The 69,156-nt window shown below is 56.0% G+C and overlaps 3 protein-coding genes across 3 annotated transcripts; 1 reads left to right on the top strand and 2 right to left on the bottom strand.

The window, feature by feature from the left end:
• Positions 1-26,542: 26,542 nt before the first annotated feature.
• Positions 26,543-31,988, top strand: GPR37L1 (G protein-coupled receptor 37 like 1). Its single transcript, XM_009978456.2, has 2 exons — positions 26,543-27,235; positions 31,179-31,988. Exons 1-2 carry the CDS (start codon positions 26,543-26,545, stop codon positions 31,986-31,988), a joined length of 1,503 nt encoding a protein of 500 aa, XP_009976758.2.
• A 3,161-nt stretch (positions 31,989-35,149) lies between these two features.
• On the bottom strand, positions 35,150-53,931 carry ARL8A (ARF like GTPase 8A). The gene is made up of 7 exons (XM_086630322.1): positions 53,806-53,931; positions 41,077-41,157; positions 40,217-40,290; positions 38,231-38,324; positions 36,943-37,010; positions 35,883-35,953; positions 35,150-35,751 (listed from the first exon to the last, which is right to left on the bottom strand). The coding sequence occupies exons 1-7, from the start codon at positions 53,926-53,928 to the stop codon at positions 35,702-35,704; spliced, it is 561 nt and encodes a 186-aa protein (XP_086486448.1). The 5' UTR covers positions 53,929-53,931; the 3' UTR covers positions 35,150-35,701.
• Positions 53,932-60,300: 6,369 nt separating this feature from the next.
• On the bottom strand, positions 60,301-68,604 carry PTPN7 (protein tyrosine phosphatase non-receptor type 7). The gene is made up of 10 exons (XM_086630324.1): positions 68,474-68,604; positions 67,834-68,017; positions 67,298-67,381; position 67,228; positions 66,547-66,623; positions 63,699-63,836; positions 62,742-62,852; positions 61,966-62,123; positions 61,004-61,117; positions 60,301-60,469 (listed from the first exon to the last, which is right to left on the bottom strand). The coding sequence occupies exons 1-10, from the start codon at positions 68,602-68,604 to the stop codon at positions 60,376-60,378; spliced, it is 1,092 nt and encodes a 363-aa protein (XP_086486450.1). The 3' UTR covers positions 60,301-60,375.
• Between the last annotated feature and the right edge of the window lie 552 nt (positions 68,605-69,156).

Raw genomic sequence — 69,156 nt, 5'->3', positions numbered from 1 at the left:
AAGTTCCCTTGGTTGTGACAGTCAGTTTTTCCTGGGGTACGAGGCAAGATTTTGACTAGACGAGCTCCGACGTCTGGTCCCTGGGCAACACAGTGTCCCCACAGGTGCTCTGAGCACATGGACTGGGGACTTTTCTGCGTCCCATCTGACCCCTCTGGGCTGTGCTTGGTTGATGCTTATTATCTCCATACACCCTGATGGAGCATGGCCGTCCTCTGCCTGAGGAATGAAATTGCCCCTGGGAAAGCCAAGCGGTGTTAGCCACTATCTGCCATCTTCCAGCAGCAACTAGCTCCGTTATCATACAACAGCCCACCTCTTGCCTGTACCCATGGAGGCTGGGCAGACCTGTGGGATGGGGCATGCTGACGTTGGAGGCACCAGCTGCTGTGGAGACCATGGTCATGGTGACTGACAGGCTGACCGATTAACGGATAACACGAGCAGAGCCAGCAGTGTCCTTGTGTGAGGTTTCTGGGCGCATTTGTTGCCCTCTCCTTACACTGGATGTCACCTTCTGGTTTTGCAAAACAAATCCCGGCTGTGCAGGGGTGGTGGAGCAGGGACACCAGCTCATTTGCCAGGTAAATTCCCCAGGGAGCAGTGTATGAGCTGGAGTCAGTGGCCAGCCTCTCCGCCTGGCCCCTGAAGCTGTCATCAGTGGGGCACAGGATGTGGGGGCCCATGTCCACGCCACACCCCATCACTCCCCCCCTCCCCCTGCTCCTTCTCCATGCTCCAGCAGAGCCATCTCCAGGCAACCTGGCCAGAGCAAAGAAGAGCCTCTCCCCTGCCGAGCGGGTGGCTGTGCCGGCACATACCTTGCATACCTGGACGCAGGCCTCACCAGGAACACTCACTCCCTCCTATTCTCCGGACAGCAACACCCACCCAGGTGCCGGTGCCGGTGCCGGCCTCCCACGGGTTCCACTGGCCTCCCACGGGTGCCGCTGGCCTCCCAGTCCGTTCTCAGCACCCCGAGAATCCAGCACTGCATATACACCACTGGCACCCACCCCAGCAAGAAGCCAAGAGCCCCTGCGGTGCCAAAACTCGTGATTCACTGCCTCTGCACGTGTCCTTGCTGCCTGAGAACTGATTTACTCCATAAGCAGGCTGGAGGGCAACTCACCCTGTTTAAACCCTGCTGCCCATATGCTGCAACCCAACTTGCACCTTGATTGCACCTCCCTCCGGCAGGCCCCAGAGCAAGGAGTGCTGAGGTGGATCAAACTGGATCCCTTGCATATCTCCAGGATGGTAAAAGGTCCACCACGCTTCCTGCAGCATCTTCCGCTCACAGCTGCAGCCTGGCCAGATGCGAACTGGCCCCTGGTGGCTGCTCTCCGCCAGTACCCATCCCGTGCTCAGGCCAGGGTGATCTGATCTATGTCCTGCACCCAAACCTGGTACATGCAGGGGGTTAGGAAGGGAGAATGAGGACAAATCAACCTGTGCCACATGTGGCAGTCTGTGTTGGGTAACTGCCCTTCTGGTTCAGTACAGATGTCCCAGCCCACACTTCACATGAAACATCCCTGGAGCAGGAGGGTGTCTTTTCTGCTGGAGGCTGAGATCCAGTTGAGACCATGTCAGAGCAGACGTGAAGCTGTCCATGCCTGTCTGGTGCTGCAGGTACTGAGTGTCCATTTTGGCATGCATGTGGATGCGTGTGCCTCTGTGTACATGCCTTAATGGGTGCGAATCTGCATGCAACTGGGTCCTCAAGTTGCCTGCAGCTGTTTGCATGTTCTCCTGGCTCTGTGTGCTCTCTTCATGGACGGATGCAAGGAGAAGGCAATTATTTTATGCCTGCCCGGAAGCTGCAAGTCCTACGCCTTCTCCGTAGGCTCTCATTGCAAGGACTCCATAAGATCTCCTCACGCTCTTCTCTCTGCCAGGTCTTGCTTAACCCACCCTAAGACCTCCTCCTGCATCCTCCTTCAATCTGCTGCATGACTGTCTGGATTCAGGCAGTCCATGCTGCAGGGTCTGAGATCTGGAAATAGCAGACAGCCTGGGACTGCCTGAAGTAAATCTCTCCATTGAGCCTGTCTGCCTATGCTGACCGTGTCCCGAGACTCACGTAATCCAGGTCCAAGCTCATAAGAGTCCTGTATCTGAAGGTCAGACTTCACAGGGGTGTGTGGGTGATCTGGACAACCTCAGTCACGTAGGCTGCCCAGCCTTCCTGCTGCAGCTCCAGCTCCCACAGACCTGCACAGCCCATGGTGGAGCAGGAGGTCTACCGAACGGGGCTAAACTGTGAGTGGGATTTTTTTGTGCCTGAGACCAGGGGAGCTTGTGCCTCCATGGTCCCACACCTTAAGTAACGTATTAGAAGTAGATGAGGCACAGAAGAGCACAGAGACAGCCTGAGCAGTGGCATCAGGATAAGTGTTGCTGTTAGGGATGCTGAGGTTGCACTGGTAGCATAAGCAGTGCCATTTTGAAGCCCCTGCAAGTGGTCCAAAGAAAAGGGGCAGGCCAACTTTGGAGTGTGTCATGAGATCAGGTAGGTGTCTCTGGAGGACATGAAGGGTGAGCTATAGGTACAGGCAGAACCTGGTGCACACTGTACTCCAGGTCCTTTGCTAGGCAGAAGGATGGGATGGAGTTCAAGCTTGGACAGGTGGATCACAGGAGACCTGAGGGACTGCTAGCCCAGGCTCACCTTGGATGTGGTCCTGCCTACTGGGCTGTACCCCAAGAGACTCTGCCAGGTGCTGGCTGGTCCAGGCTGTGCCAACCTGAGCACAGCTGTCCACCACTGGCACACTCCAGCTCTTGGTTATTTTGCAGGTGACTAATAGTAAGTGCCCAGGTGACAAGTCTGGCGCTGGTCCCTGAGAGCAAGCTGAGCTGACTTGAGCCTGGGGATGTAGCTCTGAGTGACAGAGCTCTGCTATGGTGCTGAGTCCTGGGGGCATAGCACGGAGACGAGCAGGGAAGGCCAGGCAGGGAGCTCGGAGCACCTGGAGCAGAGGCAGGTCTGGCACCTTTGCTGCATTTCCATCTTCCCAGACAGTATTGCCCTTGCAGTATTGCCAGCTCCTGAGTGATGGGAGTTTAAGGAAATCCCAGCTTGGTGTTGAGAACAGATTTAGATCTTGTGGCTGATGAATAAAGCCTGCTCCAGGGCATTTTCTAGCATCGAGCACTCAGTCTGGAGCAGGTTTCCAAGCTGATGGGCATCTTCTTCAGTCCCAGGCAGCATGGCTCCTGCCCAGCAAGGCTGCTCACAGCCACAGGGCAGCCTCGCACTGGGAAAAGCAGTGGGTGAAAGTGCCCAGGGTGTACGCAGCAGCATGTGCAGAGCACTGCTGCACACCACAGCTAGCCTGCAGTGTGCTAGCCACGGGATGGGGAGATCCCTGTGGCAAGCAAACCAGTAAAGCAGAGGAGGACATGGCTGTGGCATTTACTTGCCTGAGACAGAACTGCCCAGCAGCCCCAGGAGCTGAGTCTCCCCATCACCTCCACCTCTCCAAGCTCGTGGGCTGTGCCTGGACCAGGTCCGGGCACACAGGAGTGAGCCAGTGGCTCTCACCAGCCCTGTTCCCCTAATGCAGCACGAGTCTTCCCAGGCCCTGCCGGGTGGAAGGGTGAGCCAAGAGCTGAGCCTCGCTGCTGCTTTTGAAGGCTGCTCACACCTTCCCCCGTCGACTTGGCACTGGCAGCCTGCATCACGCTGTGCCCAGGCTGCTGGCCCAGGAGTGGCACAATGGGCACGGCTGAGCCCTGGTACCAGCTATGCAGCCACCAGCCTGGGGCGGGGGCAGCCTGGACCCCCACCAATCCCTGCCTCTCCTCCTGCCCAGGGGTGCTGGGGAGCAGAGCCATGGCTGGGATCTTGGAGCAGCCTGGGCTGGGACAGTGCTGGGGACATCCCCAAGTGCTTGCAGCCAGCCCAGTGCCCTGTGTCACGGGTCCCGGTGTCATGCTGCACGAGACGAGTGGCAGCACCCTCCTGGCACGCTGCCATGGTGGCTTGTTTCCATGCCAGGGAATTGCGTTGCTTTAGAGCAAGTAAAGAGGAGCTAAAGTCCTCCCTTGCATGACCCTGGCATGGCTGGCTCTTCTCAGAGGTACTGAAAGGTGCAGACGTGGCCTTGGGGGTCTCCCAGCACCTGGCCTGGCCTGGCCCCCAGAGATCAAGGAAGGGGGGGGGGCAGCTGAGCACTGCTGCCCAGGAGACAGTGTCTGCCGTCTCAGAGAGGCAGAGCCAAACTCTCCTGGCAGAGCAGGCAGTGTGGCTGCATATTTTTTCTCCGTGCCTTGCCTTGTGAGCTGCATTTGTGCTGCACTTTGGTAAGAGGAATTTCAATCTCCCATCAGCTCTGGCTGGCCCTGGGTGCACATCCTGGGGGTACCTGATAGGAGTTCACAAGGTGGAGAAACCATCCTCAGCTCGGAGACCCCTCTGGGAAGCTGTCCTCCCAACATGGGTGTAGTGCACGATGTGCATAGCCCTGGAGAGGATGTGCCTATGTGTCTGCGCTCTCGCAGGCTGCTGGTAAACTGAGTCAGCTGCCTCCTACCCGGGAGACTTTCTACCATGGATGGGGAAACTGAGGCAGGGTAGAGGTTGTGACTCACTCTCATCTTCAGGCAGTGCTGTGGAGAAGCCAGGACCTTGCACCAGGCTGCGCTGCCCACAGAAGGAGGGGACACAAAAGGAGCAGCCCGGAGCACGGGATGACTCAGCTGCAATGTGAGGGGGAGAGGCTCAAGCTCTGCCAAACCCAGCCTTTCGCAATGTGTTTACCAGGACCAGGGCGTCCGGTGCCTTCCAGGACTAGCAGCCCATCCTCCTCAGCCCTGAATGTGCTTGCCAGACTCAGCTGGGCAAAGGAGGGACCATGTCCTCACCCCAGCCTTGCTGGCTCATGGTGGGGAGTCAAGCAAGGAGCCTCTGGCCAGCTCTCTGCTCCAGCACCGCTGCTGGCACTCTGCCCCTGCCCAAGGGGAGAGTGATGTATACCAACGTCGGGAGCATGCTCTCAGGGCAGCCGAAAACTGTCAGGCGCACCAAAACACAGCCCCATCCCACAGGGAGTGGTGGCATATTGGAGCATTTATACCCACACGATGTCATCTCAGGGAAAGAGACAGAAATTCCCCTGCTTTCCTTACCGCTTGCTAACTGCCGTCCCAACCACCCAGCCACCTTCCGCCAGCCAGCAGTTTATGTGTCCCGGATGGGCAGGACACAGAGAGTGAGGACCAAGTCCCTTTTTATGGATGGTTTTGGAGTAAAATGTGCTGTTTTGAAAAACTTCCCTACAGGAAAGCCAAGGACAATGGATACAAATTTTATTTCATTTCAGGTTCTTATGGAAAATGTTGGTCAGAAGCAGAAACATCAATATTTCTTTCTGCAATGAGCTGGAAAGGAGAGTGTCAGGTGGTGGCCCACCTCTCTGCTTTCTTCTGTGGGTGAATTTGGCTTTGCTGCTGTAGCAATGTGGGGAATGAACATCCAACAGCAAGGGTCACCAGTGCTCCTGCAACCGATTGCAATGGGGAACGCCCGCTGTACCATGGACAGAAGCACCTGGCACATGGGGACCCCCAGATAAGAGGACCTGGAGCCATCAGTAGAGATCTCAGGTGCTTTCAACAGGTCCATGTTGATCTCCGCCATACTGGATATGGGGTATCGCAGAGCCATGTCATCGTCTACTGAATTCTGCTTGCACCTGGCCAGCCTGGCCTTTGGCACACTGAGCAAATGAACCATTTTCAGCAGTTAAACTCAAAACACGGTTCCCAGTTAACCCAGTTTGGCTCTGGGCACGGCTAGGCCCTCCAGAGAAAACCACACGTGGGCTCATCTCCTGCTAGCCTCTTTGCTGGCTGGTTTCCATCGCGTGATTCATGTCAGTTCCCAGTGCCAATGGCTGGGAAGGGATCTGTGTCATTGCATTGTCCCTGGGATATTTATTGCTTGGTTACAGAACCAGGTTCAGGCTGGCAGGAGCTCACGTTACAGGCAGCAGGCAGAAACTGGTGTCCCCAGCCTGGCAGGAGCGGTGGCAGGAGCAAAGCGGGCGGCTGGTCAATGCTGCTGCCGGAGGTCCGACTCCTCTGGCATCGCAGAGCCATGGGGACAGGTGGTGAGAGGTGGCTGTGCAGTGCCATGGCTGGGCATCTCTCTTGATACCTTCCCTGGCTGTCTGGGGAGGGCTCAGCCACCATCGCTGCCCTCTGGACTCCTGCCAGGCACTCGCTCCTCCCCGCCGGTGCCCGAATGTTCACCCCAGTGGCACTGTTTCCCCAGCTCTGCAGCAGGAACATCAGAGAGGGCAGGGCCCACATATGAAAGAAAAATGTCTTCACCCACCCCATGCCAAGAATATCTGCCCACAGGGCGTGTGCACCCATGGGCATGGCAGGTTTTGCATCGGCTGCTTCTCAGGGATGGGTCCCCAAATGCGCATCCGGCCCAGCCATCCAGGCCTTCCTCTCCCAGTGCCAGCCTACAGCGGCTCTCCCTCAGCTTGGGCTGACCTGCAGCCTTCCCGCTGCAGCAGGGCCTGGCAAGTTTCTACCTCTTGCAAGACATAAAACTCTTGCCCCAATCCTTGGGGTCAGAGAGTGCCCAGGGAGGTGGGGAGGCACTGCACGGCACGTCCAGGGGCCACCCAAGCCTGTACATCAGTAACAGAGCTGGCAGGTCCTTTGCTGCTCCTGTTTTCCCACTCATATGACTCTCCTGTCTGTTCCCTCAGGGGGTGGGCAGGAATGGGTGATGATGCGACTATCGACTGCCACGTGCTCCTGGACTGCCACCGCCCTGCAGTGCAGTGGCACTGGGACTTGTAGCAATGGGCACATGGGGACCACGGCATGGGATGGGGTGGGCTCCTATCCTACAGGAGAATGCGCTTACTCCATGCTCCCAGTGCTGAGTAGCAGATGGCCATGGCAGGGCACGCTGGGGCTGGGGGCTCAGCCCTGGGATACAGACCTAAGTCTCTTCTCCTTCTTGACATCCTCATTTAGCAATGCCGCTCATTTGGCACCTGCTCTTCCCTGACCACTTCTCATCACCCTGTGAGTATGTGGCACGAACCTGCATGGCTGGCAGCACCTCGGAGTTCTCTGGCAGATGGCACCACCCTCTGAGATACAGCTGCCTCTCCAGCAAGCTCCAGGGACCAAAAGGTTTATTTCAATTATCGTATCAGTAACAGTGAGGGACAGAGGGGGAACCAAAAACCAAAACCAGTTTCTATGGCAACCAGGAATCATCTCCTTGGAGACAGTGCTGTCTCTGTCAATCTCCAGTCCAGACCCTGATGATACCTCAGTTCCCTGATACGGGGTACGGCATGGTACATCGGCCACAAAAAGAGTTTGAAAAGCCCCATGAGATTTGAAGCAGAGGTTGCAGACAGCAGGGTCCCTCAGCCGCAGAGCCTTCCCATTCCTGAAATGTCTTTCTTCCTCTCTGTACCGGCTCCCTTTGCTCACTGCCCCATCACACTCTGTGGAGATCAGAGCCAGTGGGAACTTCTGTAGTTTCACAGCTGGGGTAGCAGGACGGGGACCTGCCCCTCTCAGCCAGTGAGTCAGCAGCCAAGCCTGCACCACCACCAGCTCTTTGCTGCAGGTGAGTGCTCCTCACCTACAGCCTGACCCTGGCTCGGGAGAGCCTCTGCCCCATCCTGCACCTCTCCAAGCTCCGATGGTCAGCGACGGAGCACTTTTCACCCTGTCGCACAGCAACAGGAGTGTTCCCACATGGAGATCTCACTAGGCCATCCGGGCAGCCCATGACTGCTGGACCAAGGCAGCATGTGCCGCACCATCTCGTACCTTCATGGGGCAGCTCAACATGGGGGTGCACAGAAGCCCACCACCCATCCCTGGAGCAGCCAGAGACTTGTCTGCTCCGAGGCACCTCATGGCACTGCATGGCACAAAGCCCTCCATGATCACAGCTGGAGAAAACCCTGGAAGGGTTCCCCAGAGAGGCTGTGGAGGCATCGTTCAGGCACGGTCCTGGGCAGTTTCCTCCAGCTGCTCCTGCTCTCAGCAGGCGCGCTGGGCTCCGTGCTGTCCAGAGGTGCCTCCAACCTCAGCCTTCCTCTGGTCTCCACTCAGGAACATTGCGGCTGTCCGGAGGGAGGCTGCTGTGCGCACGTGTCTCCTTGCCACCGCGTGCCCGGGGCCACAGAGCCCCTCCGGAGCCGCGCTCGGTCTGGGGAGGAGATGTCCGGGAACCCTCCAGGCTCCGGGCGTGCCGCAGGCCCATCGTTGCCGTTTCAGCTATTCTGACGTCATTTTTTTCCAGCAACAGGAAATCCTGATGCCCGAGTAACCCTTTATTAGCAGTCACTTCTGATTGGCTCCAGTGCAGAAGAACGTGGCTCCCAGAGCCAATCAGAACACGGCTGCCTCTCCCACAGCTGCGGCAGCAACAGACAGTCCCTGATTGGCCGTCCTGTCTCTCCTGAGGGGTCACTGGTGAGAACCGGGCTCTGATTGGCTGTCGGGTCCCTTCTGAGGGGTCACTGGTGAGAGCCGGGCTCTGATTGGTTGTCGGGTCCCTTCTGAGGGTTCACTGGTGAGAGCCGGGCTCCGATTGGCTGCCGGGCCCCTCCTGGAGTCTCTTTGATTTTCTCGCCGGTTTCTTGCTGTCGGCCGCGCCGCAGCCGGGACCGCGCCGGGTGTGGCGGCCGTGCGCAGCACCCCGGCCCTCAGCCTCGGCTCCCAGCCCCCCGGCCCCCAGCGACCCGTGAGCCATGGGCCCTGGAAGGCTCCTGTCCCCGCTCCTCGCACGGCCTCAGCTCCTACGTGCGGGCTGGAGATGGCAGCACCAGGGCTCCCCCGGCCCGCCGTGCGTGGCCAGCAGTGCGTGGGGCAGGCTGCCTGTGGGGCAGAGGGTCTCCTGTGGGGCCAGCTCCTGGGGAAAGGGCAGAGCCTTCCCTTCGCTTGCCCCACGAGTGCATTCTCCGTTGGAGGCAAGCCCAGGAGTGCGTGGCCCTGATGCGGGAGCTGCTGACTCACCTTTCGGATGCTGAGGATACCCGTTTCCTTCCTGGGGATGACTATCTGCTGGGAATGGCCATCAGTTCCCTGCCTTTCCTGCTGTACTTCGTGCTCTCAGAGCAAGCCCTAGAGCCTGAGAAAGCAAAGCAGTACAGGTGGAAAATTATTCCTGGCTGCAGTCCTGAGAGATTTAAATCTCTGATTCCTGAGGAGAATAGTGGAAGGAAGCGGCTCCATTAGGCAAAGGCACTGGACAAAGTCAGGGCAAACAGGTATGAGGCATCACTTGTGTTCTTTCCCTCCTTGTTATTGAGTCTCCCTTGGTGGCACAAGGTCAATTAACATAGCACATGAAAACAGAAAGGTCCTTTCCTACCCCATCGCACAGGGGGTTTCCTGAGAAGCTCTGCCTTTGGCATTATCAGGCATGTACTGACTTAACTGGCAGTCATTTGTCACCATAAGGTCTTTCTGTAGCTTTTAATGCTGTCAGCAGCACCAGCTCCAGAAAGGATCCCTGTGAGACTCAGCTGGTGACCTCAATCATTAGAGAGCATTTCACTGCCAAAATCACTCTGATTCTTCCCCGTAACATACTGCTAAACCACATGCCATGGATCCCCTGCTAATCAGCAGCACCACCAGCAAGTTTTCCAAGCATTTGTGTGAAGACATTTCCTGACATTTTTGCTCTCCATTCATGTAAACTCACGTGTTCTGAAATCTTCTTCTACTGGCATCCCCATTTGAGGGACCTCATCTAATTTCTTCACCGTGAAGAAAGAATCCAGCTCAGGAAGCCCCTGGGTGCCTCTGCAGGGAACAACAATGCAAGGGATTAATCTAATTTCTCTTTACAGCTTATCTTCCATGAGTGTTCCATCGTTTGTTGACTCCAGCCTCTTTGGCAGGCAACCATCTTTTGTGTACTTAAGAAAACATTTGAAAGTTAGTTTTTATGCCTTTAGCAAGTTGTTCCTCAAAAAAAATTTTGGCTCATCTTACTGTGGTTTTACCTTTCACTTGCCCAGGTTTACACTCTTTGCTGTTTGCCTTGTTTGGACACGGCTATGGCTTATTCAAAGATATAACTTTACTTCCAACAGGTTCCCATACTTCCTTTTTCAAAACATTTCCTATAATACTGCTAGAATCTCTTTGGACAGACAGTGTACATTTACCCTCTGCCTCCAGTTGTCATATTTATATAATGTCCAACATTTTACTTTTTTGGTTGCTACTTTTAATTTCTTAATTTCCTCATGTTCTTAATTTCTTATAGTGTCCCTCTTTTTGCACATAACTATTGCTTCAGGTTTTATGCTGCTGGTTTTCATGTCCAAGACATCTTTATGGTCATCAGAAAAACATTTTGGACTAGGTTTGTTGTCCTGCTTGTAGAGCTATGTAACAGATATAGTAAGACTGCGATGGAGGAAGCGTGTGTGGGAATGGCTGGGTGTGAAAGCACCAGTAGAAGCACTAAAGAAGAAATTACAAGAATGGCCTGCACTGATAATCGGGGGTGGGGGGTGGGAGTGGGGGGGAGGGTGGGAGGGCGAGATGGGCACAATCAACATCGGGCAGATGCTGAGGAATCTGGTGTTCCCATCAGCCCAGATGGCTGTGCTTGGATAAGGCCTGGGTGTAGATGATTCACCAGCAGACTTGTGCTTTGATAGCACAAGGATGGCAACAAGTTTCCTCCTCCTCCAACACCATGATGGCACCTCTAAAGACCCCCACAACAAGGAAGCAGAGACAAAGGCAACAATTCTGCCTGAGGCCCTGGGAGGCTGACAGGAACAAGGACCAGAGGCTAAAAATGCTGCTGTGAAAATGGTTGTTTTCTAAAGGGCATGAAAGACCTGTTGTCACCAGTTTGCTGTAGCCAATAGAGAGGACCCCATGATATGGTATCCTGTTATTAGCCAGCTGAAATGAATTGAAACTAATGAACTAATTAACTAAGGTACAGACCCTGCCTACAAAAGGCAGGCCATTTCCTCCTGGCTGTGGAAGATGCAATGACATCTTTGGAGCTGCAGCCCAGGCTGGTGAGCAACAACTGGTGACCCTGACATGATACATCTGAGAGACCCTGAGGACCCCGACTCCCTCGCCAGAGCCAAAAGAGCCGGAGCCAGAGTCCTTTGGTAAAGAAGGTAAAGCCGCAAGCCCCGACGTGATATTCACGGGAGGGAAGCGTGCTGGAGTTGGAATGAATGGACTGGGTCTCTGCTCACCGTAAAGCCTTCGCTTTCCTCTAAAAACAAAAAATTGTGAAACAAAAAGGAGGAATTATGGTATCCTGTTATTACCCAGCTGGCATGAATTGAAACTAATGAACTAATTAACTAAGGTACAGATCCTGCCTACAAAAGGTGGGCCATTTCCTCCTGGCTGTGGAAGATGCAATGGCATCCTTGGAGCTGCAGCCCAGGCTGGTGAGCAACACCATGAGATACAATGAAGACCCATCTGCTAGCATGCTGTGTACTTGGTGCTGCAGACTGGTAATCTGATCAGACCCCTTGTGTGGGTGAATGTGGGGACCAGAGAAATTGGGAGAGAGGCAATGTGGGAGACTGAGTCAGTTTGGTTTAAAATAAAAATCCCCTTCCCCAAGGAATTTTATTACATTAACACTGGATGGTATGCCTGGCTCAGGGGCCAGGTACTGCTGAAGTGGAAGCACAAGCCCCAGTCTGCACCCCACTGGCTTGGCCTCGGAGGGCTTTCCTAGGGCTGGTCTGCACCTGGGTGGTAGGGGGCTGAGACTCCAGTGGTATTTGTGCGTTGGTCTCAGCAACACCGCCTGGTGACTTGGCCGAGTGTATTCTTGGAGCTGAGATGCATTCGCCCAGCACAGTTGCCTGGGGGCTGAGGATGTGTTGACCAGGCTTGTTAATGCTGCTTCCGGCAGCTGCTGGGGACACACTCTTGGAGGGTTAGGTTGGATCCCACAAAGGCAGGGCCCTTGTGAAGTCCTGGAGAGCTTCAAAGAGCCACCAGAGTGGCTGCCAGCTGGAAATTGCACTGCAGAAGGCTATGGCTGGTGCTGTGCAGTGCTCAAACCTGCCCAGACACATGGAGGTCCACAGAGAGGGGGGTCTCCTGAGGGCAGCATGGCCATCTCTGCAGTGGTTCCTCCCTGGCAGGCAGCATTACCTCTGCATCCTAGAGCTCAGGAGTGCTCTCCTTTATCCTGTCTCCAAAACTGCAAGAAGAGGAGAATGCTTGAGAGAGGATTATGCTGCTGAACACTCTAACTCTGCTGAAACCCACCACATCTGTGGCTGGACAGGCTCACCCGGGAGAATATCCCTGCTGGGTCATCCTCAGTGCAGGGAAGTGCAGTTGGTAGAGAAAGGGGTTGCACAAAGGGTACCACTGCCCCAGTGGAGACGGGTTGTGTGTCCACAGCAAGGTGCAGGTGGAGGCATGAGGGCTTGTGGCCATGTCGCCCTGCAGGGAAAGAGATCACTCACACACTCAGGTATCCCCCTGCACCTGCACTGTGGGTCAGGTTGTTGTCCTTCCCCTGCCACCCCATCCCTGCTGCATTCCTGCAAGCTGACTCATGGGTTACCAGATATCACCTACACCTGCCCAGCAATCGGGCAGGGCTCAGCTCCTCCCGGCAGAGCATGTTGGCAGGACTCTGCCACCCAAGATCATAAAGGTGTTTGGGATTGGGGAAAGGGAGAGGGAGAAGAGTGAGTACCACCATGGGCTCAGGCTTGGAGCTACAGTAGCTGCATCTTGCAGGGCTCCTTGCCCCTCTGGGAAGAGGCTGTTCTCCCTCTGTGTCTGCGCACTGCTCTTCCAACTCACCGCTCCCCTGGGTTTATCTGCCACCAGGCTGCTGCCGTGTGGACCCTCTGCATGTGGTACCACTGTGCTGACCTTGGCCTGTCTGGGCACGTGGCTATTGAGACCTGGTCCCTCTGCAGCGGCTCGTCAGCATGATCCCATCTAGATGTGGCAGGTTCAGCATGTCTCCAAATCAGACTCTAAGAAAGACTCCACAGAAACAGAGTGTGTGGCACCCAGCAGTTAATGATCCTTGTCACTTTTCAATCATGGAGTGGGAAAAGACCAGTGGAAGTAGCAGGGTCCATCCATCCATCCTCCAGGCTGAGGTCAGAAAACTTCTGCAACCTTGAATAAAGGACAGGAAGAAAGATGAGAAAATTATGATAGGGAAAAAAGTCATTTCAGCAAATAGAGAGTCATTTAAACAAAGCTTATAAAAAGAGATGCCTAAAGATATGTTTACATTAGGGACCAGAGGTATCTCTACCAGTGGCAGAGGAGGTGAGATGGGCAGAGAAAGGCATCGTAGACTAAAAACTGTGTTGGATAGTGGAAATAGCAGATCTGTCCCCAAATGTCAGGAACCATTTGGGACCAAAACTCTGCTTCAAAGCAGGAATTGTCTCCAATGACCTACCAACTTCTTAACCAGAGCCACAGCACTGATCAAACTGGGCTGGTGGAGACCAGAGCAAAAACACAGGAGAAGCAATTACTTCCTTCTGAGCACATAACAAAACTCAGCGCCAGACCTTGGTGACAGGGGATTTCAATTTTAAACAAAATTGACGCAGTCTCTCACACTTCTTGCTGGTCTCTCTCACCCTCACAGCCACCCACACCTCGATGTGTTTGCACAAGGGGTATGTCCAGGTCTTCAGGCTGAGACACAGAGGACAGGGGTGCCAAGTCAAGTCCTCTCTGCATGGGATCTTCTCAATTGGCAATGATGAACTAGTTTTGGGACAGGTTTTGGACTGGCATCAAGAGTTATTATGGCAGGATCTTTCCCCTCCAAACCTTGCTCACTTTACCCTTCGTGAGCAGACCTGCTGCTTTTTGTCTGTTAATCCTCATTTTGGGTGTCTTTTTTGGCTGCTGTCCGTAAAAGTGTTGGGATAGGAGGAAGACACGGTATCTGCTGGCATCATCCTCCTGTTACAAGGGCGTAGGCCTCTTGGGCTCAGTGTGAACACTGCATTTCTTTGTGTTTATCAGTTTGCCTGTGGTCACTTCCACTGCTGGTTATTGATACAGGCCATTTACTTCATCTCTGGTGGGTTTTGGGATTCTTTCACATTGGGATGTTTCCATCCATGCTTCAGCCAATTTTGTCATTTTGGTTACAGTCTATGCTGCGATCCTGCCAAGGTTCTTGCTTTGTGCTCAGCAGTTCTGAGTTCAATCTGGGATCTTGGTGCTGCAAAGTGGTCCATTGAAACCCATCAGAGTAGACTTGCTATTTGATAAAGGAGCATTTGAGTTACTGCAAGGCTAAAGAAGGCCACTCTGCACAAAACCCAGCACATTTAAGGGGGCTAGATCTGGTCCAAGGGTTTGTTGAGTGCCCAGCAAATTAGGAAAAAAATCTTCAAGTGGTAGTTTGGGTTGAAGAGATGGGAGCTGGTTTAAGCAGGTGGGGGTTTAAGACCTTTTTAATGGCAATTCTATGTTAAAAAGCAATTTGAACAATGTCCATCCCTGCTTCATTTGGAAAATGTCCTGTTAAAATCTTCCAACTGCTTTCCTCAACATGTTATTTCTAAATCCAGCACATTTGGTGCAATCAGCTGCTGACCTGTCCCAGTGAAGACAGAGCCCTGTGTGCCCCACGTAAAGGGAGAGGACGTCCTCACATGCAGCTTTGCCCACAAGTGTCTGAGCAGTTGACAGCACACTCCGCTGGTAGGAGTGTCCTCGCACTGCCTGGCAGCGTTACTGCCTGCCTGGCAGCCTGCCCCGTCCACCGGACCCGGAGCCTGGCACGGTGATCGCTCAGATACCTGCAGCATATCTGCCAGTCTGCAGTGAATGCTGGGAGAGGAGAGACAGCCCCAGATATTCCCATGTTTTGTGGATTTCTATACCCACAACCATGAGCTTGCAGGATCCCAGGCACGTGGGGCAGGAACACCTTGGCTATGCCCCACCAGCTCTGCTCAGCACTGGCTCTCTGCTTCCTTCTCCTTTCTTTGGGCGCTCTCTCAGCACCTCGCAGATAAAGGGATATCAGGTCCTGAGGTGCTGGAGATCCTCCAGTGCTTTGCCACATATGATGCTCATGGGGTATCTCCATTTGCATTCTGCAATCTCTCTCACCCCCTCTGCCTTTGCTCTCTGCTGGCAGTCCCAGGATTGCTCCCATACAGTGAGATTAGAGAAAATATTTTAATTTCTGAGTGTCCCAGCAAGGAAGGAGAGAACTTCCACGCTGGGCAGGGCCTTGTCCTGCCCTGCTGATCTCACTTGCATGACCATGATTAGGGCAACAAATATATGATGCCCTTGTAGGACCAAGGGACCATCTGCCCCAAGTATAAGGAGTCCCTAGCAGTGTGCTGGGATTGTGGGCAGTCCTGGTCCTCTGCTCTGCATCATGCCTTTGGCCTCTCCTGTGCTGGGGTAAGTGCAGACCAAGTGGCTGGTGACACAAAACATGTTCTCCTCCCAGGGGCAATGCTCCTCTTCCCCTGCAATCTGGAGATGGGGATGTCAGGTGTCTTAGTGAAAAGAAACAGCACCTCTACTTTTAGGTCAATGGGTGTAAAGCTGCCCAGCACCTATGGGAGACACGCCTGTGGCACACTGCCCTTCAGCCTGAATGTGCCCTCTCTTTGCCTGCTGTACAGCACCCAGAAGGGACCGCCTGGTGTGTAAGTGCTCCCAGCAGACAGTAAAAGTCAAGGTATGTCCCAGGGACTCTTTCTCCCCATCCTGGATGTGCTTGTAGCATCTCACTGCTGCATTTGGTGTATCCCCAGTCTGAGGGCACCAGGGTCCCACGTCTTGGTGCTGTGGCCTTGGGGAGCCCAGCTCTCCGCTGCTCACAAGGATGCAGGTTTCAGGACTGGCTCCATTCCCAGATAATGCATCTGACTCAGTAGAGCAGGCGAGGAAGTTCCCAGCATGATGATTGGGACATGGCAGGCAGCAGACCATGTCCATGGCCATGCCATCAGGGACAGGGACAGAGGGGTGAGGAGTCTCCCTCAGGCATGAGCCCCAGACAGATGCAAAAGAGTTCCTTGGAGCTTGGTAGCTTCTCCCAGGAGACAATGGTCCAAATCCTGGCAAACTTGTGACATCTGCCAGCCAAGTGGTCTGTCTTATCAGCTCCTCAGCAACTGTCCAAAGCTTTGAGTAGCAGAAAGATATCCCCCACCTACAGTCACGAGTGCCATTGGTACCAGGTTGCAATTAGTGCTGTATCACCACCTCCTCAGTGCTCATGAGCCAGCTGGGCTCACATCACCTGCCAAGCTGCCACACCTGGGAGATACCAGCGGGATATGACTGTGTCACCTGGTGACTAAGAGCCACGGCTTAGATGTGAAGCTGGAGCCACCGACCTGAATCTAGGGGAGAACATCGTGCAAGCTGCTGGCTCCTGCTTTACTGAAGCGCTGAGAAGCCCCAGACCTTCATGGGCTGCTGGCTAGTGGCTGTGTGGGTCAGTGTCTCAGTGCTGAGCAACTCACCATGTGGGACTGAGTCACAAAGAGAGCAGGGAAAAACTGCACAGAGAGGCTGGGGTTTTCTCCATCACTGGGGAGAGGACAACCTCTCCCTCTTGCTGGCCAGCTGCCACAGCCATGGCTGACACCTCTGAGCCACAGGCAGCAGGGCTTGGAGCCTGGGATGGACAGTGCCAGTGGCCTCAGGAATCCCCTTTGCACCTCTGTGCTTGTGGCTGGCCCTGCTGATGCTGCGAGTGTTGGGACAGAGCAGCCCTGACATTGATGGAGTGTATCATCCACCTGTCGCTCTGTCCTCATGGCTGTAATGTGGGCATCCCAAAATACAGGGAGTCCAATTCCTCATCTGCAGGATAACAAGCTTGGTAGGGAGGTTTTTCCCTCCCTGCATCAACCACCCTTCAAGCATCCCAGGCAGTACCACAGCCCTGGGAAACAGGACTTGGAAGGCAAAGGTTAGGAGATTTCCTTACCGTGCTCTGCTGTCTCCTGAGCCTGGTCTGTAGATATCTTCAGAGCATGCAGTACTGATCTTGTGCATCTCTTGGACCTCAGAGGAGTTCTGCCCACCCCATCATCAGGCCAGGCCTGGCTGCACAGCATCAGCACAATCCCAGCACCATGGTGCCCAGAACTCTGCACTGGGCACAGGTACCAGTCCTGCACGGCAGAGCACAGGCAGATGCCTGTTTCCCCCCACAAGTTCCTACCTCCCAGGACCCTGGGCACAATCTTCTCCCCAACTTCCTTGGCCACAGCAACAAGGACAGGACCAGCTCCAGGGACACTGCTGGTCCATGGGGTCTTGGTGTGGCCTTGGCCATATGTGGCTGCAGCAAAGGCTCCTCTGGCTCCACAAAGTGGGTCCATCTGGCCGGGCACAAGCACAGCCCATCCAAATGTATGGACAGGCTGTGGGCAGTGAGAGCTGCCCTGAGGACACAGCTGTGCCCTGTAACCCCTTAACTCCAGGGTGGAGGACAGCTTTCATGGGGGGCAGACTGCTGTGATGGTGACCGGGTAGGGAGTCAGCACAGAGAGCCTCCAGCCCTGCTGAGGCTTGGAGAAGGGAGATCAGTTGCAGGGGGCTGGGGCATGGGGTCTCCAGCCCCAGATCTCATTTGCATGTGTGCAGAGTAGGGAATTTCCCCATTTTTTCCATCAGCAAGCAGCCGAACTTTCTGCACGGTGACCTTCGTTCCCACCCAGGGCGGGGCACCCACGGAAGCTGCCAAGTGTCACTGCAATGCCCTGCTCCCCACTGGTGGGCTGGGGACTCGTCTGCCCTACTTGGGGGTCAGCAGTGCTGCCTGGGCTGTGGGCAGCCAGAGGGGGCAAAGGTGAGGGGTCTGGACCTTGCCCCAGCACCCACACCTGCTGGCTCAGCAGCAGGCGAACTGCCTCTGCCAGCCCGCCCAGCACATCACCCCAGGATGGGCAGGGTCCCCCAGTCCCCAGGCGTGGGTTGGGTCGGTGTCCAGGCAGTCCCCGCTGCCCACCCTGCTGTCAGCCCTGGGCACCAATGCCTCGCCCTGCAGAAAGAGGCCAGTGGTGGCACTGGCTTGGCAGTGTCTGATGGCAGATGTTGGCATGGACAGATAGTTCTGGGAGTACTCAGCACCTCACAGCATCCGGCCCCGGCCACCCATGAATGCAGAAAGGGCAGCACCTGGTCAGGAAGGTAAGGATGAACTCTCTGGTTTGAAGGCAAGCTGGGCGGCAGACCAGGAGAGGCCACTCAGGAGACCAAATCTGGATGTCAGGTGGCGTGGGGGTCTCTGAATGGCACCCTTGCAGCATGGAAACCTGTGGCCATCGCCTCCCAGCAGTTCACAGCCCTCCCGGGCTGCCTAGAGGAGACAGCCCCTGCGGGCAGGGCTGCCCATGTGCGAGGTCCTCCTGGATGCACCACAGCATCTCACAAAGCTCTTGGCCTATCTGTGGGCACAGACCCCCTCCTGCTGGGGCTGTGATGTTGGACCACTCTGCTGCTAGCCTTGAAACCCAGCAGCCCTTGGGAGGGTCCATCGTCCCAAGCAGTGCACCAGAGCACAGATTGCCCATGTGTCAGCTCCCTCCTAGCTGCTTTCCAAGGAGAGACAAACTGTGACATTCCTGGTAAGCACAAATCACCCTGATTTTTGCTCCGAGACCTTGAATGGTTTCGGCAAAGCATGGACAGAGGCTGGTGCGGTGCCTTGCTCAGGATTGCTTGGCAGCTGTCTTTCTGCAGGAGGTTTATTTTCCACCGATGTTTCCCCAGTGCCCGTGTTTTGGCAGGCAGGGGACTTGCAGCCTCAGATCACCCAACCTGCCTCTCCCTCTGCCGACACGAGCAGGGATGGCAGCTCCAACACAAGTCACCCAGCACAGGCCTTCCACCCTCAAAGCGCCTCCAGACCTTCTTCCAGTTCATCTGGAGCCCCAGCTGTGCTCTACACCCAGCTGGGTTTTAACCTGCACAGCTGCAGGAGGAGTTGGGGTTCACTGAGAGCAGTCAGAGATGTGAAGCACCCTGAAAGTGACACTAGGAAATGGGGTGGCAGGCACATAACCCTGCAGCATGGTGGTTTTCACCAGTGCTCCAGCTGACGGCACCCAGGCCTTAGAGGGGATGCTGCAACATCACCCCAAACCCAAGCTCAGTACAGCTCTGCAGCCCCCAGCCGCAGCACGACAGCCAGAGCAGGGGGACACGGCAGAGATGGGGGAGTGTGAGGTTTAACCCAAAGCAGGGACAAAGAGGGGGGTCGTTACTAGAGCCAGAGACACTGAATTGACACAAATGGAGAAACCAAATACCGTGTCCCCAAAGAAAAGGTGGCAAACTTAAAGAGGGTTTATTTTCTACATTAAACTTATGAGTGTTTTTGCTCCGAGTTGCATTTCTTGCGTGCACTTACAGGGAACTTGGGGGTGAATCACCAAATGGGCACCACAAAGGGGCCGAGCTCAGGGCCTCTCCAAACAGCCTCTCACTGCTTCCAGATCACCACTCATTTTATTCCATGGGAAAATACTGCCTTTGCCCTAAGTTGAACTTGCCTTGGGTTCTCAGTTCCTCCCCTGAACACAGCGTGACTGCCCTGTTGCGAACAAAAGTACAGCCCTCGCTCACATGAGCTGGTAACACTTCCCCACACAGGCAAGGCTGTGTCCGGCCCTGTGGAGACCCATGGAGAACCCGAACATCCCCACGGTGGCCCCTGTGAGGAAGCCCGGGCAGCTCGCCTCCTGCTGTGGCTCAAGGAAAATCCCACCATCGTTTTGGTTTCTCAGCTGTGAAATGGATTTGAGTGTTCATGTCATGCTTTAAACCAGTGACTACTGGGAAACCTGACCGCGGGGAGCAGACCCAGCAACCCGCAGGTGGCCAGGAAGGCGGTGGGGTGCGAGTTGGCTCCGGCAGTGCCAGCTGCATTGTGCTCAGCGCTATGTGGCTGTGGTCAGATGGGAGAGGCTTTTCATGAGCTCTGAGGAGGAGATGCAGGACCAGGGGAGGGGGAGTCGCAGGCCGCTCTCCAGAGCCTTTCCTGGCTTCTGCGTGCAGCTGGCTGGCACCATGGTGTGGTGTGCTGGGAGCAGCTGGTCAAATGTCACGGGCTGCTTCACTCCCAAATCCCCCAAGTTCTGGGCTGAACCACTGCATACCACCCACTGCTGCTGGAGACAGCAGCTTGCAGGATCGATAACTCCAAGCATCACTGTAAAGCACTGAGGCAGGCTCAGTCCAGCACACCAGGAGTTAATTTTGAGACACGGGAGCCGAGGTAGGCATAGATGCTGGGCTGGTCTCAGCCTCTAGCAGGAAGATAGGTCAGGGGGGCGAAAGAGTTGTCAGTGGGGAGTTTTATCATCCTGTCCCAGGGCATGAAAATCACTCGGGAGTGTCTTTGTTCAGGGTGAGGGGTCGCAGTCATGATGAGGGGCCCCTCACCTGCACCCACCTCCCTTCAGAGCAGCAGCTGCCTGAGCACTGCCTTCGCTCGCACCAGCAGTCTGTGTTTACCCTGTCCCCTCCCTGCCCTCTCCCCTTTTTCCGGGGAACCACGCACATCACTGGAACGGCACAGGGCAAACAGGCGTGTACCAGCCCTGTTATGGCTTTGCTCCTGCACAGGCCAGACTGCTGGAAACAAAAGGAGCTGTTTTCCTCCTCTCATGGGGTATCGAGAGTCTCTCTAGCAAAAGGGTACATGCAAGGTACTGCAGGCTGAGGGGCATCTGCAGTGGCAGGGGTCTGGAGCAGCTCGCCCTGCTGTGTCTGCAAGGCAGCCAGGATGCATCCACTTCTGCTATGTGCTGTCAGAGATAGCTTGTGGTAGCCCTGAAGAGCTTATCAAAGCTCACCAGAAGGTAGGCTGATGCCTTGGGGCTTTCTGACATTTGTACTGATTTAAGAAAAAAAGTGTTTCCATCAACAGAGAAAAATCAGAGGTGAAATTGAGTCTGAGCATGCCTGCTCTTCAGTCACTTAAGGCTGTTTGTAGTTGTGGTTTAGGCCACTCTGGCAATTAAACTCCACACAGCTGCTCACTCATCCTCCCCCACCCCCCATGGATGAGGAAGATAATTAAAGGAAGAAAGGAAAAGAGACCCATGGGTTGAGATAAGAACAATTTACTACTACTACTATATGAATATATACATATAAATGAATGAATATATACATATATATGAATATATACATATATGTTCAATGATAAATATATACAAATGAGTGATGTACAGTGTAATTGCTCACCAACCCTTGACTGAGGCCCATCTCATCCTGAACTAACGATCCTGAAACCGATAAGTCCTGATACCGCAATCACGGTCGAGCAAGAGGCCCGAAAATAGATAGTGAGCCAGAGCTGGCACTCTCAGAGTCCGAAAGTGAGAGTCCCGTAAGAGCAAAGGCCCTTCTTTCTGGCTGACCTTCATTTTTATACTGGGCATGATGTTGCATGATATGGAATACTAATTGGCCAATTTCGCCCTCAATCCTAAGTCTAAGTACGAATCATAAGAAGAGTCGTAGACCCTCTGTCCTGGCCATGCTCCCCCCTATGCTGTTGTGCTCCTGCACATGGGCAAGAACACGGCAGCTGAAAAGTCCTTGAGACCTCAGTGCCAGCTATAAACACCAGTGCACTGGCAGCGTTCTTCTCAGAGCAAGTCTCAGACTCAAACTAAAACACAGAGCTCTTCTGGCTGTTAAAAAGCAGAGCTGACTCTGTCCCAGCTGAAGCCAGGACAGTAGTTACAAGGGCTCTTGCCTGCTTGCAGGGCTCTGGAACAGCTGAACTACACTGGGTCTAAACTCACTGTTGGGGTCTGATGAGGGACGCGCTTCTGCTGAGAGCTGGAGAGGAGATGGGTGGCTCTGGCATCTCCCAGAGCCCTTGGTGAGGATGCTCTGTAACGCGATGGCTTGACAGTGTAGTGCACAGACCCACTGAGCTGGAGGTGCAGAGCAGCAGGAGCAGAGCTGTGCGGGGAGGAGCAGGGCTGCTGGAGGTCATGGACCTTGGCCTCAGTGACAAGGTGATGGGGCGGGAACGCTACGGGAACAGGGAGCTTGTCCCTCCCATCCTGCTGCTCTCGCAGCCTGCCTGCAAACGCTGCTCAGCATCACCGGCGCTGTCACCTCCTAGAAAAAGTGCTCCTCATCCCACAGAAGGCCCATGTCCCCTCAGATGACCACCCATCCAACTGTCCACCTCAGCACACAGCATTATGCTCGCAGGCACAGCTATCTGATTGCTGCCCAGACTTTCAAGCTTCCTCCATCTCGGCCATGCCTCTGTGCTTGTACTAGAGCAAATTGCACAGGGCAGCTCTCCTCCTCAGCAATCACAAGGCCTCTGAACAGTGTCATATAGACACTGTGGGACTGGGCACAGCTCACCCCACTGGGCTCCTTCGTGAGGGTAATGCTGGAGCATGAGTGGGAAGACACTGCCTCCTGCAGAGGCAAGAAGGGAGTCAGAGAAACACTCATCACTGACATGGGGGGGGTCCCACCTGGCGCAGACGCTGCCCACTCACACACCTGGTGTCTTGGTCCTGGCACTCCCCGCTGTCTCCTCCAGCCAGGAAGAGCTGGTCCAGCAATGGGATCGGACATGGCATCTCCCTCATGTGCCCCTATGTCCCTCCTGAACCATACCCATCCGGAGAGCCATGGTGGGTACATGGACATGGCAGTGGGAGGTGAAGCAGTTGACTGGTGGCTTTGTAACTGCCCTTGGCTGCAACAAAGCTGTCTTGCTCTAAAGGAACAGCTTAAATAAGCCCCAAAATGGGGAAGATATTTGATGTGGTGCAATGCAGGCTCAGAAAAAACTTCTGACTTTCTCCCCTTTTCTATTAGATGATTTCAAACTCGTTACTGAGGGGGCTGTCCGCATTCGCCACAGGGTGGGAGATGCAGGTCTTAGGTGGGATGTGATTTTTATGCAAATTTGTCCAAAACTCAGAGGGTTGAATGAAATATCTGGAAGAAGGGATTTAGGGAAACCTCCCCTGGGTCACAGTGGAAAGCTCTGACTCTGATAAAGTAACTCCAAGGAGACGTCTGCAAAACCCAGACACACTCATCTCCTGAGAAACAGTCTCAACCTGTCTGTGAATCTTGGCCTGAGAAGATAAACGTGTGGTTCCCAAATAGTCTCTGGGGCTGTTTTCTGGCCCTCAGTTTGAGGACAGCCAGGGACCCACACTGACTGGGAGCTCCTGGATGGAGACAGGGAAAGAAGAGGAGCATCTCAGAGAGGCTGCTTGGGCAGCGATTCCCTGGATGACGGAGCCTGCCTGAGGTCACTCCCGTGCCACCTGAGTGTCTCCTTGCCCCAGTGAACTCTGCTGTTGTCTTCAGGCAGCTCCATGACACACCTGGCCGTTGTGCAACGACCATGAAATGAAGCTAAAAATAGCTCCCTCTCCTCCCAGGAAAACACCTGGCTGCTTTGTGCCAGGGCCGGGCGGGCGCCGGGTGCCAGCGCCTGCCAGGAGCTGCGTTGCTCCGGGCGGGCGCGGAGCGCACCGCGGGCTCCCTCCTCCGAGCTGACTTTGGTATCGTTTTAATGTAACTCCCGAAATGCCGACAGAGAGGCTCCGCTTAGGAAGGAGACATTGCTTTCTTCATAGGGTGCAGAATCGGACACTCAGGGAAGTTCCCAACCCGAGCGCGAAATGGAACAGAAAACTTCAGGGATTTACACATGGAGATTTGCCCGTCTTGCTTGCGGGGCACATCCATCACACTGAGCCCCGCTGATCTCCCACATTTGCATAGTGCTGGTGTTGCAAAACCATCCTAGGTGTGCACGGGGGTCTTGGGTGATTGTCGGGGGTTGTCTGAGCGGGTGCCGCTTACTCATTCTGAGGTGAAGGTCACCTCAGGATGAAACTCGGGGGGTTGGTCGTGCCAAAGGCTGTAGGAGCCTCCTTGATTGTTACAAAGTTCCGTCCTCGACCTTGTGAATGTCCTGCCCCATAGTCAGTGCTGCAGATAAGTGACTGAAACTTTTACTAAGGATTATGTTGAAAATTCCATTGATATCAGTTTGGGCCCTGAGGAAAGACCTCTTCCTCTTTCTCTGTGCTCCTGCCCCAAGCCCTGCCTTGTCTCTGTTTGTCCCTCACTCAGCTCTGTCACCAGGCAGTGTGGCTTTCCTCCAAGCCTCACCAAAGTGCCATGGCATCACTCCCTGATGTGGGGTCTGATGCCACCATCTCTCCTACCTGACCTTTGCAGAGGGAACTGGGATGAGCACTGGGGATCCACTGGGGAGTAAGTTCATGTTATCCATCCTTCAGTTAAGCAGACATAATTAAAATGCTGACAGTTCTTGGCTGGCCAAGTTGCCCTAGCATCCTCACATCTGGGCACAGCACTGTGCCCCCGTGCAAACCATGTCTAGCTTTCTTCTTTCACATCTCAGCTCGTTTGGGATTTTGTAATCCACTAAAGAGAACACTTGCCTCATTTTTTATACGGGATGGTGGGCCAAGACCAGAGCAGTCATGAACCCTGGGGCTGGTCCCCTGATCTTTCACAGATTCCCTTGTGTCCTTGCAGCCAGAGCACCTGAAACAATTGGCAGCCCACAGCAGTTCTATGTGGTCCTTGGTCTGTCAGTGAGCTCAGGCTGAGCCATTCTTCCTCTGCAGTAGGTGGGCTCCACTAGCATCAGGCCAGTGGTAACTTCAAGACACTGATCTCTGCACCCAGGACAGACCTCAGGCATTGCCACTGTTTGCTCTTGCAGAAGTTCCAGCAAGAGCTGAAATCTTCCTTTCCCCTTTGGAAATCCCCAAATGATGCTTAAAAATGGTTGCATTATCGAGAGTCAGAGCAGCACGTGGCTGTGGGAGAAGCAGCGTGAGAAAGGAGAGCAGCCAGGCACAGCTGCCAGATTCTGCCTGCCGGGCCCTGGGCGAGTGCTGTGGAAAGGAGGCTGGGATGTCAAAAGCAGAAGCACCAGGCTGCTGGTGTGCCTCCGATTTCTGTGGCCTTTGCCAATCAGCACTGTCACACACAGTGGAGGAATGGCTCCAGTGCAGGAGAGATGAAGGGCTCGCACTTGGCTAAGCTGAATGATTTGGGAGCAGACACTCCTCCTGCCTCACCCCAGAGGGATGTGGGGCAACAGGAGTCTCTTCCAGTCCAGCTGCAGTGGCCAAGCACCAAGAGCCAGCTGAGTATAACGCAGTTTTGAGCAGAGCAGGAGCATTCCACTACTGCAATCCATGCCAGCAACTGTCCTGCTAGCTGTGGTCACACACTCACCTGGAAGGGCAGCCTCTAAGCTCTGGGACTTGGTGCCTGTAGTGGCATCGACTCTCCCAGCTCTCAGTGATGCAGCAAGAGGCCCCACGTCCCCCTCAATGCTCTCGGACGTCGGCCCAGAGGCCCTTCTGGTTCAGGGAAGAGAGGGCATGGTGCGAGACAGAGATGGCAGTGGTATCTTGACTAGGGGGAAGCTGGTGTTTGCTGGCTGCGATGGAGTGAGGCATCCTGGCCCCTGCCACTTCTCTGTTCAGGAGAGGGACAGACTCCTTGAGCCCCCCAGGTCTGGGGTAGCCACACTGCTTGAAGCCTGGTGTGCATCCCCATGGGCTGCCTACATGCCACAGGGCATGCCCCCAGAGGGGATGCTGGTCTCTCTGATCCCACAGTCGTGAGGAAGATGTGACAGTGCAGGGAGAAATAACAGGTAGGGAAACAGGAGACTAGGACAGAGGAGAGATGGTGAGTATGGGGAGAGATGATGGAAATGTGGGAAGATGGTGGGTATTGGGGAGAGGTAATGGGTATGGGGAGAAGTCATAGGTACAGGGGATCAGGGAACTCAGTTCTATTCAAACCCCTGTCCTAGGGTGGAGCAAGTCAGTAGGAAAAGCAGCAACAAACCCTGGGAGTACTGGGTAAGCAGATCTGATACCCTGATGTGGCAAGGAGCATCACCTGAGGCCAGCCATTCCTTCCTCTCGCCCTCCTGACCAACCTTGTCACCCCTCTGGCCCCTGGGAGGTGTTCTGGCTGTTTGAGGGCATCCCGAGTTCTGGCTGAATGTGACAGGGGACCCCAGTGCTGGAACTCGGGCACCCTTAGTGCTGCCTGCCCAGGGGAGGCGGGAGGTCTCAGGAGGTCTCAGCTCAAGAGCTGAGCTCAGCAGTCCGTCCCCAGTGCTGAGCCATGGGCATCCTTCATCTGGCATGTTCTGGGAGGGTGCTGGGGAGATGTGAGGGGACGTTGGGGGATGCTGAGCTGCCTAGCCTGGGTGCTGGCACATCTCTGCAGAGCTTGGCAACCTCCCCGGGTGCGGGTGGGTGACCAGCAGAGGGCTGGCTCTGCCGCTTCCAGCGCTGCTTTTGTTCTGCCCAGAGCTCTCAGAGAGCCCAGAGCAGCGGCCGGAGCCGGACAGACCGGCTGCTTCTCCAGGCTGCTCCCTCGCTGCCCGCAGCCCCGGAGTCCTTGCGCTCGGGGCTGCTCTGTCTCTCGCCACACGCTTTCTCCAGAGGGTGAGGAAGGGACCATGTCTTCTCTGCCATCACTTCTCCTCCTGCTGCTGATGCTGCTGGTGCTGGGGGCTGCGGCAATCCAAGGCAGGGCTGGGCAGCCTGGGGAAGGCAGCACCCACCATGGCCAGGGTGCGGATGGAGGTAGGACTCTGCCCATGGTTTCCTGGCACAGTCCAGAGGTCCAGGTGATGAAGGAGCGACTGCGCCGGGGGACAGAGGAGGACTCCAAGTCGGTGCAGCAGTACGTGCCGGGGATGCGGATGGAGTTTCCACGGCCCCTTAACTCTGCCAGCCTGCACCCAACCAAGGCCCTGCTGCCATCCAGCACAGATCCATCTGAGCAGCAACAAGGGGTCCCCACAGACAGGGAGGGGGCAGACCCCCGAGCTAACCTAACCACCATGTCTGACAAGCGGTTGCAAATCCAGAACCCCTTGTACCCAGTGACGGAGAACTCCTACAGCGCCTATGCCGTGATGTTCTTGTCCCTCATTGTGTTTGCAGTGGGCATCATCGGAAACCTCTCCGTGATGTGCATCGTGTGGCACAACTACTACATGAAGAGTGCCTGGAACTCCATTCTGGCCAGCCTGGCTTTCTGGGACTTCCTCATCCTCTTCTTCTGCCTGCCTGTGGTCATCTTCAATGAGATCACCAAGAAGAGGCTGCTGGGGGACGTGTCCTGTCGCATCGTGCCCTTCATGGAGGTAAGGGGCTGGCTGCACAGGGCCCTGAAGGGCTCAAGGGCTTGGCTCCTCTCTGCCTTCTTACTTGGGGGGCAGTTCATGCTGCCCATGGCCTGGCGCAAGGACAGTCCCAATATTGTCTTTCCCTTTGCCTCTGCCCTGGGCCATTCCTCAGGCTCTGCAGCCAGCACCAATGCTGCCAGGGCTGGGAAGAGCTCATGAAACCCTCCTTTGTCCAGCCAGCACAGGGACTTCTGCCCATGGGATCCCTCTGTCTATCCCTGTCCCATCCCAACACCTCCCAGCCCATCGGCTCAGCACCACAGTGTGCTGACCCAGCACTGGCCATGGTGGGCTGCTGAGGCTGACCCCAGGGCAGAGGGCCGCAGGTATGGCAGAGCTGAGCAGCACTGGGGTGGGAGAGCCCAGGGATTATGTCTGGGATCCTGAGAACTTTGCTTGTCCTCAAGACTCACGCGTGATGGATTGGCTGTGTTTAGGGTGAACTGGGGACCCACTGAGAAGGCTACAGGGACTGTGGTGACACGGGAAGGCAGAATGAGCAAAACCACCCCAGATGGCATGGTTCTGTATGGTCCTGCTCTTGTGTTGAAAACAAATCCACACTGTGGGGCATTTCCCATCCTGCAGGGACATCTGGGATCAGGCTGCTCCCCTCTGTCTCCATGTACGACAGACAGACCCAGCCTGCCTGTGCATCTTGTCTGGGGCTCCAAAGTCTGGTTTATCAAAGAAGGGTGCAAATATAAGGTTGGAAGGGATCAGAGACAGTGTCAGGTTCCTGGAGACCCTCTCAGGCTTGTTCAGGCTGGGGTTCAAAACCTGCCCATCCCACCAAGCACCTACTGCCATAGTCAGTGCCCATCAAGCAATGTACGAGAACCAGCCACAAGCTGAGGTCATGGCTCGGGCAGCTGCTGCCCTGGCTCTCTGCAAAACTGATCAGGTTGTGTGGGACCACTGACACCCTTCGGCACTCATTCTCAGGCCAGACCTGCCCCTCCCAGGGCTGTCACTGTGCTGAGTTGGGACCTGACCTTCTGTTGTCACCAGATCTGTCTGTGCCCATCACCAGGACTCAAGCCTACTCAGAGAAGTAACAGTTGGAGTGGGCCCTTGGCACTCAGATGGGGAAAGCTCATTGTTGCAGTCACTACAGGCAAAGAAATGGCCCCGAGACATTGTCATGTGCCATCACATCTCCTCCCCAACATGCCCTGCCCTGGTCCAGCTTCTGCTGGAGAACAGGACCCACAGGGCTCTTGGGTGCAGCACCTGGCTGCATCCTGCACTCTGGGTGGCTGGATTAACCTCTCCTGCTTCACCTGATAGTGGCTGCAAGTTGGAGTGACTCCAGCATGGGCTGGGGGATGGATGTGGGCCTGGATGGGCTGGCACAGCCCCCACTGCCAGGGCTGTGAGGTGAGTGGGTTTGAGGCCACTGCTGCCACCAGTCATCCCGCTCTGTCCTGATGCTCTGTGCCCTGCTGGCACCGTGGCAGTCAGGTCCCCAGTGTCAGTGCCCTTGCGCAGGGTCTGCAGAGGCACGGGGGTCCCTGGACACTCATGGACAACTTGGCTGTGCACACCCCTAGCAGGGGACCCTGATGGTACCACAGAGTCCTTTGGGTGCAGGCCTGGGGTGATGGACTTGCACCCTGGGTATCTTGCCAGGCACAGCTCTAAATCTGCGAGTTACAGCCCAGCACAAAGACCCGGCGTTTGCTAAAGGAGATGGGCAGCTCCTGCTCTCCGCACTGTCTCTCCTGCTCAGCAAGCAGGAGCTGCTCATCTCTGGAGGTCTCCTACCCCAGCCTCTCGCTAAATGAACTGTTTGCCCTGTCCCTATCCTCCACCTCAGGCTCTTGATGTCGTAGCCAGGCAGAAAGAGGACTTGCAGAGGGGCAGGAATATGGACCTGTGTTTGCCCAGGCAGGCAGGCTTAGTGCCCTGGGTGAGGACAGGAAGGAAAGGGTGATGTCCCCAGACCAGACCCCTTCCTGAAGAGGCTCTGTCATGGCCTGGCTCTGAGCTGCTCATGGACTCCCTGGCCATGTCCCTGCAGGAGATCCCCAGGGTGGCACCAGTGACTGGAAGCACCAGGGTGCCCCTGGGACAGCTCGGTCCCCAAAGGAGGTGAGAAGGATGATGGGATGCTGGGGCTGCTGAAGGACAGGCATGGCACCGCGCCGGGGTGGGTGTGCTCCTGGTGCGGTCCTGCTGCTGATTCTGCCCTCCTGCCTCCAGGCCCCTAAGCATGGGCAGGAAGGAGGCTCCAGGGTTTCTCTGTTCACCTGGGACCCAGCACCAAGGACCCTCCAGCCTGGGTGGGGGGACACGGCCAGGCCAGAGCTAAACCTCCAGCGGTCAGCGGTGAGAGGGGAATCAACCCTGCAGCCCAGGAGTCAACGTCCAGCCATTCTGTACAGGACCGTGCCAGCGTTTCAGGCTGCTGGATGATCCCTGCAAGGAACAAATCTTCCATCCTCCGCTTTGTGGCTACTCGAATGCTTGGGAGGGTGCGGACACAAAGCCAGGGTTTTGGAGCAGAGCTGGCGACGTGGGCTCCTGGTGACAGGCAGTGTGCAGAGCTGTGCCTGGGGTGATCCGTGGCACCAGCTGTGTCCCTGCCAAGGCACTGGGGAAGGATGCTCTGCCATGTCGGAACTACATGCCAAGACCAAAGGGACCAGGAGACACAGAAGAGCCTGGGCCGGGGGAGGGGGGGGGGGGGGAGGAGAGGCAGCAGAACCGCCGTGCTGGGAGGGCTGCAGGTGCTAGCCAGGGAGCTGGGCAAGTGTGCTGGGTGCTGATTGTGGGGCAGAGGGATGGTGCTGGATGCTCAGGGTGGCTCTGGGCGGAGGATCTGGGATGTGAGCAGTATTGTTGGGCAATGGGTCTGAGTGCAGGATGGTGATGCTGGGCCAGTGCTCTGGTGCTGTGTCTGGGGGGGTGCTCCTGTGCATAACCAAACAGTGATGCTGGGTACTTGGCATCAGTGCTAGTCATGAGCTGCTGTCCTCTGCGACACTGAACAGGCCAACCCAGGACCACTGGAAAAGGCTGGGGGTGGGGTGTGTGTGTGTGGGGTGTATGTGTGCAGTGCCAGACCTGTTTAGGGCTGCTGCCCAGGCATCATGCAGAGCCTTGGGGGGTTTCCTGAGTGCTGGGAAGGTCCGTCAGTACAGGGTGACGTCTGCTGGCTTCATGAGGCCAGAACAGCCATGGGGCTGGAGGGCACCAGCACGGGCTCTGCCGCTCTGGCCGAGGGCTCCAGGCAACTGGCAGCTCTGGGGCTGGGACTGTGAATGCTGGTTGTGACCCTCGGTGCCTTGCCAGCCCTCCCAGAGTCACTGTGATTCCTCTGCCTCCTCTGGCCTTTTCCCTTTGGCAAACGACATGTTTTTCCTGCCATTCTCAATGCAGCGGAAATTGCTGATTTGTGACAATAGCACCTTAACTCGTTTGGCTGTCCAGGAAGCAGGCGGCAGCTCTGCAGAGCAGCGCAGGGACAAGCCAGCTTGGGGCAGCGGGGGGGCCTTAGGGACACTGGGAAGGTGCTGGTGGGTGTGATGGTCCCTGCTTTCCCTCTCCACGAGCCATTGAGAACAGAGGAAGAGCCTGAGGGACAATCCTGCTTATTCCCACCCTGGCTGGACAGACAGATAGACATCGAGCAAAACCTCTTTCTTCTGCAGAAAAAGGAGCTGGGCAGGGCCAAACAGGTCAAGGGACATTTTTATCCACTGCTCTTTCGGGAATCACACAAAAGCATCTCCAATGCTGGGATGCAGCCACAGGCTGTGACCCCTCTAAAACCTCTGAGGAAGAGTCTTGGGCTGTGGTCTTGGGTAGCTGGGGATTTACTACCAGCCTGGTGAGGTCAAGCCCCTCATGATGTCCCTGCAGCAAGGCCCACTGGTTCTGCCTCCCCTCTCACCAGGTATCGTCGCTGGGAGTCACCACCTTCAGCCTCTGCGCTCTGGGCATCGACAGGTTCCATGCAGCCACCAGCCCCCAGGCCAATGCCCGGCCCATCGAGCAGTGCCAGTCCATCATTGCCAAGCTGGCCGTCATCTGGGTGGGCTCCATGACGCTGTCAGTGCCAGAGATCCTGCTCTGGCAGCTGGCACAGGACACATCTCCCGTGTCTGGCGTGGTGACGGAGTATTGCACCATGAAGCCCTCATCCAACCTGCCCGAGTCTGTCTACTCGCTAGTGCTCACCTACCAAAACGCTCGGATGTGGTGGTACTTCGGTTGTTACTTCTGCTTGCCCATCCTCTTCACTGTCAGCTGCCAGCTGGTGACCCGGAGGATCAGTGGCACCGAGAAGACCGAGTGTCGAGGCACCAAGCATAGCCAATGCGAGCGTCACTTGAATTGCACCATCATTGGACTGACCATCATCTATGGGCTCTGCACCACCCCTGAGAATGTCTGCAACATCGTGGTAGCCTACATGTCCCCTGACATGTCCAAGCAGACCTTGGACTTGCTCAACCTCATCAACCAGTTCTTCCTATTCTTCAAGTGCTCAGTGACGCCTGTCCTGCTCCTGTGCCTCTGCAGACCTCTGGGCCAGGCTTTCATGGACTGCTGCTGCTGCTGCTGCGAGGGCTGCAGCCCTGACTCTGCCTCCAGCGAGGACAGCGCTGACAGCAAGCTCAAAACGGAGATGTCCTCCTCTATCTTCTTCGACAAGCCCCGGGAGTCCCCTCCACCCCTCCTGGCCCTTGGCACACCTTGCTAAGTGCCCCTGGGGAGCCGTAGAGATCGATCCACCACCTCCTCCCAAGACGAAACGTTGTTTTGCCATTAGAGCCCGTGTCTGGACGTGGAGAAAGCAGAAGAGACAGCTCAGGGGGCTGTGCCATGGGCTTCAAACCCCATGTGGGGCAAGTGGGGCTTGAAACCCCGGTCTCTGCAGCTACATTGGTGGCCTTCTTGCCTCTGCCCAAAGGCCAGCAAGGACATCAGCACCTTCCCATCCTGGCTGCCTGGCCAGGCTCAGAAGGGTTGCTGCTCTGGAGATGGAGTTGTGCCAGAAAGGTCCCATCTGAACCTAGGGAGGGTTTCCATGGTGGCTTGAAGAGGATATAGCAAACACGAACTGCCCTCATCCTGTGCCATTCCGTCCTGCCAGCCCCCTCCGCAGTAGGAGAAGGTCCCAGTGACCACATCCCATCGGATCCAAGCAGTGCCCTGTAAGAGCTCAATAAATCAGTAACCTAGAGCATGTCGTGCATGCAGCCATCTGGCACTGCTGAGTAGAGCCTTGGGGCTTGGATGGCTCTTTCCTAAAACCTGGGGGTTCTGAGGTGGGCATGGGCAGCTGGGGGGGGGGGCCTAAAGGCAGGAAAGCAGTTGGGCCAGGGCAGGCAGCATCTAAGGTCGATGGGGAACAAGACCCCAGCCCCTCTGTCCCCTTGCTGAGCAAGACAGTGCCAAGCCAGCCCCTGGGAGAGTCCCCTCCAAAGCACTGAGCTTGGGGTGGCATGTAGGACATGAACTGGTCCCAGCACTGAGCTGAGGTGCTCTGCAGCCTGTGGGGCAGCTGGTTCCTCATCTGCACCACGCAAGACCAGGTGCTGCTGCTGCATGGTGCTGCCGTGCAGTGCTGGGGTGGCCAGGCAGGACCACCACCCCCAGCACCCCTTGGGAAGCCAACAGAGTGAGCACATTTCATGCGAACAGCTTTGCGCAGGGCTCCTGGCCTCCATCCACCTGCCCATCGCAGGTACAAAAGCATCCCAGGATGATGGTCTCAGGGCATCAGGGTTTCTAAGCCCCACATCCACCCCATGCCCAAGGCTCCTGCATCTGTGGAGAGCTTCAGGGAGCAGCCCAGGCGGTGGGATCAGGCTGAGGGCAGGCTGGCCATGTTGGCCCCGTCCGTCAGAGCTGTTAAAGCTCCTTGTCCTGCCGCTGGCGCCTGCCCCAGCCCGCAAATGCTGGGGCGAGGGAGATGGTTGCTATGGCTGGATGAATTGTGAGGGGCTCACTGCAGGCTTTGTGCGGCATCGACACCCACTGGGCTTTGCTTTCACAGCCTCGTTTCCAGGGAAACAAAAGCCCCAGTTTTCTTCAGAGAGGACAAAAGTGGGTTTTTCCTTTCCTCCCCTCCCTGCCACCACTGGGCCCTGCAGCTCGGGAGCTGCCAGGAATAAGATGGGTCTCATCCTGGTGCAGGGATGGAGGGGGGGTGCAGAGCCCAGGCTGCCTGCCATGCCCTCACCCCTTTGCTTCTCCCCAGGGTGAGTGGGGTCCCTGTGGCTTTGGTGACGGTGGGAGGAAGGGCGCGGGGGCAGCTCTCATGCAAGCTGTCCGCACCGCTCCATCCTGAGCCTGGGCCAAGGGCAAACAAAGCCAGGCTTGTTGCTGCGGCCAGCAGGGCTGGATGTGTGTGTGGGAGAGCTGGGCGGGGGGCAGGGAGGACGCAGGCAGCAGCATCATCTCAGGCTGTTGGCAACACATGGCCTCGAGCAGGCAGAGCACCCCACGGACCCATCAGAGCCAGCTCCAGCACCTCTTGGGTGAGCGCGATCACATCGCACGGCTCCAGGGCTGCCTGGGGGACAGGGACCACTGCCCTGCGCTCCAAGGCACAGGTGCAGTCTCCGGGAGGGATGGGGGCGGCAATGGCAAGGAAGCAACGCGACTGTAACCACACCCCCCAACGCAAAATTGTTAATTTATTATTAGGAGGCAAAAAAATTGTACAATTACAAGAATCATTTACCAACAGAGGTAAAATCTGAGCCAAAATACCTCTTAAAAAAAAAAAGGAGGGGCTGGAGGGTGACAACACTTTACAAGTCGTTAAATTAAAAAAAAAAAGAAAAAAAAGAAAAAAGGAAACCTCTCTTTGTGCAATTCTGCAAAAACGAGAACAGAAGAGAAACCTCCGGCCTCACCACCCTGGACCCGAGCAGGGGAAGGGGGAATGACACAGGCCCACAGCCCCCTGCCCCTGGGCCACCCACCACCCTCTCCCCGAGCCCTCAGCTGGGGACAGGCAGCTGCTTCCCCGCTGTGCCACCAACTCAACTCCACTCCGCACCCACCCTCTCGATGCCAGCACGTCCCCTCTAGTCCAGCTAAGGCCCCCCCCCACCTGGCCAGGCCCCCAGGGCTGCACCTGCAGAGACCCGGCAACTCATCACGACACAAATGGGCAAAGTCTTCCTGACCTCCCTAAAATTTCCTCTCGCCCTCTTCCCACCTGCACACAGGACCCAACCGTGACCCCCCCGGCCTCGCTGCCCCCTGCCCCCACAGCCAGGGCACCAGAGCTGGGGGCTGGTGTGGGGAGCCAGGCACGGGGAGCGGGGCATGTCCTGGAGCACCCCCTTGAAGCAGGGCACACGGAGCAGGGCATGGGGAGTGGGACACATCCGGGAGCACCTCCTTGGAGCAGGGCACGGGGAGCGGGCCACACGTGGGAGCACCCCCTTGACTCTGGCAGGCCACACTGCAGGTCCACAGGGGCTCTCATGGCCCTGCACGTGTCCCCCTTCTCCAGCATCCCTGCACGATGCCCTTGGCCAGGGCAGGGCGAGTAGCCCCTAGCTGGGCGCGGGTGATGCCTTTTGGCAGGCGGGGAGCCAGCACAGCTGCCACGGAAGGCTGCGTGGGGCAGCCTCCCGCTCCCCACGGGCAGCCCCGCTGCGCTGGCACCAGCCCCTCCAACTGCCACCTTGGTGCAGCGCAGCAGCAGGACCGGGCAGCAGGGCAGGATTTGGCCCTAGCGTGGGCACCGGGGAGGATGTGGGGCAGGGGGACGGGTGGCCCAGGGAAGCAAGGAGGGGCTGGGGCAGTGGCACAGCAGCCAGGGGTGATGCGGGGGAGGCTGCTGGCAGTGGATCACGAGTGAGCGCTGTCCTCCTGGAAGGGCAAGCAGCTCCTCCCACACTCCGCCTGCGGGGGCGAAGCCTGGGGCAGGGCAAGGCGGTGTGTGCGCCCAGGGCACCTGGGATGGTCCCTACCCAGAGGTACAGGCAGGACACCAGGAAAAGGATGAGGGAGCTCCAGAGACCTGCCTGCAGACTGGCACAGCCCCATCCCCAAGGAGCTGTCTTCTGCCACCACCCTCATCATCCTCTCAGTCCCTCTGCTGCCCTCGGGGAGTCCACAGCCTTTCTACTGCTCACAGGGCCCAGTTTAGTAACAGTGCTATCGCTTAAATTAAAAAATTAAAATATATATACATATATATATATACTGTATACGCAGACAACAACAGAACAGTGCCAAAACGGGAGGAAGAGACAGAGAGAGGTGAGGAGGGCAGAGTCGGACATTTTCTTTACAATAAAAACAAGGGCTCCACCCAATGCGAGCGGAGTCTGGGGTCCCCTAAAAATACCCATCTAGAGAGAGAGCTGGAGGGACAGAGCAGGAGAGAGAAGGGGCACGGGCTTGTACAATGGCATCTTCCCAATCTGATCTGCGGTCCACGGGATCTCAGCTTCTCCTAGACTTCGAGTGCTGGATAAGCCACTGTAGGGTAATGTCTGCAAAGGCAAGGGGACACCTACAGCCTCTCCCTCTGGCTGTCACACCCTCCAGGACTTGGGGAAATAGCCTGGTCATGGGCTGCCCCCCCGCCACCCCCTCACCCCGCACCACAGCCACCCGTGCTCACCGATGTTGTCCTTTTCTTTGCAGGAGATAGAATAGCAACAAATCTCTCGGTCTTGGATGGCAGAGAGGTTCCTGCAGAAGAGAAGCGAGCTCTGGCTGCAGACCCCCGGGGCTGCGCATTGGCAGTGATGGGAGACGCCTCCAGGCAGCCTTTTGAAAGGTCCCTTTGGACCCCAACTCCAAGAAGGGGGACGTTTTGCAGGAGCAACGTCTCCCCAGGCTCCAAGAAACCTGCACGGGGGTGGGCAAGGATCCGTGCGCACTATGCCCACGGTGGGTGGCCAGGCGCGGTCTGCAGGGCCTATGGAAGTGGCAGGAGGGACTCAACCCCACAGAGAGCCCGGCCACGAAATCACACAGCTTCCCTCCCTAAACCCCGGCTGCACAGCCCTGCGGTGAGACGGGGCAGAGAGGGCTCGGGAACGGCATGTGAGCTGGCAGGTGCCTGCAGGATGAGGGAGATCTCCGAGAGGTGGCTGCAGGGGCAGAGATGCTGTGGCCCCTGGCCACCACGGAGGGGTAGAGGTGGGCAGGAGGCAGCGCCGGCTGCGAGGCCACATGTTGGCACGGCAAAGGGTGGTGAAATACGGGAGAGGTGTGTGGATGGTGTCACACACCAGCGCAGGATGCAACCTCCCACCATCGAGGTCTGCCTGCTCTCGGGGGTGCAGTGCCCGCACTGGGCAGCGGGGTAGAGCCACGACAGGGTGATGGGCGCAGCACACATGCGGGAGCCCAGCTCCACTGCGCCGTGCCGTGCCCCAACGCCACCGTGTGGCATGCAGGACCTGGCCCTGGCACCGACGGCCGTCACTCCCAGCTCCTCCCTGTCCCCACAAGCACAGAAATGTCACTTCCGACGGCCGCTGCCTCGGGATGTCCCCAGCCACCACCTGTCTCTGCCAGCCCACCCCACGCACTGCGATACCATCCCGGCTAGGGAAGGAGCACCGCCAGCACACGGCAGGGTGACTGTGCCAGTGTGGACAAGGCAGGAAGAGGGAGGAGGTCACACCGTGTCACAGCCCCACAGTGGTTGCCTGGGCCACCAGCACACTTACATCTTCTCAATGAGCTCCTTCTCATCCAAGGCACCGGGCAGGTCTCGCTTGTTCCCCAGGACGAGGACCTGCAGCAGGGGAGAGGGGACACCTGAAGCTCTTGGCCACCAGACCAGGCAGGAACCTGCTTCCGCCACCCAGACACGGGCCCTGCTTGAGATGCAAGACATCCCCGGCCACTTCACCAGGGTGTGCCCAGAGGGAGAAAACCCCTTCAGCAGGCAATGTGAAGGCAGAGCACCTTAATTAACAGCCTTAATTAGCCCGTACACAGCATCTCCCATGTACTCTCTAGTCCCAGTGAGAGGCGGGCCCCACAGCACATCCTCCCTGAAGGGCAACAGCACCTCTTGTGACATTCAAGACCTCATCCCAGGAGCCTCCTGCTGTCTTTGAGCAAAATCTCAAGTGAAAGGACTAAAGCGGGCATATCGGGAAGGAGCGAGATGTGGATGCAGTGCAGAACCTGCTCTTCGCAGGCAGCCAGCCCAAAAGAACACAGCTGTTTCCACCATCCACTGATCTCTCCTTACTTCAAGTCTTTTCACATCCACAAAGGCATCTTCAGACTATGCAGGGAAAATAATCACCCGGCAGGACTCACTGGGTCCCTCTGGAGCACGCCGGGCGACTGTCAGCTGACAAGGCGAGTGTGGAGGCTGCAGCCGCCTTCCCAGGGTTAGCCAGGGCCTCTGCGGCAACGTGGTAACGCAGCATCCCCCAACTTAAATTTGGAGACTTGTTCTCAAAAAAGAGCACTCAGAAGGGCTGCACATGCAGCGCGTTATGTTGGGAGATTAATTTACTTGGCAGCGAATGTTTGGGATCTGTGGCAAGATCCTCAATTAGCTCCTTTCAAAGGATGCCAATTTGGATGCTCTGTAAGCACCCCGCCCCAGCACACACAGCGTGCTCCAGGTCGCCACCGCACCTGCTGCTTGCAGCCCACCTCCTGCAATGTCACACACTCTCCTAGGAGATGAGACCTTAATGCCCCATCATAAATAAGGTGCAAATTCATGCGAGAGGATAGATCTCACATTTCGGGTTTTTTTTTTTTTGGTCTCTTTTAAAGCTCCCTTCCCTACTGGTTGGCCTGGTCCTGGGCTAGGAAGCATCACTTCCCCAGCTCCCGCAGGAGTGCAGTGGGGAAGGGGACTCCCCCAAGGAAGGGGATCTGCCCTCTTAATCTGTTCTGCAAGACACAAGCCCCTCGCTGCAAACCCTGGCAGCTGCCGGCCTGGGAACCATGAGCAGCTGCATGGAACCTATCCAGGCAACAGCTCACCGGGATGCCCTGGAGCTGCGGCTTGTCAAGCAGGTTGTGCAGTTCGTTCTTGGAGGCCTCTATCTTCTCCTGGTCGGCAGCATCCACCATGTACCTGCAAGGGAAGGGACACCCCTGAGCACAGGCACTGAGGTCCCCGCACCTCGGTGCTGTTTTGAGGTTTGTGCCACCACCAAACCTGCTCACTCAACCGCTACATTGATTCCACCGGCTCCCAGGCCAGTGCGTGGAGGTGATGGATTATGGGTCCTTCCCCCAGGACCCCTCTTCCCAAGGAAGGCTGTGAGGCTGAGAGCTTCTCATGTCATCCAGGGGAGTGGGGAACCCTCCTGTCCCCGTCCCTGCAGGGGACCACCCCGTTGACAGCAAGGGGAGCTCAGGCACTGCCTGGGCAGAAGCAGCTGCAAAACACATGATCTCCCCAAGCAAAGCTTATCTGCACATGGCAACTCCTTATGGAGACACCCAGAATAGAGGACAAGTGGAGAAGACAAGAGGAGCTGACGATGGAGAAGACATCAAGTCGAGATCCTGGCAGGGGGAAGGACCCACTCATCTTCTCTATGGGAACAATCCTGGGCATGGGGCACAGAGCAAAGGGCATACGAAGGCAGCAGTCCGTGACGCTTGCTCGGAGCAGACGAGGGAGATTTAGGGAAGGATTTAGCTCTCACAGGCAGACACCTGTCCTGCAAAGGACAAATAGAGCTAAAACTGGGGAGAGGAACTGATCAAAGCAGCCTTTATCTTCAAGATCAAGAAGCTGGGAGAGAAAAAGAGAAAAACACCATCAATCTTCATCAGGCCTTGTGGGATTTATTTAAAAAAAGAGCCTTTAGATACTGAAGTGCTGAACACAGGAAAACGTGTATGGCTGTAATGAGAGGGAGAGGGAAAAGCACTGCCACAAGCCCTCGGCATGCCGGGCAGGGTGAGAGGGCTGAAGGCAAGAGAAAAAGGATGCAATGCAGCTCGAGGCAAGGAAGGCAGACTGAAGTGTGACCTGGATGGCCACAGGTCCTTTGTTTCCCCTCGACTAGAGAGGCACCTTGGAAAAAAAAGGAGGGGAAAAAAACCAGCATTTTGTCACTGCCAGCAAAGCTCACTGTAATAAAAAGTGTCAAGAACATGTCCCAACACGGTGACAATCAGCAAGGACAGGACCAGACACTGCAGTCCTGACAAGCAGGACCAGTGGTCCCTCACTCCTCCTCACTGCCAGACCTACACTTGGGAAGGGCAGGACAGAAACCCATCCCTCCAAAATCTCAGGGCATTGTCAGTCGGTGAAGATGACATAGCTCTGATTTTCTAATTGGGTTTAGGTGACACCAACGTGGTCTTGCCTACAAGGCAAATTCTCATCCTTAGGAGCAGGCAGCCTGCTTCCCATCAGCAGCTTGCCAGGCTCATCCCCAGCCCGCACTCCCTGGGACTGCGCCTACTGCAAGGTTTGCAAGCAGGGGACACGCAGGGATGCCCAGAGACTTGCTGACAGCCAGCAGCAGGCGTTGCAGGGAGACTCCTTCTCTCAGCACAAGATTCATCCAGCAGCGCATAAAACACCACAACCTGGAAACATGCTGCTGGCAGCCGCCCCTAAAACCAGGCTCTTGGAAAGGGCTGAGCCACACCAATGGCCTTTGTTCAGCCCCCATGATGAACAGGCAGTGCAGGGAAGCACGGGAGCCAGGAACAGCAAGATCTGAGGAACAGAGCCGGGCGGAGCGATGCTGGAAGGGTGTGCCATGGCTGGCGTGGATCTCACTGCCCTGTCCTCAAAGCCCGTGGGGGCACCAGTCTCAGGCAGAAGCATCTCAACTCCCAACATGGGTGTCCGGCTCCAGCAGCGATGGCACAGCAGCTACTCCAGCTCAGCGCTGCTCAGCACCCCTGCGCGGGGCGATGGGACTGTGTCCCCAGCTGCTGGCGGGGCTCAGCATCCGCACGTGGGCGACAGGGCTCTCAACTCCCAGGGATACTCACACGATGGCACTCACTCCACGGCAGTACCGCTCCCACATGCTGCGAAACCGCGGCTGGCCACCAATGTCCCAGAGCTGCAACACGGAGAAGGTGGCGTTACCCCACTGTCTTGCTCATGACCCTTCCCCAGGCGGCCACCCGGCCAGAGCACCCAGCATGCACCAAACCCACCTCCATCCCCTCCTCTTCATCTCAAACCTAATGAGGTGGCTCCTGACTTGATAAAGCAGACACCTCAGGAAGGGCAGCTGGAGGGTGTTGAGCACCTCCTGCCACGTGCCTCTGCGGGCACAGAGAGATGCCCTGGCCCAAGCTGGGGGGCTCATCCCCATGTCCACTGCCCCTCCTCACCTTTCACTGATGCATTTGCCATTTCAAAACACTCAGCATGCTCTCAGAAACATTTCTGCAGCAGGCAGAGATCCTCAACCAGTTTTTGAAGCCCATCCCAGTCCATTATCTTCCAGTCCAACCCAGGGCCCTTGAAAGTTCCATAAGGCGCAAAAACCTCCTCTCCCTTTGCTCTCAAGGCAGAGACGACTACCGCAAGCCATGACGTTTTTTCCAGCGCTCCCACCCTCAGCAAGGTGACCACATACATGAGTCCCCATCAGCAAGCCAAAGGTATAAGAAAACCTCCACCTTTGCAGCCCGGGCTGTCTCTTACTGCAGAGGTCTGGATCTCCTACATCCCTCCCACCACCTCTGGTGGGTACCTGCAGAAACCTGGCAGAGCAGATCTTCCCAACTGCAGCTGGGGCTGCTGGCATCTTTCAGCATCCAACAGAAGTCCTACCAATCTCCTTTCACCCCATCTTTCATCCCAAGAGCCCACAATGGCAATATCATCTGCACCTTACCTTTATGGTAACATTCCCCTTGGTGATCTTCCTCATGTTAAAGCCCACCGTCGGGATCATGTCCTCGTTGAATTGTCCTGACTGCAAGGAACAAGGTTGAATGGCGTTAGGAGGCACTGAAGTGCCTCAGCCTGCCCCGAGCAGGGCACGAGGCTGACAGCCTGCCTGGGCATGACCCCAGAGGCTCTGCCAGCCCTGCAGCGGGTCCATACCAGCAGCAAAATGAGAGCCAAGGAGATAAAATGCCTGCAGTAGGGAGATGCTGCTGCACAGGGTACAGGGAGCCCTGGTGTAGCCTCCAGCCCCAGCCATGCTGTCATCTTACCCAACTCAGCCCTTTCGCAGTGAGATTCTCGAGCTCTTCGCAGGAGGAGGCAGAGGCCTGTGCTCGCTGCAGGGACCCGAGGCTCGCCATACAGACCTGCACCCCCCCTGCAAACCCTGCCGGCAGCCCCGAGGGCCCGGGCAGGCCACCGGGCTCCCCACCCAGGACAGCTGCCTCCTGCACTGGCTCCTTCTCGGCCTTGAGTCTGGGGGCCCCAGCGTATTTCCTGCCTTGGATCACTTACGGTGCAGCCCAAACCAAACTGACTTCTGCTTTCCTGCAAGCCTGCTGCCTGCCTGCGCGGCTCCTCCAGCCCCTGCACCCTGCCCGTGCATGAGAGCTAGTGCACATGTTGGTGATGTGGGGGGATGCAAAGGGTCCCTCACCCCTTCCCCACGAGCTGCCACCACATGTCATCCAGCAGCACAGCTCCGAGCTGCATCAGGCAGGAGAAGCATGAAATCGCATGAAACCACTGCAAATTTGCAGCATCCCAGTGCCGCTGAGAAACTAGGTTAGTCTTGTCAGAGCAGTGAGCAGGAACAATTTCCTCTGCTGCCGCGGAGACATGCTGGCTTGCCAGCCCACGTGCCCGGCACTGTGCTGGAGGGAAAGGACAGCACTGGTCTGTTAAAGCTCACTCCATCTTCCAGTTTGCTGCTCAGATCCCAACGCTGCGAGATGATCCTGGGCTGAGCAGTGCAGAGGGATGCACCCAGTGGCCCCAGCAGCATCCCTGAGGCAGGAGCGGCCACAGCCCTTCACCCTCTGCCTCTTGCTGCCTCCTGCCCAGCAGGCAGCCTCACTGGGACTCAAAACAGGTTTATTTCTTTGCTTTTTAAATGCATCCTTGTGGAAGGCCCTGCTGGGGGATGCCGGGGAAGCCAATGGGGAAGAGGGTTTTACAACCAGGATAACACAGTACTGGGGCTTTTGGCCATCAATGCCAAACACCTGCAGGAACCACTCACCACGGCCGAACTCACCCCAGTAGCTCTTTACTGGCATAAAATCTGTTTCTCTAGGACTTTTCTGGGTTTTCTTTCAGTTAACACAAACCTCAAAAAGCAAAGGCAATTTGAGCAGATGAGCAGAACTTTGTGCCTGGTTGAGCCAATGGCTCCTCCAGACCCACCATGTCAGTGAGTCCTCAGGGTTTTCCTGACCTCCCAGTGGTTCTGCAATACATGCCGCTTCCCTTTTTCATTTCCCTTTTGTGTTCATCAGCAAAGCTCAGCAGCCAAGGAGTCTCTGAGCCACGGTACACCCAGAAACCATGCTGAGGACTGGCGAGCAAGGACATGGGGGAGAGGATGGGAAGCAGGCAGGAATCCCTCTACCACAGGCTGACATAGGGGAAGTCTCCTGCAGACTGAGGTTCAACACACAATTTGGCTTTATGGACCAGGTTTTAAGGAAGTATAAGGCTTTAATTGGAAGACATGGATAGCAATTGCTGAAGAGCTCTCGGAAGCTGCAGGCACCTCCATCAGGGATCCTGGACCACATCATGGGAACTGCTAGCTGTGCAAAAGCCACCTCAGACATGGTTCATGTGTGATGTTAGTGCTTCTGATCCCAGGAAGGGATGGGCTGCAGGAGTCAGGAGTCACCTCTGCTTTCCCCAACGAGAGACGGGAGCGAGCATGTCTCCATAAGCAAAGCACACAGCCTTGCTCCCTGCTCCAAATCCTTCCCCCGCCACTGTGCCTGCCTCCAGGCTGCCCACAGCCAAGGGGCCAACACAAAACCATCAGTGCTGTTCAAGAAAGGCTGGGCTGGGAATGCAACATGTTGTGCTCCGGGATGTCTTGCATGTGGTCCCTGCTGTCCTGGCACCCACGGCAATGTCTTCAATGCGCTGCAATGTGCTCAGCTCCTTCTGCACTGGCTGCTCTCTGAAAGCGACTTTGAACAGTGGAAACATGATGTCCCCTCTCTGACTGTCCTAGATGCTGATGCCTCCATCATGTCTCCAACTACCTGCAGGGTCCAGCCAGGGAGAGTGGACACCAGCCCAGCTGCAGGCATGCAAAAGCTTTGCTGGACACATCCTTCCCCCAAATTTTGATTATGCAACAGACACAGCATCCACACTGGTCCTGCAGATCATGCCCATTGCTTGGGAATGGGATTCCTCCAGGAGGCATGGAAAATCCTTGCAGGCAAGATGAATTTTGTGGCTACAACAGGTGGATCAGGTCTTTGCAGACTCTAGTTCGTTGCTGCTTTGCCAGGGTCCCCTCAGCACCCTGACCAAACCACCCTGCCTCAGTGTCCTGGCTGGAAGACAAAGGACCTTTCTGCCCAGCCCCATCACTTTCCAGTTGAGCTACTGGGAGAGGCGGCCAGTATTCAGCTTTTGCAGGGGTGAGCAGTGTCCTCAGTTCACTCTGAGCTCCATCCTCTGCCACATGCATGTGGACGCCACATCACCTGCCACTTCAGCCACTGTCCCCTGCTTGGCCAGCACCCGGCACCTCGGCTTGCTGGCACGCACAAAGAAATCCCCTCAGCCTCCACATCGCATCCACCAGCTCTGGTGAGCAGCATGCAGAGCTGGGGTGGCCAGGCAGCTGTCACCCTGTCCTAGCACAGGATGACACCACTTGGATGTGACCTGCTCTTGATAAATTGCTGCTGGTTGTTTTGGAGCCCCGTATCTCCAGGTGCTCACAAGCAAGTCATTCCCTGGAGACTGGAGATGGCAGTGCTGAAATCCCAGCCCCTGGTCATCTAAAGTCATGGCTCCACCAGAACATGGTCCTCCATATGGCAGAGGCAGATGCCCAAAGTGCCCTTGGTTGGATGGCTCCCACCAGCACCTGGACCATCCCCAAAATCGCCCAGACTCGCACTCCTGCAGGTGCCCCCCACCCGTGTCACAGTGCTGAGTCCTTGCCAAACCCTGTCCAAGCTCCAACCTGGGGAGGAACACAGGGGGTTTAATTTCTCACCTGTGACCTCCCTGTCCAGCCTCCCCGACTGCCTTTGTGCACAGCACAGGGTGGGAGCGCCTGGCAGCCGGGCGCTTCGCTTGCAAAGCCACTGCTCTTCCAGGAGCTTTTCTCTGAAACCGTGCAAGACCAGCCCTGCTGCACAGGCTTGCTCCGGCCCCCCAGCACATCTTGCATCACCACGTGGAGCTGTGGCAGACCCGCAGACGGACGCTTGACTCCGAGTACTCCATTCAGATGCGAAAAAGACAAATTCGAGCCAAGCCTTTAAAACATTTCCTTCGACGGCAGGTCTCTCAGCACTCTGGGGCTCCGAGCGTCACAGGGAACCTACGGTACAGAGCCTCACATGCTCCTGCAGAAGGCACCAGGTGACAGGGCTGTCCCTGAGCGCAGCACAGCCCTCCCACGGAACCTAGAGAACTGGGAAGGTGAGCTGCCACCTGGAGCCAGGCAGGCAGCTGCAGGAAGAGCTACATGGACCCAAGAATGAGACAATCCCAACTTTTGCCCCAAATCCTCAGCATCCTTTACTTTCAAGACCTCTGTGCAGAGGGATCGCGCTGAAGGGGCCCGTGTCAGCCAGACCGCACCACCGTGGGCAGACCAGCAGTTCGAGCTGGCAAACAGTGCTGCAGGACAGGGATGGGCAACCCAGTCTCCCTCTACCTCAAAGCAGATGGTCTCACCACCAACACCTGCAATTAACATACACGGTCTGGCTCTGCAGCACCCCTCAACCTAGAAATTCCACATCGCAGGCTTTCAGCACGGTGGAAAACCCGCACTGCGCTCCTGGTGATGCTACCACAGCTGAAACAGGCTGTGCCGCTCTCCCTGGCCCCACGGGCCCTATCTCCAGGGCAGCCTGTCTCTCAAGAACACGAATGGGACCTGGGAACAAGCCTGTGGACAGCAGCCAGGCCATACACTAGCTGACCCTGCAGCCCAGGTGATGCCAGTGTGACCGTCACTGCCAGGAAGCCCACAAGAGCCTGGCAAGATGATGCCCTCCAGGACAGATCCATCCCGCTGACTGCGATGCAGCTAATGGCTTTTTTTTTGTTTTCTTTAGAGCATGGTATCACTGAAGCTCAGTTTCTTTCATAAAAATTAAGTTTCTCAGATGAAAGGGAAAGTCCTTGGGCTGCTTTTGCTTCTTCAGCACAGTACCACATCCCGAAACACCCTGGACAGCTGCACCGACCCAACACCCCGTTTGAGGCAGAGACACACAGACACGTATGAGATGATCCCAGCAGCTCCCCAGGGATGTGCAGCACAGCTCTGGACTCCGAGGTGGAGGAGGCATCCCTGCACAAGAGCTGCTGCCATGTCTGCCCCCACCTCTGCCCAGATGGACCCTGCAACTGCCTACTAATATGGTTGCTCTTGTTCAGGATGTGTCTGTAATGACGGAGCATCTGGATGGAGGCACAGAAGTGGTGACCCCACAAAGTGCTGCTGGCTCTAGAGTGATCGCTTGCTGCTGGCCCAGGCTTTGGGGTGCTACATGTGCACAGCACCACCAGCATCAGCACTACTTGATGGCAACACAGAGTTTGTTACAGAAACTCTGGAAAAAACCAAAAGCCTCTGAATCCAACCAAGGCACCGAGAAGGTCTGGTCCTGCAAGCTCGGGGAACGATGCAGGTCAGGTCCAAAGCAGAGCTGTTCTGCACCACACATCCCAAGCCAAACCTGCGACGCGGGGGCAGCAGGCAACGCCTTTGGAGGACTTCAGATCATTTGGGACAAGGCAAAAGCTGCAGCTTAGCAGCCCTGCCCTTAACATCTCCCTCACGAAGGAAACAGAAGCAGCCTCCCTGCTATTCAGTGCAGGTCTCCCAACATAATGGACCCATGCGAGCTGGCAACATGGTACTTGCATCCTTGGTTCTGGCTACCCAGCCCGATGGATGGCCCCAGCAATGGAACCTTGAAGACAGTGTTTAAGCCATCCCCAACCCATAACATCTCCATGCCCCTGCTCTGTCACTGCCAGCATCCATCTGCCTCCTGCCCACAGTCATACAAACTCCAGCTCATACAAACCCAGTGCTGGAGCAGCTTCGCCCAACTACAATGCTCAGGTTGTCCTCTCTTCAATCATTGCTCTGGATTCTTGGAGACCTCTAGCCATTGCCCTGCTCTCAGCTGGATCTTCTCCCTTCCCATCCCTCCCTCCCCCGAGTACAGTGTCCCAAACCAGCCATGATGCCCCAGCCATGGCAGGGGCAGCCAGCAGTAGGGCTGGGGGTGCTTGCACCTTGCAGGACACTTGCAGTCCCTGAGGGCATCGCACTACCAGTAGCTGTGCCACATGTCTGCAGCCCAGCCAGGACACGGGTGGCACCTCATGAAGACAAAGTCTTGTGTTCTCCTTCCTGAGCTGGGTTTAATCAAGGGGAAGCTGCGGGGAATCTCTTAGATGAGCCTGGTAGAGGTAATTATTAAGTTCTGTGATAAAAAACTCATCTGCGCACATACAAAGGAGCATAGAGAGGCAAGAACAGGTGGACGAACCCAAAAAAAACCCAGTCCAGCAACTGCCAGGGTAGGAGAGCCAGAGCAGATTCCTCTACCCATGGACACAACCGCAGGTGGGGAACCCAAAGTATGAGGGGATAAGCACCCTGGCATTGCACAAGACTTCTTCTGGGATGTCTATGGGAGCAAACAAGGGAAAATAGAGGGATAAGGCAATAAAAAGGGGCCAGTAGATTGCTGGTCAGCATATTTGGCTGGCTGTGCCTCGTGCTCAACCAGCACAGTCTGTCCTGTCTTCTTACCAAACTGAATTTCTAACTATTTCTCTGGGTAAGGGCCTTTATCTTCTGCGTGCATGTGTGCATTTGGGGGACTGAGCACCAGCAACTGGGCTCCAAACCGGGGTCAGAGGCCACTTGTCCCTGGTGCAGCAAGAGAAACGAGTGCAGGTAAGCATGCAGCTTGGAGGTGGAACAGCCATGGAGCCAGAGGGTGGGCGTCCTCAGGGGCGAGACCACAGGAGAAGGTGGCTGCTGGAGGGACCAGGAGGTCCAGGACAACTGCCAGAGCAACCGTGGGGTCTGAGGTCACCTGAGAGATCTGTCTCTCTGTGTGTGCGCGCGTACGTGCGCGTGTGTTATGACTGGGGAACGCCAGGCAGGCAGAGCAGAGCTGGCAGCCAGAAGGCAGGCAGAGCTGGCAGCCACCAGTAAAACAATTTAAGTGAAACTTTTATTTTCCCCAAGGCTGAAAAGATGAGATCAAAGTAAATATTTAAGCAGTGCCCATAGAAACCAACTCTTCCACCTGTTGAGGCTGCTGCTCCTGAGAAGTAGAGTTAACTAGGAGGGAACATTTGCACAATGGCAATAATTAAAACGCAGGCACAACGAAGCCCAGAGCACAACCAATGTTGATACATTCACCACTTCTAGAGGAAATGAGGATTGCATTTGTTATTTCCATTGAAAAAAAAACAGAACAAGAAAAATGGAGAACCAAGCAGTGAGTGCAGGCTATGGAAACAGGAGAAAGATGGGGACGAGGACAAACCTCTCATGAGGCTGTAGCTGGTGGACTTTTGCTACCAGGCCAGAGAAAATACAGGAGGTTGCTCCTTATCCATCTGTCCACAGCCCCAAGCCTGTACCACCATCGGCTTCCAATGCACGTGTTGTTCGTTCCTCTAAGGCAGAGAGCATCCACCATCAGATCCACCAGGCACAAGCACTAAGTTTTGAGCTCACCCCTGGCCTGACTCTGCCCGTTCCCACCAGGCTCTCGGGCACCAGCTCCTCCCTCAGACCTCTGCCAAGTGCATAAGGACATGGAGTCCCACCACATCTTTTCAAGCAGCACCTGGCGTTGCCACAGGGGTACAGGCTGATTGCTGAAGAGTTAATGAAGTGGTGATACATCTATATGGCACCTCTCAGGCAAGGGTCACTGGAACAGAGACCAGCAGTTGCTGTAAGGACCAGGCAGAGAAATAAAGCCCCTGCTGAGCTCTTGACAGCCTGGCAGTGCTTGGTTCTTCAAAGCTGGATCAATCTCCAAGGCTGCCCTGCTTTGAAAGACCAGAGATCTCCAACCCAGGCTGCTCGAGGCTCATGCTGCTCTAACTTCACAATCTTACTGATGTTTACATTCTTCTGGGGCTGCCTTTGCGCTCTCTAATTAAAAAAAATAATTAATTACAACACTCCTTAATTCAGGTCTTTGCTACATGCAGACCTCAGGTTATGCTGAGGGGGAATTCAAGGACTATGCTTGGGTTTTTCAGGTTGTGCCAGTGCTCTTGCCCAGCGGACAGTGTCCATGCCACGGGACACGCGTGGCCGGGCAGACCCAGCTCAACCCTGGCACCTACACACGCCTGCACCCCAGGAAAGCCCAGCCAGGGACATGGCAGTCCCAAAACCTATCACCTCAGTGCAGCATGATGCCGGCGCGCATCAGCCCTAGGGTGGGACAGTGGCCCTTCCCAGTTCTACCAGGAACAGCCCTGGCAGGGACACTCCCATGAGCTGTAGGCATGGGTGTCCCCTACACCAGGGACAAGTGGCCTCTGACCCCTGGTTTGGAGACCAGTTGCTGGTGCTCAAACCCCCAAACACACACACACACGCAGAAGACAGAGACCCTTACCCAAGGGAATAGTTAGAAATGCAGCTTGGTAAGCCAGGACAGCCTGCGCTGGTCCAGCACAGGGCACAGCCAGACAAGTGTACTGACCAGCAACCTGCTGACACGCAACGAACCCTTTTTACTGCCTTATCCCTCTGTTTTCCCGTGTTTTTTCCCAAAAGCATCTCAGAAGCCTTGCGCAATGTCAAGCTGCGTCTTCCCTGCTGCACTTTGGGTTTCCCCACCATGTGCCCCAGCTGGGGCAGGAACAGCTCAGAGACATGCCACAACAGTGGGGTTTCTTTTTAAGGCAGCCTGAGCAAGGGAGAGACTATTCCACATGGCTCAGTCCCTCTCTCAGCATCCCCAGAGCCCCCCCGCAGCACAGAGCAGGTCCTGCAAACCCTCATCCCAAGCTGAGCAGCAACACAGCTACTGCTCTTCCAGCAAAACCCAGAGTGCAGGCAAGACCCTGCTGCCCCCAACATACAGGGAAGACACTTGGAGCAAGGCAAGTGGCTTTACCCATATGGGCTGCACGGAGCATTTCTAGATCGAACAGCACCGCAGCAAGCCAGGGGCTGGTGCTGAGGATGCTGGGCTGGGTGCATTCACTCCTGGTGCACACATCCAGCCATGCGCCGCATCCTGGAGCACTTCAGGGAGCCGGCTCACAGCTCTGAAACATGCTGCTTTTCAGGGCAATCAGATGGGCTTGCTTGGGGTTTCTTGCCAAGCGGGAGGGACGTGGTGCCACTGCCCACCTGGATGACTCTGGTCAAGCTCTTTAGACCTGCTTACATTTCTGCTCTGGACAACGCGACTCACACTCAGGCATCATTTGTCCATATCGGGATCAGTACTATTTAGTATCTTCATCAATGACATAGACAGTGGCATTAAGTGCACCCTCAGCAAGTTTGCAGATGACACTAAGCTGAGTGGTGCAGCTGACACGCCTGAGGGACGAGATGCCATTCAGAGGGGACAAGCATTCAGAAGACAAGCTCGAGAAATGGGCTCATGTAAACCTCATGAAGTTCAACAAGGCCACATGCAATGTCCTGCACCTGGGTCAGGACAACCCTCACTATCAATACAGGCTGAGAGATGAAGGAATTGAGAGCAGTCCTATGGAGAAGGACTTGGGGGTACTGGTGGATGAAAAGCTGGTCATGAGTCAACAATGTGCGCTTGCAGCCCAGAAAGCCAACCATATCCCATATCCTGAGCTGCATCAAAAGAAGCACAACCAGTAAGTCAAACGAGGCGATTCTGCTGCTCTGCTCCACTCTGATGAGACCCCACCTGCAGTGCTGTGCTCATCTGTGGAGTCCTCAGCACAGGAAAGACATGGACCTGTTGAAGTGGGTTCAGAGGAGGGCCACCAAAATGAACAGAGGGATGGAACTACCTCTCCTATGGGGAAAGGTTGAGAGAGTTGGGGTGGTTTAGCCTGGAGACAAGAAGGCTTCAGGGAGACCTTACCGCAGCCTTACAATACTTAGAAGGGGCTCATAAGAAAGATGGGGACAGATATTTTAGTAGGGCCTGTAGTGATAGGACAAGGGGTCATGGTTTTAAACTAAAAGAGGGTAGATTCAGACTAGAAACAAAGGAGAAATTTTTTACGACGAGGGTGGTGAAACACAGGAACTGGTTGTCCAGAGAGGTGGTAGATGCCCTATCCCTGGAAACATTCAAGGTCAGGTTGGATGGGGCTCTGAGCAACCTGATCTAGTTGAAGATGGCCCTGCTCATTGCAGGGAGATCGGACTAGACAACCTTTAAAGGTCCCTTTCAACCCAAACCACTCTATGATGGTCCTGCAAAAAAAACACTGTCCGTTTTCACGCTGACGAACCTTGCAGCAGCAAGGCAAGACTATGCCCCAGCCAGCTCCTTCTCCTCCTCCAGAAACATGGAGAACACCTCCCTGCTCTCCTGAAAAATACCTACCGCCTTCTGCACTGGGAAGCTCAGGTGCAACAGAAGCAGCTGTCGAAGGCCCAGACTCTGCATCTGGAGGCAGAACAATCACCCAGCACCAGGACCCATGTCCACCTTTCATCCCATCCTGGCCCTGCCAGATCTCAAGCAAGGGGCATGTCTAGAGTTAGTGGGAGAGGCGAGTGCCAGACAGACTGGAGAAAATGCATCAGAACAACATCTCCTTGCTTCTCCCTCAGCATCTCCACCAGCATGTCTCTTCTCTATCTCCCCAGCAATCCTTGGAGACCTTGCAAGACCTGGAGATGCCACCTGCCCTCTCAGGCTAAGGCACTCAAGTGCATCCTGCAGAGATGGGGCAGTTGGCCAGCAGAGGGACGGTGGCTCCCTAGGGATGGGTGGGAGCAGGCACTAAGCTCTGCAGTCCTCCAAGCTGCTGTCAGGATGTGCCTCCACCAGAAACGCTGTTGAAGAGCTGGCCAGCTGCCACAGCATCCATCATCCTACCTGATGCCATGTATGAGGCTGACATGGTTTCCTCTTGCAGCATTGATTCGAATCACATTCTGAGTGGGGCTCAAGCGCAGAATGCTGCCTGAGGCCCTCCCACCATGCAGGTCCAACACCCCGGCAGCCAGTCTCTGCGGCTCCACTCCCTTGGAAGGCTCTCTAGCGTAGATGGAAGATGCGCGATGTTGAATCAAAAGCAGTAGGACACTCTCTTTTTCTAAACATGTCCTGCACTGACAGGTTTTGAGCCCCAGCACCCATTGAGGGGCTCTCAACACCCTCACGTCTCACCCTCGTAATCCCCAGTCTGGGAAAAATGCAGCTGAAATCCCACTGGCTTCAGCCAGATGCCTTTTACAGTCTTTCACCCCTCCTTGCACACACTTCTCATGCAGTTCCTGTGGAGTTGGGATTTTCTGTATGTCTTGTTGTTACTTAGCTGTCCCCAACAAGTCCTTATTTACAGGATGTTTTCTTGAAAGTCAGTGCCTCTTTTTTTGTGTGCATCTGCCACAAAATCTGAACTTTCCAAGTAACTTCACAGACAGAGGTAAAGCTGCAGCAGAGACTGAGTTCCTCACTCAGCACCCTGAGCCTGACTGCCCTGCAAGGGTATTAAACGCCCCACCAGTGCTCCTCACGCACCAGCAGACCATCAAGCCAGCTTCAGCCCATGCACGGAGAGATTCCCTCGAGAACTGCTGTAATTCCTGGATATCACTTTTCCCCTACACCACGAGTACTGACAAGGCAGAAAGAGTCTTGGCGCACAGCAAAATTGCCAGGTGTGAAGCATTTACTTGCAGAAGCAGGAACCCCACTGAAGCCCACACTGAGCCCCATCTGCTGCAGACATGGTTGAGAGAGGGGGAGACGTGCAGGGAAAGGGGAGCCAGGCTGGCAAAAGAGCTGTTGCAAGAGGATGAGGACCATCCCCAGTGATTTCCAGCCCTGTGCAGGCAAAACATCTCAGCAGGTTTGGAATAAAGCTCCATCATTCTTTTAAGCTTATCCAGTTATTTCAAAAGGTGAGAATTACTTTTCCACTTTTAATGCCTGTGTTGCTACTGACAGGCTGGCAGCATGTGGCAGGTCCAGAGCAGGACTAGCGCACATGTGGCACTGCCCACCCCGACATGGGACTGCAAAATAAAGGACCATTACACAGGCAAATGGCAGGACACAGTCACCCAAAAAAGGACTGGTGCTCATGGTCACTGTCCCAGAGCCAGGAAGCTCCGTGTCCCCCAAGGCTGGCATGGGTCTGCTAAGAGAAACAGCACGAGACCTGAGCACTGAGTGGTGACTGCCAGCAGAACAGCTGGAAAGCAGCAGTATCATCGGCTCTGGGGTGAAAAGCATTTTAAGGTGTCCTCCCTCTGCCCTGGGCACTTCAGGAAGGACATTATTGTCCCTGCAGCACCTGGCACCAAGGGACACCCTCCCAGAGTGCAACACTGCAGCGCAATGAAGCCTCTAAATTAGCTGTAAGATCACCTTTGATAGCCCAGCAGCTTCCAGTGCCCCGAGCAAGCAGAAGTAATTAGCTTTGCTTTGGAGCTGAGGCAGCACCCCTGAAATGCTGCTGCTGGTGGTGGGTGCTGGCGAAGGGAAGAACAGCCATCGCAAGGCAACCAACCTCCTACACTGGCCACCGAGCACACACCCTGGCAGCACGAGCCCGCCACGAGGCCCCACCTGCACACCCCTCGCAGCAACGGGGCCCGGCCATGACACAGCACCTGCTGCGAAAGGGACGAGGGCAGCAGCTCCCCCGGCTCCCAGGGCCGCGCACCCGCCATCCTGGGCGGTGGCAGCCACCCGGGGGACCGGCCGCTGCCCTGAAACCTGCAGCCCCCAGTGGCGGAGCCCCGGCCGGGAAGGGCAGGTGGGTCCGGGACCGTGCCCGGGGCTGCTCCGGCTGCGGCCCCTGCGCTGCCGCGCGCGGCACCGGGGATGCGGGCAGCGAAAGCCGGGACCCTCCCCGTGCTCTGCCGGTGCTGCCGGGCCCGCGCCCCGCAGCCTGAACCGCCCCGCAGCCTGACCCGCCCCACGCCACCCGCCCGCATCTCGGGCTGGCGTGCAACAGGGCGGAGCAATTCCAAGGGGCGACCAGCGGTGTGCGAGACAGGCGTGCAACGACGGGGGTGCAGGATGGGCGCGACGGGGGGTGCAAGACTTGGCCGCAGCGAGGCGGGGTGCGCTCCGGGTGCAGCGGCGGCAGCACGGCGCAGGGGCGCGGCGCAGGGGCACGGCCCGGGGCGGGCGCACAGCCGAGCCCCGGCAGCGCAGGGCCGGGCCCCAGGGCCGCTCGGGGCGAGCCGGGCGCTGCCCCGCGGGCGGGTGGGGGAGGGGCGGCCGGCGCTCACCGCGATCACGTTGACGAAGGTGGTCTTGCCCGAGTACTGCAGCCCCACCAGGGTCAGCTCCATCTCCTCCTTCCAGAACAGCGCCCGGAACCAGTCCAGCAGCTTGTTGAAGAGCGCCAGCATGGTGCCGAGCCGCGCCGGGCCGGGCCGAGCCGAGCCGAGCGGGTCCGAGCCGAGCGGGTCCGGGCCGAGCCGAGCGAGGCCGAGCCGGGCCGAGCCACCGGCGCCGCCCCGTTATTGTCCGCGCGCCGCGCGCCCTCCTGCCGCACCGCCGCGCGCCGCCCCGCGTCCTGCGCGCGCCGGGTGGGGCCTGCGCGCTGCCCGCCGCCGCCGCCACTGCGGCCCCCGCCTGGATGGGAGGACTCACCGCAGCAGGCACGGCGCCCTGCGCCCCCCGCACCCGGCACCCTGCAGCACCAGTACCCCCGTACGCTGCACCCCTGCATCCAGCACTCCCGGCACCCTGCGCACCTGCGCCGCTGGCATACATGCCTCCTGCATCCCAGCACCCACTGCACCCAGCACCCCTGTGTCTCATACCCCCAGTTCCCCTGCACTGATCACCCCTACAGTCCTGCATCCTCAGTGTCCCAGGACTTTTGCAACTCCAGCATCACTGCACCCCGGGCCCCTGCACCATGCACCCTGGACCCCTGTGCCCTGCAATCTTCCCATCCAGCAGCCCCAACACCTCCTGCACTCCTGAAACACCTGCACACCCTACATCCCTAGTACCCTTGCAGCTTGCACCCAAACCATCCCTGCACCCAGCACTCCAGCGCTCCCAGCACTTCAGCACCCAGTGCCCACTGCACCCTGCACCACCAATACCCCTGGCCCCAGCGCCCCTGTGCCCCCAGCACCTTTGCACCCTGCACCCAGCACCACACCTGCACACAGCAGCCCTTGCACCTTCCTGAATCCTGCGCCTTCTGCACCCAGCACTGCCCACACCCCCATTACTCCCTGTGCCCTTTTGCACCCAGTGACCCCTGCACCTGACAGCCTGCACCGGGCACGTGTCTGGCACCCTGCACTGGCTGGCACATATCCTGCACCCTGGGACAGAGCCTTTGCAGCAGCTGGCACCTGCTCCCTCCAACCATGCCAGCTGGGCAGACCCACAATCCTGCAACCTTACGTATCTCCCCCATACACCCAGGGGTCCCACAGGGCTCCCTGGCACCTGCAGCAGGGCTGGGCCAGGCCATGAGGCTGTTCCCCTGCCCTCCAGAGCCACTGCAGCCCACGCCATGGTCACCCTGTTTTCACTTGCCTGAGTTACAGCCGTGGCAGAAAAAAAAGTGCCTGGCCAGGGGCCAAGGCAGCTTGGGTGGCTCAGCCACCCGTCTGCCAGGGGTGCCTCTTCCTCAGGGCTGGTGAAAGTAGCTGTATGGAAGTGCTAGATGCTCCCAGAGGATGACGTGGCACCTTCTCAGCAGGGACACCAGTTCTTGAGACTCAGCGGACACTAACAGTTGACCTCTGGGTCCAGCCCTGCGAGAGGTGGACCACGGTGCAAGGGGACTTCATGGGCAGGAAGAGGACCTCGTCCACCTGCTGTTTTCTTTTCAGTCATGGGACAGTCACTGGTTTTCTGGGTTTGGAGGCTGGACTTTGACCTGGCACTTTGTCCGCGGGCCTCAGTTTCCCCAGGTAATGGGGTGCACATCTTCCATATGATGCTGAGTGCTCAGGGCAGTCCACTGCCAGTGGCGCTGGCCGGCTGTGCAAATGCTAACAAGGCTTGGTTACATTCCAGCTGGATTTGAGTCAGTCCTAAAATGAAGGCTGACACATGGGAGCATCTGCTATTCCCTTGCACAGGGGCAAAGAGGCAGAACCTTTATTTCAGTCGTTGTTGGGGAGAGCCCATGTGCAGAGGAGGCTGTTTACGCACCCATGAGAGACGAGGGTGCTGAATTCACTGCTGGGGCTGCCTGCCTGCCTGAGACAAACATGGACGCACAGAAAATAGAGAAACTGAGCTGTGGTTGCATCTGCCTCACAGTGGGTATCTCAGAGCCCATGAGAATGGTGGGAAAGAGTTTCCATCAAATGCTGCAAGTTACTGGGAAGCTGCCTTTGTTTTCGGAGACAGAAACCATTTTGTTTTCAGAGATGCTGCAGCTTGCTAAAGATCCCTGTGCTCTCAAAGGGAGGCCTAAGGAAGCAGGAATATTGTTGCTTTCTGTAATTACTCCTTTGTAGATCCTCATACCAGTGGAAAATTAATCGTCCCCCAATTCTTGTGTGTAATTTCTGCCTGAAGATTTTTTTTTTTTTTTTGACAGATTCCAGCCCAGGGAATGTCCCTACATGAGTTTGGGGCTTCTCAATCAAAACACCTGCGGCACTCGAGTTGTTAGAGGAGATTGCCTTCTCATAGCATGTGTGTTACTGCAGTCCCTGCCAGAGAAACTGTCCAACCAGTGCTCAAACAAAACACACCCCTCGCAGCAGAGATGGGAACTGGGCAAGTCCATCCCCACACCAGGAGAGACATGAGTAAATGAACAAAAAAGGCCCTTTTCATGTACTCGCCCCTCTCTGTCTTTCCCCATTTCCTTATCCGCAGTGAAAGAAGGGTCTCAGACTAGCCTCGGAGGTTTGGAGATGTCTGGCTGTTTCCTGCTGGTTTGAACCAGGGGGTCCCCACAGCTGCACCTCTGCAGTGTTGTCCTCCATTGGGTCACCCCGTGGTCTCCACGGCAGGAGTGTGGGACTGGGCAGAGCATCTCTAGGCAAGAGCCAGCACCGCTCCAGGACCTCTGCAGACAAGAGCATATTTGAAATTCCCAGAAGGTTTTGTTGTGGTTGCTCAACCAAGTTCCTTAAAGAAACTGAGTTGTCAGGGCTGTGCTTCATGTTAATGTGAGGTAATGGATGGCTTATTCTCCGTGTTCCCCTGACTGACGGTTTAACCACTGGGTTTCCAAAGACCAGCTCGAACAGATGTCAGTCCCATGCCCCACAGTGTCCCTGGTGTTCCCAGCCACCAGGTCAACCTGTTGCTCTGGTGCTGGCTGAGGTGCTGCTGGGTGGACCTCGTCCTTTGCAGGGTCCCACCTGTTGCCGGTGCTCTCACAGGGCCTCCATGAGCTCCTGGGACCCCAGTGCTGCTCTTGAAATGTAAAAGCATGCCTTGAAATGTCAAAGCATGCCTTGAAATGTCTCCTTTCTGGGTGGTGGCTTGCTCATTGATTACTTGGAGTCCATGAGGATGCTGCTGGACATTGCATGCTTGAGCAGAGAGCTGTTATTGAATACCCAAACCACTGAATTTTGGCACATCCTACCCCAATGTCCTGCTCTTCCAAGAACCCAGCCAAAGCAGTGCCCTGCTGCAGCTTTCAGTGGTGTGCTATGTTCAATGGGGATGCTATGCAATGCACTGGCACTCTCCATCAGCTGCAGTGAATTTGGACCACATTGGGTCTCCTTTCCACTGGCAATGCCTGCATGTTTTTTTCTCTCATCCTAGGCAACCTCCAGCCTAGTGAGTTGTCACAAGGGTAGGAAACGGATTACCAGCCTGGGAAACCCCAGGCCAAAATTACAGTCATGTGAAGAAAGGACTTCTTCTGAACCCTGGGCAGGACCTGGCCGGCTGGGCACATGGTTTGCAGAGTCCGTAGCCCAGGGACCCGGTACCAGCACCTTGCCCGGTTGTCTGGGTTGCACGTACAGCAAAGCACAGAAATGCCATGAGAAGGAAAAAGGCAGCTGGGTCCATGTCAGGGTTTTAACGGAGGGGAATGAGAAACAGGAGCAATCTCAGCCCTGCGGAACCCCGTGGCCAAACTCAGGGGCTTAATCTCAGCCTGGGGCATGGGGAGACATGAGATTTTGCCTTTCCTTTGCCTGCTGGGCACCCTGTAGTCTTTACAGTCAGGGCAAAGGAGTTTCCCAGGGCATAAGCCTGACACAGCCAGACCAGATCAAACACCCTGCTTCACCTCTGACATTGGGTGAGCCCCAGGATGGGGTTTTGCAATAATGCAGGCAATAGCCGAGCACGGCTCCGAGGAGTGCCTGGAAAATAAATACAGGGAGGATGGAGAGATACTCAGATAGTGCAGTGGCAATGACCTGATAAGTGTTTTGAACAGAGAGAGCTGGTACAAATTGAAATTGAAAGATGGAAAAACTGCTTAACAGATCACAATCTGCATCAGACAGCTGAACTACAAAACTTCCAGCACCCGATGGAAATCTGAGAGGGGGTGACAAGATCCCTTGCTCGGCTGCTGGTCCCAGTACTACTCCTGTGTGCCTTGCGAGACCCTCAACACATGTCTCGCTGCAAGCCTGCCCTAACAACTCAACTCTTGGTAATAAACCAAAAGCATGAGAAAAATGGTGCATGGCCTGCTGTCCAGGGAGCGCAGGGAAAGACCATGCCGTGGTACAGTCTGCAGGCTTTTCAAATTCCTCTGCCTGATGGCAAAGTAGGGAGGAAAGATTTGGAAACGAGGATGCTGTGGGCCAGCTGAATAAAGCTTATCTCAGATGAGCTCGAAACTTTCATTGGTGGCTTCAGAGACACCATCGACGACAATATTAACTGAGAAGGAAAAATCCTGAGCCATGCTTTCACTTTCAGGGGACTTGTTGAGGCTCTGTGGTCTCTCCAAGAGCCCAGGCGCCAGGCAGGACTCCCGCAGAGACCAAGGTTCTCCCAGCAGTGCCCAGATGGGCAGGCTGTGGCACAAGGAAGGACTGACCTGGCAGCTGGTACAGGGTGATTGCTGGGGCAATCCAGATGCCATAGTTGGAAGAATGTTGCTTCAGATCTGGGAGTTTTCCAGCTGCAGGGCCAAGGAGTGGGTTTGTTCCTGGTGCTGTGGGAGGGGGCTGTGCTAGCAGAGGGTCTCTCACTGTCTGTCACTCTTCCATCCACTCTCTGCGTCATTTCTTCAAAAGGATTTGCTCCTTGCAGCAAGCAGATTTTTCAACGTGGCTTTATCGTGCTATTGGAAGTGCCCTGGCAAGTACTCTATCTGAAGAGTCTGCAAACACATTGGGAACTACTAATAATGACTACCAGTGCTCAACAATACATGATAAATTCTGCAATATTGGGTATTTTCACACAGTGGGACATATCTGGTCTGCCTCTGGGTTTGCTGCTTATACCCAGTGAGATTAGCAAGAAGCTGCGGACTTTGGATCTCTAGCCATCCCTTGATGAGGCTGCTTCACCTGTTCGCTCACTGCTTTTATAGGGAGTAAGTGGAGAGGGGTAGGAGAGGAGCAAGGAGAGGAGGGGTGAGAATGGGCTACTGGGAGGGAAGACATAGGCCTGAGGACCCCACCTCCTCAAGCCAGGAGAACTGCAGAGTGAAGCATGAAACTTCTTTTTTTATTCAGTCATTTCTCCTCCCAAGAGAGCCACAGAGCCTGAACAACAGGCACTAGGGCAAAACCATTGGGCAGCTATTCAGCTACATTTTGGGGACCCTCAGAGTGGTGGAGGGGGATCCATGCAGCCCTGACCTGGGGATGCTTTGGGAGCCAAGGCAAGCTCATACTCTCTCAGCAAGAGGACTGATGCTCTTCCTTGGGTCTCACCCACTGAATGGGCCACATCAGGGCTTATGGGCACGGGTAGGCACAGGCTAGGCAGCCCTAGCTCCTTATCAGTCCTCACTGCCCAACAGGGTATGGAATGCCCATCAGCTGAAGGCTAGCTTTGAATAGCTTTAAAATATTTTACAGAATGTTTCCATCCCCATGCTTTGTGCCAAAATGTTTCTCCCTCTTCTTCCTTTTTCCCTCATGAATTGATCAGAAAAACAACAGCAACAAAAAGCCAAATACTATTTTGTTCTGATTTCAGAAAAAAAAACAAGAATGCAAAACCCCCACTCTCGTGTAACAAAAGGCAATCACAAACACATTGCAAAACTGCAGATGTGCTTAGGAATCTCCATTACTTTAAGGCTGTTGAGAAAGTGTCGGCCAAAGGTGGAGAGGAAAGCAAGCACGCAACGAAGGCAGCCAACTGTGCACCTTTTGTGCTAAATCATCAAGGTGTATCTTTAGCAAAAAGAGCATCGTGGCGTGTGTTCGGAGCAAGCCCAGGCCCTGCACACAGCGCAGCCTCTGCCCACAGATGACACAAAATCAGGAGAGAGGCTCTGTTTATTTGCAGGGTAATAGTACCAGCTCCATGTCTAACAGGGTAAACATTTCTGTGCAGCTAAAAGGCAAGCTGTGCTCCTGGAGCTCACCCAGCTTCAGTTCCTCCGCACAGCTCGCTCTTCTGGTTGAGGATAAAACATTGCACATTTCAAAAGCTAAAGGCTCTTTCCAGGAGTGAAGTCTGCCTGGAGCCAGCAGCGACGGCCACCTCGAGCACCCACTGAATCCCTCATGTGAACTTGCCAAACCCTGTTCATGCCCAGGGTAGCAAGGCCACGATCCCCATGGGTTTGCTTGGCTGTGTTCATCCAGGGATGCTCATGCTGCTGCTCTGTGGCTCGGAGGGGTTTTGGTGGAGGTGTCCCCATGGCTGGTGCAGGAGAGGTCAGAGCAGGGAGCCGGCAGCTCAGTGAGAGCCCTGCACTAGTGACTTCCCACCTCCGGCAGCTGGGAAGCATAGAGAGCTAGTGTATGATGGAGGAACTGGTACTGCTCGCTCGTTTGGATCATCCCGCCTCTGCAAGGGAAAGGCAGGTCCTGCTGACACCTCGCTGAAGCCCACAGCCCCATCCCCAGCTCCCTGGGCACAAATATTCCCACTACCTCCAGGTACATCTGAAACAGGCACCAGAGCTGCCCAAAGAGTATTCATGCTCAGAAGCATTGTTGGGCTGTTCCAAATGCAGATTAGCAACTGATTTGGCTCTAATTTTTACTGGTACTTCTCCTTGAAAAGTGGCAAAATCAAGTGCTTCTGAATTTAGTGGCTGAGCTGGAAGGAGCAGACTGGCTGCTAGGTTCAGAACTGCTCTTCTCTCTCTCACATACTCAGGTCCCCAGAGCTACAACAGCCCTGATAGCAAAACCAGCCTGGCACTGGGCAGACATTTGCTGTCACCACATCTGCATCTTTCAGCAACCCTTATGGTTTCCATCAAAAATTGTGCCCATGCCCCCTCACAATGCCCATCCCCATGTCCCACTGCATGCCTACTCCCAAGCTTGGCAGCCAGCAGGACCCTCCAAGGAGCAGCCTGCTCTGAGCACCCACCTGTCTATGCGGAGACGGCACACGATTCCCAGGATATCCACCTCTCCCTTGTCCTTCAGCTGCTGGCAGCCAATCCTGGTAGCAATAAAGCAGCCCGTCCGGCCGATGCCTGCACTGCAGGACAGACACAGCTGTGCTAAGTACTGACAAACGTCCACTGCCTGGATATTAATGTAGCCGAGCTGGACATGCTCCTGGATTGGTTCGTTGCCATGATTTCTTCCTAGAAGGATGCTGGGGTCCCAGTCCCAACTTTCTCAGCCAGGCACCAAAAGACATGGGCTGGCGTCATTCTGCCACGGCAAGGGGGTCTTGCCATGTTGCACGGCCCAGCTGAGGTCACTCTGGAAGCACAAACCCACTCTGTGGCCCCATCCCTGCACAGTGCAGGGGTCTCTGCATCCCCTTCATCTCCCCTCCCAGATGTGCTCTAACCCCGGGCACAGAGTGGTTTGTCCTGGGGTGGGCCAGCCTGCAGCATTGCAGGCTGAGTGTGTTGCGCAGGCATGACCGAGCACACTGTGCTCCACTGTCCCCAAATTCACTTAGCAGTGAGATAAAATACAGAGGCCACCTCCTCCAGGAGGGCTGCTCTGAAAAACAGCTTCACAGCCAAGCCGCAGGCCATGCTCAGTGGCAGAGGAAGCAGGAGCCTGAGCCATGGATCTGCTGTGGGTCTGGTGGCTGAGTCTTGACCCTGCAGAGCTCTCCTGCTCCCACCTTGCCATCCACAGAGCCAGGTGCAAACCAGATTTCTTTACAAAGCAGCATACACCATGCTAATACCACCATCCTGATGCCAGGACACAAGTCGCTGGTTGAATAACTGCTACGGGGATGCTCTGCCCTAGGATTTCTGTGCTGCAGCAGGATCAGCTCACATGCGACTTTCCCCTCTGGCATTTGCAGACTGACCCTAAGATGAAGGACACACAGGGCTCAGGTGAAGGGAAAGCTCTTACCTGCAGTGCACAATGATGGGCCCTGGGCTGGCTGCAGCCTGCAGAGTCTCCTCCACCTTGGACACCAAGTGCAGCAGGGGCTTGGCTGATTCAGGTGTCTGCTGGTCCGGCCAGGAAGGGAAGAGGATGTGTTTGACCTGCCGGCATTCACCTTCAAGCTTTTCCAGCACAGAAGAAAGAGAAATCAGGACGTGGGAGCACAGACTCACTGCGCTGGGACAAATGAAGGCATGGAGTCCAGCTCAAGCAGAGGCTGGGCAGCTTGTGACCATCTCAGCTGCTCTCCTCCCAAATGCCTCTTTGAGCCTCTGCCAGACACCCAGGAGAGTCCCCTGGGCCAGGGACACTGGGAAGCATCCCATCCCAGAAGATGAGAACAGTTACAGTGTCCTGATACTGTCCTCACAGTCCAGACAAAGTCAGCAAGATCCTTTTGGCTAGTGTTGGCCCAGGGTGGCTATGGAGAGCACACAGGGCAGAGCCAAATGGCACAGTGCAAACAGCAAAGGGCTAACAGAGAAGCTCTCCCCAGCTGGCCCCCTCTCCTCTCCCCTCAAGGGCTGGGTCCCGCTCCCGCTCAGCCTTCTTGGGCAGGCTTGAGCTCTGCAGACCCCTCCTCTGGCAGGGGGCTCATAAGACCCCGCTCTCTGAGCCATGAACCCTCTGCTCTCCTGTCACACAGCTTTGCCATCCCACCAGAGAGCACGGGGGTGTTGGGGGCAGTGCTGGGCCCTGCTGGGCTCCCCCTCTTACTCCAGGATGGAGCTTGAACCCACCTGGATGGAGAGATCTCGGACCACATACTCCACACACTCGCTCACCGCCTGCACGCAGAGGGTGAAGGGGCCATAGATGCCCTCCTTCTCGGGCCAGTAGTGGACACATTTCTGAAAGAACAAGGCAGGGTTTGTGGCTGTGGAGATGCTCAAGGCAACCACTGGGTGTTTGAGGTATGTTTTGCTGAGTGCTCTTGGAAGGGGTGTCACCTGGGGAGGTGTTGGAGAGTGGGGAAGGTGGATGTGGAGTGACACAGAGCACAGGCTGAGGATGGGATAGATCCCTCTCCCCAGATCTGCTCTCCCTGAACCCTTTCCCATGCCCTGCCATATCGCTTCCAGCCCCACAGGAGCTGTTCCTGGGCTAGTCTGTGTCCTGCCAGACCCGGGAGGACCCAGCCTGCCTGGGATGCTGCACCAGCCAAGGAGAGAAGGGAGGAAGGACACGGCCAGGAAAGAGAGAGTGAGTTCCCCCAGGCCAGTGCTCCTTGCATGGGGAGCCAGGGATCCCAGGCAAGGCACAGGGAAACTGCCAAGTGGGGCACAGCGCTGCCTGCTCCCATCTCAGCCTGGATCCACTGGCTGAGAGCTCCCAGTCGAGGAGGAGAGCTGCTCAGGGGGGCTGGAGGGACACTGCTGACCGCTGCCTCTGCTCCGTCTCCCCGGGGTTGCCCTAATCTCTTTATCCCATTATCCGGCTGGTAAAGCGTGCCCAGAGTACAAGAGATCACGTGAGGAGGAGAGACTTTGCTGGATGGGGCCAAGGCCCTGAGGCTCACCTCCTCTGAGTGTGATCGATCAGGGGTACCTTCTGAGAGCAAAGCAGAGAAAACAAGTGGGTGCTCAGACCCCACATTTGGTCTTGCATAACCTTTTATTTACTGTTGTTATTATCCCATCCCACCCTTTGCTCCTGGCTGGGGTGCTGTGCCCAGGCACAGGGCGTGACAACGGTACCTCTTTGCGCTCCTGGAGCTTGGTTATCATGACGATGAGGGGCGCCTCCTCCTGCCACACCATCTCCCAGAAGTCAGTCACAGTGTTCAGCATGGGTCCCTGGGTGGCAATGTACTCCCGGGGCTGCCCTGTGTAGCCCTGCTGAGCACACAGTCCATCAGAGACTCTGACGTGTGAGGAGGGGCTGTCTCCAGGTCACCCCAGCTCTTATGGTGCTTGTTTTTCTCTACAGGTGAGAGGCTGAGACACATGGGCTATTTCCTACTAAACCTGTCCTTGAAATGCTTTTGTAGACCTGATCAGAAACTACCAGACATCTTCTCCATCTGCTTGGTCCCACAAGCCAGGAGCAAGCCCTTGGAGCAAGCCATGTGTACCCAAGCTCCTTGCAAGCATCCTCAGGTTACTGGTGTGACAATAGCCAGCATGATGGATGCCTTGGTGAGCCAGAGCTCACGCACGGAGGGTGCTTCTCACCGGAGATGCTTCCCCAAGGACAAGCAGAAGTCATCAACTTCACTCCCAGCTGGGAGCTGGGATAGTCCCAGCTGGGTCCCACCAGTCCTGCCTCTCCACCAGGCTCAGGAGGGGACGGGGCAGTGCCTAGCAGAGGGAATGGTTGGTCTGGAGACACCTGGAGGGGAAGTCAGCACAGGCCCCTGCCCCAGGCTGTTTCACAGCTCCAAGCATTCTCTGCCTCCTCAGTCACTTCCTTTTCTTGGTATAAAATTACCAAAGAAATAGAAAAGCTCAGAGGTGTCCTGAGTCCTGCTCAGCTCCTGCTTCACACCGTGGCCTCACTGGCCATGCTGGTGGCCCAGCGGAGGGGAGAGCGTGCAGTGGCAGCAGGTGGGAGCTGGAGGGCAGGCACAGGCGGAGGTGTGGGAAAGGCTTCTCCCAGGGTTGGTAACACGTTACTCCAGGTCCCAGCTGGAGATGCAATTTGGCAATAGAGCAAGGAGTCAAGGGCCTGGCTGAGGATGCCCTGGGGATGCTGGGGAAAGCACCCAAAGTGCCCACAGCTTTTGGAAAAGTGAGTACTCAGCATTCTGGGCAGAGCTTACGGTTTTGTCACAAGAGATCTCAGTTAAAAACGCACCCAAACCACTGTGATTTAATCTAGATCTTTCCAGAAATCCTGTTAATGGCTTGGTCCCACAAGAAGTTGCACTGGCCCAGCCAAGGGGCAGGAACATTTTCAGGATAGCCCTTTTCTCATGTCTCAAGATTATTCTTTTTTTTGCTATGAAATACGATTTTCCATACAGAAGGAGACTTGCAGTAAGACATGGAGGTGTCAACACTGGGAGTTTCCCCCCACCTGCTCCTTGTGCTCAGAAACATTTCATGTGATATGGTCAGCAGGAAAAACATTCAATCCCAGGTGGGGGCTGGTGTGATCAAATACCTGCAGAGCTCTTCCAGACTCACTATGCCCCCCAAGCATGCCAGAAACAGGCTGGGTTGCTAATTTGCTGATGTGCCCACAACTTCCTGCACCGTGACACCCTTGGAAAGGTAAGTGGAAGGAAGGAGACAAGAAACATCCACTCCACACAGGGATGTGTGGGCGCACGTGTGCTCAGGTTTGTGCACACATATGTGCACATGTGTGTGAGATAGGGATGGCCAGGTTTTGTGCAGTGAGACGCAGAATATGCCACATGCTCATGTACACCCGGATGCACGTGGACAGGGCCATGGTGTCACCCGATGTAAAACTGCACACTGCCAGGCTGCTTCAGGAAGACGACCCTGGAAGTAGTCCTCTGCTGCCCATGTTCAAACCCTCATTTGGACCAGTAAGCCTCCCAACAGTTTTAGGCATGGTGCTCCTGTATCCAAAGTCAGGCTTTGACCCTCACAGCAGGATGCTGGCAGGTCACACCTCTGCTGTCTCATTGGATCAGACCCATGAGCACCATTGGAAAATAAATGCTCCTAAATGTCCATCAGCTCTAACATGCACCCTCAGACCACCTGCCAGGGGTCTGTCCATCATACCAGAGGGCACTTTTGTTGGCTGCTTTTCCAAGTCCCACATTCTCCTTACTGCCACCCACTCAGAGTGGCTGTGGACCCACCTCTGCTTCCCAGAGCCCTGTGCCTGTCCCAAGGGGAAGGATGCTGAGGCAAGATGAATTGCTCAGAAAGAAGCCTACCAACTAGGCAAAGCTTGTACCTTGCTGATACAAGAGCCTGTTTTAGGGTGATGTATGGTTCAGCACAAGTGAGACTGCAGCCTGGAAGGGGTCATTTGCACAGGAGAACAATTATCATAAATCAGGCTGCCTGAAGTAACACCCTTGGATCTGGGGATTTCTCAGTCTCTGGAAAGGGACCCCATTGGGTGTCAAAGACTAGCCATGCCCTCCCCTTCATTAGCTTTCTTCTTGGGAAATTGCAGCAAACCCCTGGAGCAGAGAGGAAATTCCTGGATGTGTAAGGGTTAAACAGCACTGGGCTGTGACATGGCTTGCCTCCCGTGGCCTTGCCAGACAACAGACTAGTGCATGAGGAAGAGATGGAGAAGCCACTGCGAGGGAGCCCATATGGGTGCTCAACCTGCCCAAGCAGTGGGAGCTGAAAGCAGCACCTTGTGAGGCTTTCCCACCAAAGGGACAGTGTGTCTGCCCTGCGCTGATGGAGCCGCATCTCTCCAGCTCAGAAAGGGGTGGCAAGTTCAGACTGCTACTCTGGGGCAGCCCCAGAACAGTGGATGATGGTCAGTGGCCCGGCATGCGGCTCCCAGCATGGCACCTGCAGCACTGAGGAGTTTGCAGCACGATGGCCTGTGAGCTGCAGAACATGGGAGACCACCTGCTCTTCAAGCAGGCAGGACACTCACCGTGATGTAGTTGGCATTTATGTAGCTGTCTTCCTCCTGGTTCCCTGCCCTCCTGAGACAGACTCGGCTCTCAGGATCTGAAAGACATGGCAGACATTACCCCAGGGACAGTCTTCCAGAGCCTGACTCTGCCCATCCTCCCTGCCTCAGCTCCAGTGGCTGAAGACTGAGTCCTCCCAGCTCCATGCCATGCTCAGAGCTGTCTTCACCCTCCCTTGGGCCCCTTCTTGCCCCACTTCACCCTCACTACCATGGCAGGCGACAGCCAGCCATGCCCAAACCTGCCTGCACTGCAGTGAGCATGTAGGGTAACTCACCCACCAGGCTATGACCCCCCCAGGGCCTTCCCACAGTGCCTGACTAGAGCCCAAATGAGTCCTCCTACAATGTTCTCAGCCTTTATACCCCTAGTGACATGGCCTTTGGACAGGTAAGGTCTCCATGGTGGGGCTGGACTGTCATGCGCTGCACACCCTGGGAATACACCCCAAGGAGTAGCTCCCCACCTACCACCCACCCAGTGTACACCCCCCGCAACACAGCACCCAGCTCCTGCAACACGGAGAGCAGGAACAAGCATGGCAGGAACACGAAGAGCACTCAGGAGTGCCCACTCCGGTGCCAGGGCTGCTCTGAGTCACTCCTCTCTCGTGTACAAACCCCATGCACACACACTCACACTCTTACCCATCCCTTTCCCTGCACATGGCACCCAGACAAATGTGAGGCAAAGGGAAGCAGTGGCACATACTGGGGAGGATGGTTTGTATCTGTCCTTGGAGGCACGTCCAGGGATCTCCAGCTCCTCTGGACTGACGAAGTTGGGTGGGATTTTCTGCAGGAGGAGACAACAACTATGAGGAAAACCTCATTGCTGCTGCTCGTGTCCCCTTGTCGTGGCAGAGCTGGTCCCCCAGGCAACGAGAGGCTGACCCAGGAACCTAGCAGCATCACCAGCATCACCAGATGTCAGCTCCTGGGATGAGCCCTGTCCTTACCCAAGATGGGGTGGGACTTCTTCCAGAGAGGCCGCCTTGGGAGAAGAGCTTGGCGTGGGAGGGCAAGGACGGGCTTTCCACAGACACTCGTGCACCAGGAGCAGGCAGCCAGGGGATACCCAGGGCACCCCTCACTCCCATTTTCCCACATCACCTTCCCTGCCACTGGTGCTGTGGGGCAGAGCTGGGATCGGAGCCTCCCTCAAGGATGCCCACCCATGCCAGTCCCCCCACTGCCAGCCCCTGCCAGCCCTTGTTTGAGGAGGAAGAGGGGAGGGGAGTATCGCACCGAAAACTCCTCCTGGAGCTGTGCCAGGCTCTGGGCATGTTGCTGGAGCTCCTCTCTCCTCAGCACATGGCTGGACGTCCTCAGGAACTTCAGTGTGATGTCCCGAGGTGTACAGACAGGCTGGATGGGCTCCACACTCCCCAGCGAGCTCATGTCCAACATCAGCGACACATTGGAGCCTCTCCTGTGAGGCAAAGGGGGCCCTGGCTTAACCCTCTGCCAGCTGGGGACAGGAGGGCAGCCTATCCCACCACATCGTCAGTTAAAACCACCCCACACTGAGCAAAAGCTATGCAGGGAATAACACAGGATGAAGAAAGGGACCAGATAGAGACCCCAGAAGACAGGGAGTGTTGAGGAACAAGGAACTAACTGGTCATTTGGCCTATTTGCTGGAAAGCCCCTAAAGGACAGCGTCTAGATTAGGCCCAGGCTGGGCTGGGGGCAGTCAGGGCTGCCTCCACACTCAGACCTGGTGTCTGCAAAAGTGGGCAGGCAGCAGGCTGGCAGGGCTGGGCTTGGGAAAGGAAGTTTGAGGGAGCCCAAGGCCTCAGGATGAGCAGTGCCTTGGGTACTGGCTGTCTGGGCAGAGATGGGCAGCACAGAGTTCAGGCTGCAGGCACCGTCCAGCCACACTCACCTCTCCTGAAGACGCATGTGCTTCTTGGTAGAGGGACTGGGCTTGGCCATCTGGTCCATATCTGCTCTGGCTGCCCGGGCTGTCAGGCTGCCGTTATGAACTCTGGAGCACACCAAGCAGGCTTGTACCATGCTGCAGCAGCCAAGAATCACTCGTCCTGAAGCACAGGGAGTGGACACAGGGGACCCTCAGCTCCTGGGGAATCAAGGAGCCATTGAGGAGAAGCAGCTGGAAAAGACAAGGCAGATCTGAGAGATATCATGAGGCTGGGTGGACCCCCTGACAGATGGTCCCTAAAAAAGGGACAGATTTTGGATCCTCAGCTGCCCTGGAACCAGAGTCCCCGGCCCTGTATCCAGGCAGGTGGCACAGGAAGGGCTCCCAGCATGTTCATCCTCCGGCATGCGCACAGCACTGCAGCCCACACAGGCATCCATTGATGACACTGGGTATGGCACCAATGGCCATCTGCTTGCACCAAGCGGAGGACGCCCACGTCCTATGTTGCCAGAGCATGGTCTTGTTTTGGGGGAGCCCAAGATGCTCTGCACCTCAATGGGAAGCACATGCTGCCATGTGTTTCCAGCCCTTCCCTGGTATGCCTGCTTCAGCCTGAGGACATGGCGGGGAGGAGGAAGAGCTGGGACCCGCATGAGCACAGCAGCATTCAGCAGGTGAGACGA

Source organism: Tauraco erythrolophus (genome assembly GCF_009769465.1).
Source record: "Tauraco erythrolophus isolate bTauEry1 chromosome 27 unlocalized genomic scaffold, bTauEry1.pri scaffold_49_arrow_ctg1, whole genome shotgun sequence".
NCBI lineage: Eukaryota > Metazoa > Chordata > Aves > Musophagiformes > Musophagidae > Tauraco > Tauraco erythrolophus.
This window is presented reverse-complemented; position numbering and strand designations above follow the sequence as displayed.

What these genes read in the sequence shown, in the direction of transcription:
- ARL8A (XM_086630322.1), bottom strand. Translation starts at nt 53,928, where the DNA reads ATGCTGGCGCTCTTCAACAAGCTGCTGGACTGGTTCCGGGCGCTGTTC. An exon ending in AGGGGAATGTTACCATAAAG is followed by an intron (nt 40,291 to 41,076) that starts GTAAGGTGCAGA and finishes TCCGTGTTGCAG; the next exon opens with CTCTGGGACATTGGTGGCCA. An exon ending in CGTGGAGTGAGTGCCATCGT is followed by an intron (nt 38,325 to 40,216) that starts GTGAGTATCCCT and finishes CTTCCCTTGCAG; the next exon opens with GTACATGGTGGATGCTGCCG.
- GPR37L1 (XM_009978456.2), top strand. Translation starts at nt 26,543, where the DNA reads ATGTCTTCTCTGCCATCACTTCTCCTCCTGCTGCTGATGCTGCTGGTG. An exon ending in GCATCGTGCCCTTCATGGAG is followed by an intron (nt 27,236 to 31,178) that starts GTAAGGGGCTGG and finishes CCCTCTCACCAG; the next exon opens with GTATCGTCGCTGGGAGTCAC.
- PTPN7 (XM_086630324.1), bottom strand. Translation starts at nt 68,604, where the DNA reads ATGGTACAAGCCTGCTTGGTGTGCTCCAGAGTTCATAACGGCAGCCTG. An exon ending in CACATGCGTCTTCAGGAGAG is followed by an intron (nt 68,018 to 68,473) that starts GTGAGTGTGGCT and finishes TTTGCCTCACAG; the next exon opens with GAGAGGCTCCAATGTGTCGC. An exon ending in AGCTCCAGGAGGAGTTTTCG is followed by an intron (nt 67,382 to 67,833) that starts GTGCGATACTCC and finishes CTCCTCCTGCAG; the next exon opens with AAAATCCCACCCAACTTCGT.